The sequence below is a fragment of the Melitaea cinxia genome, chromosome 12, assembly GCF_905220565.1.
Source record: "Melitaea cinxia chromosome 12, ilMelCinx1.1, whole genome shotgun sequence".
Taxonomy (NCBI): domain Eukaryota; kingdom Metazoa; phylum Arthropoda; class Insecta; order Lepidoptera; family Nymphalidae; genus Melitaea; species Melitaea cinxia.
The window spans coordinates 5,834,300-5,906,388 of NC_059405.1; positions in this window are offsets into that span (position 1 = coordinate 5,834,300).

Consider the following 72,089-nt stretch of genomic DNA (forward strand, 5'->3'; position numbering starts at 1 on the left):
ATGTTTAGAATTCCTAATTGTGGGTAACACAAAAATAAAAATCGTACATATTAAAAATAGCATGGTGTCGTCTCCTGTCAAAGATTTTCATTGTAATATGAAACTTTGAATAGTTACGAGTCTCTGTAAAGAACTCACTATAGACGGCGCCACGGTTCGCTTAAACCGAAAGTAAAAATCATCATATCAAAAGTTTCGCTCTAGCGAGTATATCGTTCCATAGCTTAATTGGCTAGAGCGTCGACACGGTATGTCGAAGACGCGGGTTCGAATCCCGCTGGAGCGGTCAATTTTTGATATGATATTCAAAAATGTTTAGAATTCCTAATTGTGGGTAACACAAAAATAAAAATCGTACATATTAAAAATAGCATGGTGTCGTCTCCTGTCAAAGATTTTCATTGTAATATGAAACTTTCAATAGTTACGAGTCTCTGTAAAGAACTCACTATAGACGGCGCCACGGTTCGCTTAAACCGAAAGTAAAAATCATCATATCAAAAGTTTCGCTCTAGCGAGTATATCGTTCCATAGCTTAATTGGCTAGAGCGTCGACACGGTATGTCGAAGACGCGGGTTCGAATCCCGCTGGAGCGGTCAATTTTTGATATGATATTCAAAAATGTTTAGAATTCCTAATTGTGGGTAACACAAAAATAAAAATCGTACATATTAAAAATAGCATGGTGTCGTCTCCTGTCAAAGATTTTCATTGTAATATGAAACTTTCAATAGTTACGAGTCTCTGTAAAGAACTCACTATAGACGGCGCCACGGTTCGCTTAAACCGAAAGTAAAAATCATCATATCAAAAGTTTCGCTCTAGCGAGTATATCGTTCCATAGCTTAATTGGCTAGAGCGTCGACACGGTATGTCGAAGACGCGGGTTCGAATCCCGCTGGAGCGGTCAATTTTTGATATGATATTCAAAAATGTTTAGAATTCCTAATTGTGGGTAACACAAAAATAAAAATCGTACATATTAAAAATAGCATGGTGTCGTCTCCTGTCAAAGATTTTCATTGTAATATGAAACTTTGAATAGTTACGAGTCTCTGTAAAGAACTCACTATAGACGGCGCCACGGTTCGCTTAAACCGAAAGTAAAAATCATCATATCAAAAGTTTCGCTCTAGCGAGTATATCGTTCCATAGCTTAATTGGCTAGAGCGTCGACACGGTATGTCGAAGACGCGGGTTCGAATCCCGCTGGAGCGGTCAATTTTTGATATGATATTCAAAAATGTTTAGAATTCCTAATTGTGGGTAACACAAAAATAAAAATCGTACATATTAAAAATAGCATGGTGTCGTCTCCTGTCAAAGATTTTCATTGTAATATGAAACTTTGAATAGTTACGAGTCTCTGTAAAGAACTCACTATAGACGGCGCCACGGTTCGCTTAAACCGAAAGTAAAAATCATCATATCAAAAGTTTCGCTCTAGCGAGTATATCGTTCCATAGCTTAATTGGCTAGAGCGTCGACACGGTATGTCGAAGACGCGGGTTCGAATCCCGCTGGAGCGGTCAATTTTTGATATGATATTCAAAAATGTTTAGAATTCCTAATTGTGGGTAACACAAAAATAAAAATCGTACATATTAAAAATAGCATGGTGTCGTCTCCTGTCAAAGATTTTCATTGTAATATGAAACTTTGAATAGTTACGAGTCTCTGTAAAGAACTCACTATAGACGGCGCCACGGTTCGCTTAAACCGAAAGTAAAAATCATCATATCAAAAGTTTCGCTCTAGCGAGTATATCGTTCCATAGCTTAATTGGCTAGAGCGTCGACACGGTATGTCGAAGACGCGGGTTCGAATCCCGCTGGAGCGGTCAATTTTTGATATGATATTCAAAAATGTTTAGAATTCCTAATTGTGGGTAACACAAAAATAAAAATCGTACATATTAAAAATAGCATGGTGTCGTCTCCTGTCAAAGATTTTCATTGTAATATGAAACTTTGAATAGTTACGAGTCTCTGTAAAGAACTCACTATAGACGGCGCCACGGTTCGCTTAAACCGAAAGTAAAAATCATCATATCAAAAGTTTCGCTCTAGCGAGTATATCGTTCCATAGCTTAATTGGCTAGAGCGTCGACACGGTATGTCGAAGACGCGGGTTCGAATCCCGCTGGAGCGGTCAATTTTTGATATGATATTCAAAAATGTTTAGAATTCCTAATTGTGGGTAACACAAAAATAAAAATCGTACATATTAAACGCATTAACTTTAATGAACACAGGTATTTTATATCGACGTATGAATAGTGTACGTTTAGTATCTTCTACCCGCGATTTCATCTTTTTTACATAGTCTACAATCTTCTATAAGACATGTTAGTTTTTTATATATATTTTTATTAATGTAGGCTTTAAATTTAAATAATAACGATAATACTATTTAAATACATAAATAATATAGAAGGGAAACGTAAATTTTATAAAAGAAATAAATAGTTATCTTTAAATAAAACGTAAATCTTTAAAATAAAATAATTACTGTTAAATATATTTTTAGTATTGTGGCAGAATTTTTGAAACACAATTATTTGTTTTATAAATAATATAAATGAAAATAACAATTTTATCGGTCTACTGAGAATAAAAATAATAATGAGAAAATAATAATAATTATAAATGTCTATTAATTTGTTAACTCATTTATGTCGTACGACATTTTTATTAATTTCATTTTATATTAATAACTAGCTGACTCGGCAAACGTTATCTTGCCTCTTAACGCTATTTAAAAATAGGGGTTGGTGGTAGAAGGGTGAAAATTTAGGGTTGTATGTATTTTTTAACGCCAAATCATAATAAAATAAATCTATCTAATAAATATCTAAAAATTTTAAAAAAAATTAGGGGTGGACTATCCTTATCATTTAGGGGGGTGAAAAATAGATGTTGTTCGATTCTCAGACCTACCTAATATGCACACAAAATTTCATCAAAATCGGTCAAGCCGTTTCGGTCACACGAGAATTTTATATATTAGGTTTTATAGAGGTGTCAAAACAAAGAAAATACGAATATTATATCCAGACCAATTATTGTTAATAATATAAATGTGGAATATATTCGATGCGGTACGGACGTCAAGTTCGACATTACACGTCACGTCAAATTGACATGGCGTTTCAGGGGACTGACATCTGAGTGCACAAGCAGACAATAGCGAAGCAATTATTTTTACATGGTTACAATGTACGTAACGGTTAATGTAATACATGCTTATTAATATGTTGGTAGAATATCATAAATGTTGTTTAGGTATTGTTAGACTTTGCGAGTTAATCTATATTTTTTTATAGTGATACTTTTATTCTATTTCCCCAAATGTTTTTAATTTGTATAATTATGTAAAAAAAAATTATTCACTAGTTTCAATTTTTTATACCAACTAAGTCGCCAATCAAGCGTACGGCACACCTGATTATAGGTGATTCCCGTGGCCTATAGACGCCTGCAACACCAGAAGCATCGCAGGCGCGTTGCCGACACTACCCGCGATTCCCCCCAGGAGCTCTGGTCACCCTACTCACCAACAGGAACACAACACTGCTTGAAAACAGTATTGTTTAGCTGTGATCTTCTGTAACGTCGAGGTACTACTCCAGTCAGGCTGCTTCATTTTTTGAGCGGGAAATTTCCTGTGCCCTACCTCAGTTGCATCGTGGTTTCATAAAACCCAATTTTCACACAATTTTTTTTACACATTTAAACAAAATTTTCTTCATATCAGGTTTTTTGATTGTTTTTGGAACTTACTTATTTGATCTATTAAGTAAAAAAAAATCATTAATGGGACACAACTATTGTAGGATTCTCATATTTATTTATATTATTAGAATGCAACTGGGAACCGAAATGCATTTAGATTCCTTCCTTCGTGTAGCAACTTTGGTTGCCGTTACAGACTGACCGTTGCTACTTTAAAAAAAAAATCTACTTATTTAAGATATGTGTAAACTATTTATTAATCTGCTGTGAGGCAGTAAAGAATATAGCTATCCTCTCTCTTACGGTGTGTGTCGTAAGAGGTGACTAAGGGACAATATAATTCTACTACTATCTTGGAACTTAAAAAGTCGACCGATGTCAGGATAACCATCCAACTGCTGGCATTGAAATACACAAGCCGAAGACGGGCAGCAGCGTCTTCGGTGCGACAAAACTAGCTCTGCAGTCACCAACCCGCCTACCCGGTGTGCTGATTATGGGCAAAATACATGAGTTCACGAAATTTTTGGCGTAAACTTGAGGAGGCCTATGTCCAGCAGTGGACTGCGATAGGCTGAAGTGAGATTTATATATATGATTTCAATTAAACATTAGTATACTATAGCTATCCGGACAGACTTCGTTCTGTCAAAAGTTAATAGTAAAAGAAAATATTTTTTAGTATTAAAACCTTCCGTGGGCCTTAAAGAACATACAAAAAATAAATTAGCCGAATTGGTCGAGCCATTCTCGTGTTATGCGCTTAACAACAATCATTTTTATTGATATAGATTTATCGTTGACAAAGTAATAAAAAAAAGCTGCTGCATAACATTCCTTGCCCAATAAAGTGACGTTGCGCCATGAGTTACACTAGTAACAATCCCGGATAGGAATCAAAGCATAGTCTTGTACCTGGAAAAACGATTGTAACACATTATTATTTGTACAACGAAGTGACAATCTCATAGACGGCTCAGATCACGTATTTTAGCCTCACGGTGTTGATCAAGAAAGTAACACTCCTTTGGAGTAAAACTTCGATTGTGAGAGAGCTGATACAACAAAAATTACTTGAAAAATTATACGTATATTTATGTATTTAAATTATATTAATTTGATATACATTCCCGATGATTAACATTAATTGTATCGATTACTTTCATAAAAATATTACGAATAAGTATTTTATTTGTTTATTTAATTTTGAGGTGGAACGACAGCTAAAATACTTTCACAAATACACAATATACATAGAAACATAAAGTTAATAGTAGTTCCTCACATATAGAGTATGGCACAGTAATTTGCGTTTCCAATTAGTATTTTCGATATCAACACCATATATTTTTTTATTACATACATGTCTATATCTTCTTTTTCGGTGTAAATTTTTTTTTCTCTGATAGTGTGCACTAAAGAGTATTTGTATTTGTATATTTATAACTTATCTCATGGACAAACTTGACAAAATTTTATTTATAATATTGTTATTTATTTCATTATATTTAAATATACGATGTATCGTATATAAATAATAGTTATCGGTTGTGTCAATTTTTTTTCTTAATAAAATAAATAATATCTGAAAAGCATATAGTATTATATAATAGATAGTTTTTTAAAATATTTACTCGTGTAAAGTTGCAGACAGAACATTATAAATAGAAAAACAAAATTGCGTTGTTGTATTCTAAGCTGTGTCAATTAAAAGTTCTAATTTCCCAAGTATGATGTCAACGTGTATTATTAAACCCGATATTAACAGAGGTGAGGTATTTCACTCAAGCTTGGAACAGGGAGATAGACAGACGTCTATGCCAGTGGCAAAGTGACAAACTGAGAGAACCAAGCAATTTGTCTCCTCAAGCGCTATAAATTGATTGCGAGCGCAGCGGGGCGTCTTCTAACTGACTTCGTATTAATGTGCGGTCACACTACACGACATTATAATCCTGTTTACATTGATGATAGTCGCTTTTCGAATTACCCGCAAAGTTTAATACGCTTTTTAATTTCCGCGTATAATGTTATTTTTATGATTTATTACAGTTTACATAAAAAGTAAATAAATATTGTCAATTAAAAACGTATAAATCAAGCAGGTGTTAAATGTGTTTGTCTTAAGTTTTTATTTGGGACATCGTGTGGGTATGTGAGCATTATTTTCTTTTATTTTGTATAAATATGGTCTGATAACATCTTAATTGTCGTTCGAAATGTTCATGTTATTATATTTAGACGTTCGCGAACTTGCCTCGTTGAAGTTTTATTGCCTAATGATAATTATTTTCCAATAATTACGAACCATATATTTATTGCCTTGAATATTTTTACGTAGTTACTTTTTATTTTAAATAAAAAAAGTACGTTATTAATGTGTGTTTGTGATGTATTCTTATTTAGGTAAAGCTTTAGATTAGGTAAAACCGAATTTCGGGACCTTGGGGGGAAGGGGGGGGGGGAGAGGGGGGGGAACGCTACCCCTGGTACCACTGTCACACCTCAGAACCCCATGGTTATGGAGATATCCATGGTTAAAGTTTTGAGGTTAGAAGAAGAATTTAAAGCTATTATAATACCTTTGAGCTCGTACTGTTTGCATTGTGTGACAAATCGACACTTTTAAACAAAATAACGCGTCAGACATAATATTCTAATAAAATTAGTAACATTGGGTTTTGAGGTGTGACAGTGTTACTTTGTATAGATTCCCCTACACCCTCCACCCTCCACACCAAAAAACCCCATAATTCGGTTTTTCTAATTCGGTTTTACCTAGTCTAGATCTTAGCCCTTATTTATACTATTCTATTTTGAATTGGATTATTAATGCGTAAAAATAAATTGTACAGTGTGATTTCAATGAAGCTGTTATTTTTAGTAGCCTATTTTTTCTTCCAGCGGGTATTTCAAATCTTTTTTAAATCTTTTAATGTAATATTTGTTATTGTTTCCAGTTATTTTTGATTCACATTTATTGAGGAATGTTGTTCTATATCTCCATGGTTCATAACAGATCATCGCTATATTAACTATACGAAGATTATATAAAAATTTTAATGTACATTTTGGAACAAAAAATAATTATGAAAATTAGCTTGTATTTGCCCAATTTGATTATCTTGATTTTACACATTTATTTAGTAATTTGAATACTTAATACATTTATTTATTACTAGCTATGCTCGAGACTTCGTCCGCGTGGAATAGTGACTTTACATGTTCAACGTGATTCTTTAAAATGGCATAAATCTTTTATTTATGAACCCATTGATATGAAACCAACACTAAATTTTAAGCCAATCTTGCCATAATATATTAGTAAAAACCACATCTAAATCGGATAAGCCGTTTCTTAGATGAGCGTGCATAAACGTACAGACAAACAGACAAAAATTCTGACAATCATTGTTTTGGTTGCTGTTTGCGTTGATAAAGTTTTCAATACTATTTTCTCTCATATATCTTAAGTGTACAGACAGCGACCCGTTACATTTTTATTATATGTGTTGATAATTAATATTTTATATTGTTAGTGTTTGTTAATTTGACCACTTAATGTTAATAATGTGTATAATATTTTTAACAATATGTCGAGCACAATGTTTCATCTTGTTTTAAAAAGTTTATCAATGAAATGTATATGGATAATACAATATTGACAAAAATCATTAGGTCTTAAAATTTAAGCGATGACGAAATAAAATTAATAGTAATTATGTAGAATAATTCCATCAATTACATTAAAATAATAAATAAATAAACAGTTCACACTCAACGGCCCCCACTAGGATTATGTCTTGTGTCGGAGGTCCAGAAACACACAATACACAAGCACAAACGCCCAGACCATGGCAAACATCTGTATGGCCAATACAAGCGTTTGCCATGTGCGGGGATCGAACCCGCAACCGGCAGCGCAATAGTCACAAAACAGAGCTGTGCGCAAACGCGTCGTCACAATTACATTTTCATTTAAAATTCCTAGCCCTTTCCTACCGTTCGATTAAATTAAACTTGTTCGCCGTTCATATCTAGACGGTATTTGGGTGCGTTCAATAAAGGGGATTGTTGCCCAAAAGGGTACCAATTGGCTGAGTTTTATTCGTGTTTATGTGTATGATCTTATCTGTGGTCTGTCTTTGGGATACGGGCACCCACCCTTTTATTAAACTCCAATGTATGTATTACGTTTTAAATGGTAAGTGGGTAAGAGAGAAGAGTGGAGTTGTTCGTAGTTTGTAAAATTTCAAAAAGCATAGAATATTCGATTTCTTTTTGAAAAATTCTTGTGAAATGTTTATTTATATTAATTTGTATCAATTATAATTATTGTTTTATGTTCTGCATAAATTATGTGCAGAGGTTTTTCTGCTTCCATATCAGTCAATCAGTGCCGATGTTTGAAGTAAAAATAAAATAATAATGTATAGTTAGAGCAGTACTTACTATCAGGGAGGTACTTATGAGTTACTCGCATAACTGTTATTTTTATTTCTTTTAAAAATTTAAGCACTTAATTTAAAGGTGGCCTAAGAATACAACTTAAGTGCACACATGGAAGAGGAATGCCAAGATAAGTCATATTTCAGTTGTTATAGCCTCATTTATACTTAAAATTCAACCCGCAGTCTACAGTAAAACAAAACTTCACGAGATAACCTCCACATTTCAGCATTCTAAGACACGTGCTCACATTCTCAACTACCTTCAGTACTCTCGGCTTTAATATTTGAGAATTCTTGAAAATAAAAATTTGCTTGGATGATACCACAAAAATGTACAATTAACATGAGTACCTTCGATCACGTGACGCAATAGAGCCCAAACATCGGTAACTCAATGTGGCCAACTACAAATATTATAAATATCTCATTTTACGTATGAATCACATATAATTAATTTGGACTAAACATTGTACAAAAATACTAATAAGCTATAATAGTTACAAACTCTATTTATTTAATAATTTTTTTTTTTATTTCAATTTATTTACATAAAAATGTCCCAAAGTATAATAAGGCTTAAGATGAACTCAAAACTTAAATAACACAAGAACATTATTTGATGACATTTACACTAGTTGTTCCAAATACGTTATACAAGATCGTTTATTTGAGTCTTTTTTTTATAAACCACGAATAAATAACAACACTCTGCTTAATTAATCACTTAAGATATTATATTAGCTAGTACTTATTATTCAACTGGATATAAATTTTTTTCAGATATATTTCATTGTTAATATGATCGCCCTCTTAATAAAGTAATCCATTGTAAGAAAACTCTATATCTCTATATATTATATCTACGACGATATAATATCACACTACAAGAGCATGATGGTAAATAAAGTTTGACACTTATTTTTAATACAATAGTTATCTCGCGACATAAAATAGATTAATAGATTACTACTTAGGCCGCTAATATTATACCGTTTCTATTTTGTTCTTCTTTTGTTTTTATTGCAATTCATTATTTATATAATTCATAAGTATTGTAGAGTAATCGTTACATATATTGGTATCGTATAATGTCGTTCATAATGATTTACCCACACTACTAGACGACTCTATAACTTACTGTACTCTAATAGCGTCAGAGTGCGTGTTTTAAATTAAAATAGAACGAGGATCTTAATTTAATGTTTGTACATTGTACCGTAAGGTAAGTATCATAACTTAATAAAATAATTGTTTAAGTTTAAAGGGAAGTAATTGTTATGTAAATAGCACTTCCTATTATGATAATTGGAAATTAGGATTGTATGGGAGAAGGTTAGAATACAAAGAAATAGAAATAAAAATGCTTATTAAAACTAACTAATAAAATACTTATTTATTTAAACAAAAAAATAGTTATATGTTTGTGACATAGTTAAAAAGTGTGTTTGTATGAATAGATTTGCTTGTAATACCTTTTGCATCTTCTAAATTAAGGCACAAAGCTTGACACTTAGCGAAAGGTTCTAGCCCAATATTGGAGTGAGACAAGAAAATTTACCACAAATTTACATCACTGCCGACCACCAGATATATTTTCAAAACTTGATAATTAACTTAACCGGTTTGTTGAAATTTCAATTAGCTTCGATTTATTCACTAGCACTTACTTTGTATACAAAGTATAAGCAATACTATACGCTACCAGGTCTTTTAAGTGCACGATCCAAATTCTTTGCCCATTTGCTCGGTCGTCGAACTTCGTACCCTTTCAGTAATGACCGGTCACGTCACTCTGCTGTCGTCCCGCTATGGGAGAAGTTAATTTTCTTAATTGTTTATAAAAAGCTTCTAAAAGACCTCCAAGATTCACTGACGCTCAGCTTTGTTTATCATTGATTAGTCGAACAGAAAAGGCATTGAAAATGGTATCGTAGAACTTATACTGTAAAGCAATAGTTTATATCTTCTTTGTCTATCACATTTAAAAGTATTGACTGTTTCTCTTGTTTAGTAATATTAATCTCTTGAAATTCAAATAAGTACTTTTACTGTATAAATCAATGGTCGTGAAGTAAACACTTAACATGGGAGATACATATAAATTTTTCATGTTTTATGTAGTATGAACTCTTATTCTAAACAAAACAGCTGATTCATGGAAGTCGCGATAACCTACACCTACACATCGTGAGGCATTGCGTTTCGTAAGTATGATAAATTCTATTCCACTGACGTCTGATTGATGAATGATTTGTCTCATGTGATTGTGAGGAATGGTTTGAGTGACGCCGAAATTATGATGATTATACTGAAAGTAACAATTAAAGAATCTTTGTGATTGTACCTCGAAAGTGAACCAGTTTTTTAAAGTTTTGTCTTAGATGATACCAGTCGGATTTTAGTTATCTTTCTAAGATTTTTAATATTTTAGCTGTTATAGAAAAATGTATTAAAACTTAAATGAGTAAACAAAATGTCGGTAGATTACGGGGGAAGTCAATGTAAGAGTGAGTGATCACTCATAAATTTTAGCCTATGTTATCCCATTGATGGATATATGCCTCCTTTACCCATTCTTCCTTGTGTACCCTCGCGCAAGTCATAGTTGCACCAGGAGGATATTCAAAATTACGTTTATCATTTTTACTCACCCCTCTCCCCCACTCCAAGACACGTCAGAATTATAAAAAAATAATTAAGACCGTTTCTTAGTTGTTTTCATACGATGATGATGTACATAAAGGTTTATCGATAAACAAAAAAAAAAATACGTTGTAAAAACATTATTAATTTGCTTTAATTAAAAAGTTTTTATTAATTTTACTCCAAAAATTATCATCAGGTCTTATTCAAATTTAAATGGGACCACATAACAAGTATCAGCTTTCGATATAAGAAATAATAATTATTGAAATCGGTTCACCCAGTGAAAAGTTATAATACAACGTAGGTGGACGAAAAAATAGTCAATACGCAGTATTAGATATAACTCGAGAAGTACTCAGATATCGATTCCATTTAAATGGAACTACATGACAAGTATCACTTTTCGATTTAAAAAGGAATCATCGAAATCGGTCGACCCAGTAAAAAGGTAAGAGCTACCCCACATAAAAAAAATACAATCAAATTAAGAACCTCCTTTTTTAGAAGTCAGATAAAAATAAAGAAATCAGTCTGATAAGACTATTTTCTTACGTAATTTTAAACATTCGACTGCCACTTCTTGAAAATAATTTCTTCTTTTAAATGTAAAAAAGAATAAGTAATGAATAATTTCCTAACTCCTTAGCCATACTAGTATCTTACTTAACATGGGTTGCCTATATAATATGTTTAGCGAGCAATTAATAAGTTTATATATAATAATAAGTTTCATTTTAGATCAGTCGCATAATAAAGACTATTAACGAGGCATATACAATTCGAAGAACTTTTTTTAAGTGTTATGGTCGAGAACTTTAAAAATTTTAGCACTCTTAACTTTAGAAGCGAGAAAATATTAGCTTTCTGACTTTTTACAGCAAAACCCTAACTTCTTTAATAGTTATGACTTCGTTCCAAACGTAGACCTACATCATAAAACGGTGAAGCGTGGTGAATTTTTTAAGAAATACATGTGGTGTAAAGTGTTCCTCGATCCCGAATGAGGCCTGTATCTCGTATTAAAATTCTCGTAGTTAGTCTAGGGTACAATGCACATTGTCAACGCATATTAAAGATACACTGTTGCTTTTATAACACTATTGTGTTGCACCCTTCGCTGTTCTTTACTGTTTTCACGGCATATTCTAGTATTTTATTATTCATCTAACAACAACTTTATGTGCGCCTCCTGTAATGTTAATAATTGAAGACTTCCGTGACAGCCGCCGTGTAGGCGAAGTGAGTAATGTAGGCGAAATAATATATAATTTTCTGACAGTAATTTTTATTGACTATAGAAGACATATTTTTTAGATACGATTTGCGAAGTCGTTTGCGCTTTCATTCAACTTACAAAGTAACAAAAACTTAACGTGTCTATTGAAAAGTTTTTCAGGCTATTTCTGTTTCGGGGAAGCACTTCACATTTTATTAAATTTCTTCATTTCATGTATAATACGTACTTATAAAAAGAGTTTCAAACACTTTAGCTATTTATGTGATAAAGTAGTAGAATAAAACACAAATAAACGTTCAATTTTGTATAACAAGTAAAACTAATTTTAAATCGTATTTCAATACAGAAATAAATAAGTTGTAACCATAAACTGCTCGTCGTATACTTTTTGCATTTCGTGCCGAGAACACTAAGTAACTATACACTAAACTTTAAACTGGTATATTATTGAATTTAAAAGTACTATTTCGTCGCTATGGGACTACATTATGCGTTGATATGACCGCCTGTTTATGGCGCATTGTTCTCTGATATTACGCTCAAGGTTGTCAATACGTATTTAAAGCAATTGAATTAAATAAATATAAATAAATATATTAGTTGTTTTATAATTTTTTACGCTACAATAAATTACTTGTAAATTTCATAAGTACTTACAAAGTCACGTCAAAGTTCTCATCTATTCATATTAAAGTTATTAAATCAATCAAAAAAAACGTAGTAATTTACTAAGGGATATTTTTTTATTAGTTTAAACCGAGAATTATTTAAAAATCAAACGCCTGACAACCCTGGGCGCACTTAACGCTGCATTAAAACGTTTCATTGAGTAACGCTATGATAAAACCAAGACAAAAGGTCAAGTTTATAAATATTTTTTTTTAAATATAAAACGTAGGCGAGATTATTTATTACAGCATTTATACCGAGCTCATAAATAACGAATAACCGGATGGTAGAGGAATTTCAACAAACGTTTTCATACACGGCGACTCAATCAATTTTTATAACGATAGTTTTTCTATGTAATAACGTTATTAGTTGATGATTGACTTACTCGTCGGTATTAAATTTGCTGTTGGTTGTAAAAGAATAGAGAAGCTTTAAGAGATTTGATTTAGTATAAACAATTTATTTTTATTGCGTTTGGTACATTTCGTTCTTAATCGATCATTTGAAGATTGTAAAAAAAATATAGATTTATTTATAAAAGTACAGAATACAGTAACAAGTCATACAATATAAATATGCAATCTTTATTATATTTGTTTTTGTTTTTACATAACTTCGGTCGACAAACAAGCTTACGGCTCACCTGATGATAAGCGATTTCCGTAGCTTACAGACGCCTGCAAGACAAGAAGTATCGCAAGCGCGCTGTAGTAGTGTACCCTCAATTCCTCCCAGGTGCTCTGGTCACCTTACTCACCACAGTAACTTAACACTTGAAAGCAGAATTATTTGGCTATGATCTTCTGTAAGGTTGATATACTTTCCCAGTCGGGCTCCATATTTTGCGCAGTATATTTCCTGCTGTGCTCTATCTCGGTATCTTTTCAATAAAAGCGATATCTCTTCAGTGGTACGTAATGTCAAATGTCTGTCGCGATTGGGGATCGAACCCGCAATCGTGACCGCTGTACCAACACATCGTCAATATCATAAAAAATATGATAGGATAAATCGGCTCGTGTTACAAGAAAAGTGTGTTTGTACTTATGTACGCACGTAAGAAGTTATACTTCATTGGCTAGCTAACTTCAAGTTGCTAACTTCTTCGTTGACTAGCTAACTTCAGGGTGTCGGTTTTTGTGACGGTGTGCGCGCGCATTGGAAAAAAATACTCTTAACATTCTTCCTTAACGTGTCAAAAGAAGTATAACTTCAAAATATAATCATAATCGTTCATTAATAATTTAAAGTTCATACAATTATTCAGTTCTTAAAAGATTTTTCTTGACATTGTGGGCGGACTAAATGTCTCAATTAATGTAAAGGTGTGTTATAATTACTTGATTATACCTAAGAAGGCTTGAAAGGACTAGAAAAACTATTAATATTTTTAAAATTTAAAATAAGATTTGATTTTATAGTCTAAGATACGAACTAAATGTGATCTTCACTTATCGCATGATTGATAAAAGTTAAATAATTATCCTCCTTCGTATGTTAAAGGTAAATCGCAAGTAAGTTGGCTGAAAATTCCTGGCTATAGCCTAGCCTCGGTCTGGCTTCGGCAAACGCCATTCAAACCAGACTTGTAGCAGGCAACTCTATGTCATCGTATTTGCAATAAAACTCCGCTCATTTTGATGTAAGATTTATTTATTAAACATGTGTGAGAAAGTAACTAGAACAATATATATTGATATACCTGTTTATACTTGTCACTCAGTAGTTATGCCTGGAAAATAATAGACAACATAACGATTACATTTTTTACATGCTTCATACTATTGGTAGGTATTAAATTTTTTCTTTCAACTTAAACGTGCATTTTTAAATGTAAATAAATTAAATATGCACGTTTTAATAAATTAAATATGCGAATTTTGAATTAAATATACGAGAAATTTTCAGGCAAGCTTTTCGCGTTTTTTTTTTTCTATTATTAAATATAAAATAATTTTCACCCATTAAGCAGATGGGTGAAGCGCGTCTCTTGTTGGTATCTCCTACTATAATGCCTTGTGTGATAAAAATCTAATTCCCGAGATGACCTCTAATCGTTTTAAGCCTCTTCGACGCCTTTACGTAAGATTAAGTCACAGGTCATGGAACGGTCAATGTAATGGTCGGGTTAACTTATATATTATTTAAACAGTAAATAAAAGTTTCACACTTGACGGCCTTTAATAGAATGAAATTCTATTTCAGAGGCTCTAGAAATACATACAACAGTATGTAGGGAGATAGAGTACAGCAGGAAATACCCTGTTCAAAATCTGGAACAGCCCGACTGGGGAACTACCTAGACCTTACAGAAGATTACAGTTAAATTATACTGTTTTTGATTTTTGCTACGAGGCGATTGAAGTTAGGGTCAGTAACGCGTCTGTGATGCTTCTGGTGTTGCAGGCGTCTACAAGCTACATAAATCGCTTACCATTAGGTGAGACGTACGCTTTTTTGTTGACCCACTTGTATGTAAAAAAAATAAATTTGTATGTAAAAAAAAATAGTTCAAAAAAATAAAAAAAAAACACTTTTATAGCTAATCGAACTAAAAAGTAGAAAATAATTTTAAATTACAAAGAGTTTATAGTACAGTAGTAGAAGATCAAAAACGTGGGGTGCATTTTACTATATTTTTATAACTTTTTACTATGTTTTTATAACTCTCCGCACAGAGATAGTTGCAAGTAGAATAATTGTTACATTTAATATATCAAGCACCCCATGCTTGTAATATATAATTTTTTAATTACACTTACGATTGTATATTTTGGTACAAAATGTATAGAAATACTAGGTGGCATCTTAATTCGTTTCTGCTATAAATAAAAAATATAGATAGTAAATACAATGTAAGCGTATTTTTTGTGAGTTTTTAATAATTTCCTACTCATAGCATTTTGTGTTAGTGTTTGCGCTATAATTTTCAATAAAAACGGGTAATGATTTTATTATTACACATACCTAGAGTAACTCTATTCAATTTACCTCTATACCTCTTAGAGCTGGCTTTATAATTTACACGTGTTTTTGCGTCTAGAATATCAGAAATAATATAGCGAATAAATGATTATGGGATAACTTAACGTAAAATTGATTTAATAATATTGTAGTTGTAATAGAAGTTTGTACTTTAAAACATTTATTTTTTATTTTTGAATATTTTAAGTAGATAGAAATTTTTGTTTTCAAAGTCACTGATTTAATCATAAAATAAAAAACGAAAAAATAACCAAATAAGAGAAAATAGCGACAAAAAGAAATAAAATATATATGTATACGTTTAAAGTATAACTTTCTTTAATAGATATCATCCAAATAGAAACCCAAACGATATATTGGTTTCCCAATACTCTCAAATTGTTCTACACAAACAACTAATTATATACATTATAACTCTTAAGTACACTAAATGTATTTACGTAATCTAAATGGCACATAAAATTATATTTTCTACACTTAGCATATTTTAACTATTAAATATCAATCAGAGAGGCTCCGTTCGCGACATCTCGGGTTTACTGAAAGTCTCTCTGAGATAAATGTTAAAGATATTCATTTAATTACTTGAGACAGACTATTAATAAAGAATTTTGTTTTTAAATACAACTGTAATGTGATCTAAGAGATGTCGATGATAGCTTTGAGCGCCTTGAAAAGAATAAGTTTAAACGTTTACTGAGAACTAGTAAAACTAGCCTTCTGCTTTCATTTTCACCCGCCGGGTATATACAGATACGATTTTGGTAGTTCCATTTTCTCTTTTTAAAATATAGCCTATGTTACTCTGTGGTAATATAGTATTTTCCTGGTAAAATAATTTATCTAATCGTTTCAGATCTTTTTGATTTTACCTATTATTAATATTCAAAAATTCACAAATTTAGTCTTTTCATAACATGAATATAGGTAACTTTTAAAGTAGACACTAATTTAATATTTTATTTAATATAGATTATAGCGTCAATGTCTGATAATGTCTTAGCTTCGTAAGATTACTAGACCCAAGTGCCGCTAGCAAAAAAGAACAAGAAAGAAAAACGAATGCGGGTGAGCAAAAAATTGCATGATCTAGCAAAAAAGCATAAGCTAAAGTCTGTGGGTGTCGTGTCACAAATAAAAAAAAAAAAAACAGTACAGTCCTTGCTTTTATTTTTAATTTACATATTTGTTACTAGTTATGCTAACGAAAAATGGCTAACTTTAACGTACGTTTAGCCTTAAAGTAATATCAACTTGAACTTCTTAAATATCTAACTTTTTAACGATTGAAGTAATAATAATTAAATTCTTAAGCACACGTTATCGTATCATTATTAACTAGTGATATCTCCTCGTGAACGATTTGGTTTGTTAATACTTTTAAAGAAAATTTCTTTTCACAGACGTTATAATCGAAAAGTTAAGAGCTATATTTTCTTGATTATTTTTTCGACGAATATACTCGTTTATATATTTTTTGTTTTATATAAACACTAACTGAGCCCGCGACTTCGTCCGCGCGGAATTTAAGAAAAAATTTATTGTTCAATTCGCAAAGTTATATTGATAAATGTCTAAAATAAAATTATCCTAAGTTACTCCTTATTAAATCAGCTATCTGCCAGTGAAAGTCCCGTGAGAATCGCCCAGCTGTTTCAGAGACTAGCCGGAATAAACAGACAGACAGATAGACAGACAGACAGACAAAAATTGTAAAAATATTATTTTGGTATATGTACCGTGTACGTCCATATTCATTTATTAAAAAGCGGTTATTTTAATATTACCAACAGACACTTCAATTTTATTTATTTTTTATATAGATTTTAAGATGTGCGTGATGGATTGTCAATTATTTTCATAGATTTTTAATTGACTATTAGGTAGAAATTAATATTGTCTTAATAGTATGTTATCTGACTTTTATTTTATTCGAGTCCGCTAGCTAGCATAATTTATAGTAAAAGTCCTTTACTTGTTGATTTTCGATGCAATTAACATCTTTGTTAAAATAGAGTTGCTTTTTATTTTAATTTTACGTTTTACTACTCGTATGTAAATTTTCATAACATCTAATTATTTTCCTTGTCTATTTTTGTGTTCGTAAAAGCTTGCTAGTCCTACGCAAACGAGGCAAATGCTTCCACGTTTTTTGCCAACAAAAATTAATTCAATCAAACTTGCTACAAAACTTTACAATTGTTTGTAACAAAGAAATATCATTTTAAAACATCCCCAGGAAATAACAAGTTTCCACATTCTTTCAACGATATCACGGTAAATTGAATTAAATAAGTTAGAGCTTGTATATTCGAGGAACCGTACACGGTTGTCACTATTGTGTCCAGCGCTGAACAACGTTTTGCACTCAGCCGAGCATGCCTTGATCTCATGTCACCGTCTTAGGTGTGTGGTTATAATTGCTACGAAATCGCTTCTGTTTCATAATATAATTCTATTTCATAAATAACATACGTACTGCTATGTTAAATTTAATTGAAATTGTTTTTATATTTTGAGACTTTTTCTAAAATAAAATTGTTTGTAAATAATTCAAAAATATTAGAACTAAGCACATTAATAGAAATGTATGTATACAGTAATTATTACTACGTAGATAAATTTATTTATTTATTTATACTTTATTGTACACCACAACTACATTTTAAACAATAAACACATTTAAAAAAATATTTACAGACTGTGAAGTACAATGGGCGGACTTATGGCTATTTAGCCATTTCTTCTAGACAACCCAAGTTATCAGTAAAATCCACAAACTCCAACCCTTCTATATTGAGAAATTGTCTCAACAATGGGGTATTTATCGATAAAAAATATAAATAGTTTAGTAAGATTTAGGTATTATTTGATGTACTCGTTTCTAATTGAAACGTAACATTAATATAAGCGCACAACACTATGTAAATGGAATAGCTCGGGCGCCAACTAGGTTATCGCTATTTTCAAGTTTTCCCTCCAAACGGAAACTCAATATGGTTTTTTTTCCTAAAGAACAGCAGTAGTATTCATAATTAGACCACACGCGATTTTGCAAACAAGCGCAAGAATTTAAATGCAACCTGTTCAAGGAAAAAATTCATGTCGTTCCCGTTTTAATACTTTCAACGTCTTTCTCTTTGTTAAAAAATGTCTGTGAAGGGTATGCGCGGTTATTCTCGGAAAAGTTTAGATTTCTGTTGAGCACGCGAAACAGACTATACCAATTTACGATGTGTTACACCAAACTCATGTTTCTGAATCGGTCTACGTGGGTGGCCGTAACCATTAGCTTTTTCTTAGGTTTTAATGATAGCTCTTACCACGTGCTAAGACGTTGCCATTTCTTGCCTCGTATTGGTGAATGCCGATCGTCAAACGATACCTGTAACTCACATAAAGCCTTTACGGTTCGAATTTTTATTTTTTTAAAATTTTTAACAACAAGAAACGTTTAATTTAATTTTGGTAAAAGGCACGCTTATTATTATTTTAGATAAAATAAATGCTTCCAATATCATTTAAATGTTTTTTTTATAAACTTAAAACCTTTACTGAATTTACATATTCAGTTACAATAGTAACATATATTTAAATGAAGTAAAAGTGAATCTTATCTTATATCTTAAAAAGATAACACTTTCACTGATTTGAATCTTCATTCAATTTCGTTGACTTTTGAAGGCACGCTATTCAATGGCGGTCTTAACCATAGCAAGGCTCTTGGCGGCTGATCTTTGTAAGGCCTTGGCCTGTAGGCAAAGCACTTAGTTAAAATCCATATACATATATTAGTATATGTAGAAAGCTGATGGTTACACCGGTTTCTCAGCAGTTTTTATTTTTTTTTATTTTCTGGTACCTAATTAATTTAAGGGTTACTGTACGTAGGTATGTTTTATTCCTGGTCAAAGGATTTCTGTATTGATTCAAAAGTCTGCGCTTGAGAATACCCTGCGTAACTTTTTTAAATATATATGCTTATTTAAATACATACTGCCGAGTTTGATGATTGTTGATGATAATTGATGTCTGGTGCGGATTTGGGGAGGCCAATGTCCAGCAATATGACTGAAATAGGCTGAACTGACTAACTGATTGTTGAATTACCTTAATTGTGATTATTTTATTCTTGGCGTATGGCCATGTCAGTTTTGTAACACATTGAGCTAATTCGTTACTCGCCTTCTGCTCTGGGTCTTCTCATGTTTGACTCCAACATATATCTATTTTATTTATTATTATACTACTAGGTCAGAAAACAAGCGTACGACTCACCTGATGTTAAGCGATTACCGTAGCCTATAGACCTCTGCAACACCAGAAGCAGTGCAATCACGTTGTCGACCCCATCCCCAGTTAAATCTGTGAACCTCATACTAACCTATTCATGACAAAATGCTATATTTAATGATATAACTGAGGAAGGCTACAGAAGGAAATTTCCTGTTCAAAATATGGAGCGGCCCGACTGGGGTAGTGCCTCGACCTTACAAAAAATCACAGCGAAATAATACTGCTTTCAAGCAGTGTAGTGTTCCTGTGGTGAATAAGGTGACCAGAGCTCTAATTAGAGAGCTAGATTATTTTTTATTTATATACAAGAAATATTTCTAGTCATTAATTATATATTTGTCGGCAGTGTCTCATTGACGTAAAGCCGCCGCTGACGTTACTGGTGTAATAAACATTATCAAGTGCCGTCTCCGTATCTTAAATAATCCAACAGTCAAGTTTTACAACAATTGTAAAAAGAAAATGAAAGTTGTAGTAACAAGGAAACCTTAATAACATGATTATGTAATAAAATAAGATTAAGTTGTATGTATTAAAAATCTTTTACAGAATAAATAAGATTAAGAATATACTGTATACAAAAACATGGTATATGGCCTTTAATATGATAAATATTTTAACTTTTATGTTACAAATAATATAAATACTAAAAGTGTTTATGCGATCGGTAATATTAGTGAAAATTTTACTGGATTTGGTACTGTTAATCTGTTTGTTTTTTAATACAATAAAATAGATGTTTTTCAAGATTTCTTAATACTGGTGTTTATAAAGATAACTAGGCTATACCCGTGCGAATCGATAATAATTTTTTTAGTTATTGATGCTGCTGGAGCAAGCAATTATTTATAAAATGATTATGTGGAGTGATTGTGAGGTTTTTTAAAAAAAGGAGGCAAACATCTTAACCTTAGCGTATTAATATATATAATAAAGTATTCTACATTGTACTAAATTATGAATTATCAGTAAATATAAAAATAATTTTTCGACATTTCGTAAGTCACCTTTTTTGATACGAAGACAAATACAGTACACCACCGGTTGAGTGATTATGAGATTTGTCCATAGATAAAGGAGGGCTAAAGTCTGTTCCAGTGGCGTTGGTTTAAGCGTCTCCCTGACAGATGTTACTCCGCGGTCGTGCCGTACGTGACGCCAATGTGAAAATACATTCTTCGAGTGCGACGAAAATTCGAATTGTATGTCTGTTACGTTATAATTTGGGAAAGTGAACACATTTCTAATGAGTGAATAAATACTACTAAACTATTGATTACGACTATGTATTAAGTGATTAGTTTGAAAGTGTATTTAGATAATTAAAAACTGTCCAAATAATGTAATAATGTACTAATACTAGTACTAATGTACATAGAAACAAAAAACTATGATTATTTATATATTTAAAATATTTGTTTGGAAATTTTGAGAAAGAGCGCTTCAGGAGCTCTGTCTACCTGATTCGCTACAGGGACCTTCGCTTCAGCCTGTAATAACACACTACTGGGCATAGGCCTCTTTCCTCATGTAGGAGAAGGATCAGAGCTTAATCCACCACGATGCTCCAATGCGGGTTGGCGGATATATTCCCTGCTACGAGTAACGATCGCTATCAGATGTACATGATAACAACTGGGACCGACGGCTTAACGTGCTCTCCGAGGCACGGTGGGGAGATCCTAGACTAGACTGTTATATGTTGCAAATGTTTTCTTTATAGACGGGTTGTCTGTTAGAAATCACTGTCAGTTATAAGACCTCCTTGCACTTTATTCAGTATGATTTTTCTCTTCTTTTTAATGTCCTTATTGTAAGTGTGCAATGAAGTATAAATAAATAAATAAATAAATTTAAATACAAAATTTCAATACGTAAGGGAGTGGCATGAAAGTTGAATAGAAGATAATTACATTATACTGCTAATGTTAGATTCTTTAGTATTTAAATTCTTCGAACAAAAACTGCAATAAAATAGGCCTAATCGACGGCGGTACACGCAACTTTACTTATCTGCACAGGAGTGCCTTGTCTCGCCAGCCATCCATGGTATTCCGAGCCCTCGCCAAATATTTCCCTTTGAAAGTATTTATTATTCTTTAAAACTAACTTCCCGGAATATTCAGGATTAATACAATAAATAAACTAAGAAATTGTTTATTTATGAACCGATAATGACCGTTCTCAGTCCTGTAAGATTTGTGAGGCTCGCGAGGAATTCGTTTGGGTTTAGGATTTTTATACAAGACAGACTTCATGACGTATGCATAATGCATAGCTTGTATAACAAATTGTTTACAAATCCGTATAAAGTTAGTTATTGTTTAATACATTCAAAAGACAATTTTTATAAAAAGAAACATAAATAATTTTTTATTAATTTAAAAATCAATAATAAATTTATAGTGTACTTTGATCTGTTTACTTACTCTAAGTTAAAAAAGGAATTACATTTAAAAAAAAAAATAGGTATTTGAGCTTTTTTTAAATGCATGATAAAAAGTTTTTCGAATAACCGAAATCAAAAATAACTTTTTATTTACTTATTTAAATTTAATAAAAATTATGTTTCTTATAAAACTGATAAAAAAATAGTAATATATTACAAAGCCAGACAGCAATCAACTTATTTTAATAAATAAGTTATTAGTATGCTTAGTAGAATTAATTAATTTGACAATGTCAAGAATGATTTCTTATAGCAAGTGATTAGATGACAAGTAAGAGCACCTGCAGGAGGCGATTTAAATCATTGATTGAAAATTGAAAGTTTAAAATAAAAACCTGTTTTACTACTATTATATTATATTATATTATGGGATACTTTTTTAAATCTTTAAATGTATCGTTATACAAGTAATGCAAAGGTCGAAGTAATGAAATAAAGTTTAAACATTTTTTAATTTAATTTAAGCTTAAATGACTTTATATTTTTATTAAGTTTTAATATTGTACTCGTAATATGTAGTTTAAAATAAAGATTAATATGTCAGAATAGAGTCTGTAGAGTTTTTTTTTTTGCAAATATCAAGGCCACTACTAAAAAATTAAAAGTATACTATAGTATATTTTTTAAGTATCGTATATTACAATGACCAGATAAGTTTGTAGTAAGTAAAATACATTTGAGGTAGAACTTGATAACAAGCTTCTTAATTGAAAGAAGTAAGCTTGAGTCTTCTCCGCGTTCATTAAATACAATAACTCTTCCCGTTGTAAACACGTGGTAAGGTTGTAATCAAAGATATAAGAGGGTTTAGCTGGTTCATAGTCATAATACAGAAATACGTACCGCCACTGCAACTTCCTGAATCCTTGAAGATTTAAGGAGCGCTTGTGACACCGTATTGTTTTTAATAACTAATATATTTAAGAACTAAAGACAATAAGTGCAAAGTACTAAAGCTATTATGTAAGAATAAATAATTGTTTTATAAAAATTAAATTATGTTGTTTTTATTTTTATATTCTGTGTCAAATAATTTGATGAAATTACTGCATGGAAATAGCCAAAAAAAAGAAGATTTACTAGCCCAATAGTATCTATACATATAATAAAATGGTAAGAAAGTCAAAACTGTACATTGAATATTTTGTTAAAAGAATACTTGGTCTATATCTACAATCGATACAGAAGCCAAAAATATAGTTTCTAGAATTTTTGTCTGTTTGTCTGTATGTATGTCCGGGATAAACTCAAAAAGTACTGCATGGATTCACTTCAAATTTGGCACGAATATTATTAAGAAGTCGGGTCAACATATGGGCTACATATTATCACGCTATCACCTACGGGGAACGAGCAGTGAATCTTTATTTCTTCAATGCACTCTGTAACAACGTGTAATCTAACGAAGCATATTTGAATGTTGTTGTTATTATGTTAATAACTATGCTATAAGCTAGCTTCACACTATAAATAAAGACATTCTATTATAGTATATCCTCCTCCCGTGACAATGGTTGCTGTAAAGTATCCGAAACGTCGGGAATCAAAAGTTAATAATAAACCGCGATAAAATCCGAAAAAAGTTGTTTCATTAAATGAGTAAAATTCGCGTAAACATTAGAAAACAATTCTATAGTATATTTAGTATCAGAATTGCATCCGTGCGAAGCCAGGGTGGGTCGCTAGTTTATAAATAAATGCCTATGTGCTTCTTACTCAACGCATCCTTTTAGGATATGAAACCTACCACATAAAACGTACAAATGTATATGTAACATATGTGAGAATTGGAAAAGCAACAAAATTGTCATATGTAGAATGAATAAGACTAAAGAGGAAGTATGGAAAAGGTATGAGAAAAACGAACGATATACGTCGTATTTCAGTCTACTAATGTATGATGTAATCTAGTCTACTAAAGTATGTAAGTACTAGTTTAGCGTATACACTTGAGCCGAGGAGGTTTTCCTGTTCAAAATAATGAGCAGCCCGACTGGCGTACTTCGACCTTACAGAAGACCACAGCTAAGTAATACTGCTCTCAAGCAGTGTTGGGTTCCTGTGGGTGAGTAAGGTGACCAGAACTCCTGGGGGGAATTGGAAATAAGGTCAGCAACGCGCTAGCGATGCTTCTGGTATTGCAGACGTCTATGAGCTACGGTAATCGCTTAACATTAGGATTGCTAAGAAACGGAATGTTTGTCGCGAACTTGGGACTTATGTCCAGCAGTGGGCGGGGTCAACATACGAACTCAAGTCTACTGACTACACCTGGTCTCTTCTACTAGCAATCATCATTGTCCTTAGTCCGTCTATTGCAGACAATTTAGACAATGTTAGACAGACACTGTGTCGCCTAGGACACTCTTCAGGAAAATGCAGAGTTGCCTAAGCTCTGCGCCACTCTCTCGACCTCATTGGCTAGGCCCACAGGAATAACGAGTCAATACGTGTGGAGCCAGTTCAAGCTAGAGCTATGCCACGAATGTTTGGCGGAGACCCCATTCCGGGTTTCAAATGAAGTTTTCCATCTCCAGGACCCTGATGATTTTGAGCCAGGTTTATCCTTCGGTCGCCTTTTACGACCCCAACGGGAAGAAAGGGGGTGGCGCTATTTTACTCGGCCGACACCACACGGCATTACTGTGTGTACTAGCAATAATATCAGATAAGATAGATAAACATAACATTACGCTTCAGCCTGTAGTATCCCACTTCTGGGCAAAGGCTTCTTTGCCGCATGTCGGAGAAGGATTCGAGCTTAATCCATCATGCTGCTCCAATTCGGTTTGGCAGATATATTCTCTACTATGAGTAACGGTCTCTATCAGGTGTACATGACAACAACCGGGACCGACGGCTTAACGTGCTCTCCGAGGCACCTTGGGGAGACCCACAAATACTGCACAAATACCTAGACCACGGCAAACATCTGTACGGTCAATACAAATGTTTATCATGTGTGAAGCGCTTATTAATTATTATAAAAAAAAGTTTGTATAAAATATCTATAGAGTGTGTAGATATATTATCATAAAATTTATGAATATAGTCGATTTTGCTGTATTTACTACACATAATTAAGACAAAACGACGTAGCATAAGTTGAACTTTGCAATGACTTACGAAACTTATGTATGATCTTTACATGAGTGTTAATGACTAACTTTCACCATTAAACTAATAAATGTATTATACATTATCAAGTTGTACATATCGTATTATTAATGATATCACCCATACTGACCAATAAAAAACTTTTGGTACACATTTTAGTTATTTATTGTTAAATAAATTTCAATTATATGTTATATTTAATTTTTTTTTTCCAAGATAAAATTTTTTCGTAACCAACGAACAACGAAACGTATATTTTTATACAAACATAAGAAAATATACTATTTTTTTTTTTTACTATTTTTTGAATTTTATAAGAAGTTATAAAGTAGTCGCACACATATTTGTCGTTTCAACTTCTCTAAACTGTTATTTCTAGATCATTAAGAGTTCGTTAAAAAAGCTTAAAGAAATTTTTCTTTTTCTTGTTTCATTGAAAAGTAACTTTAAAGAGGGATCCGTCTCTTCTATAACGAGACATTTTTAAATGTAGTTACATATATTTTTATATCTCGTCATAAAAATACTAGAATCATTTTAATAACAAAAAATATATATTTTAAGACTGTCATTATGATTGGTATGGAAATGGGATGGTACTATTTATTTATGGATGTTTATTGTCGGTCATCTTTAAGTTTGCTTCACATATAAAGCATAATAAAAAGTATAACCTATTCGATTTTATCTGAAATAAAAGAATTTGCCATTCCGCAGTGGAATAGAGTAGAAAAATAAGCTCCGTCCCTCCTCCTAGGTATATGGATAAAGAGGCCTACGCCTGGCAGTGGGACGATACAGGCTGAAGTAATTAATTAATAAAAATTATTTTTTTTTAAATAAAAATTAAAAAACACTCAAGTTCATCTATTTCTTTGTAATCATATATATGACGTGTGCATTTCACTTCGGTGTGAGCGGTACTCACTTTTATCCCGGCATTGCGAACAAATCCGGATCCTAGGAGCATTTGCCAAAGTGCTGCGAATTCGACTCCCCGCAGCCTGCGCCATTTTGTCCGTCTCAAAACAGCATTTTGCACTCCGCGATACGGACAAGCCTTTGACTAAAAAAAAATATTAATCTACCCAAGCTGTAGGCTGTTTTCATTAGTGTACGTTTGTTCGTTTTTTCTTTTAATGTTGGTGTAAATTTCAAAAGTGAAATCGGTTTCGATCGATCTTCTTTTGCTGATATTGTATTCCATTGCTGTAAGGCTCTATTAATTGAAAGATATTGAATAAATACTATGAAGACGACTGACTGCTTTAGAGTGGTGGTGCGTGCACGGATACGCCTAAATACCGGCGTTCGGGTGTTATATTCCCACTCGGAGTGACTATGGCAAAATTTAATTTCCTATTGATCTCAGTTGTTATCATCGACACTATGATATATATATATGACGGAATATATCCACCAATCCGCAGTGGAGCAGCTTGGTGTATTAAGCTTTAACTCTTCTCTTACATGGAGAAAAAGTCCTGTGCCCCTGTGTAGGATGTTAAAGGCTACATCAACAACAAGACACACTTCCTAAATTTAATTGGTAATTTAATTGGGTTACCTGAAAAAAATAATAATTACATTTTTTAAATTGGTGTTACTTGTTATATTAAGAAAGTAATTACAATTTATGTTTTTAACCGACTTTCAAAAAAAGAGGAGGTTTCTCAATTCGACCGTAAACAAAATTAACAAACGCTCTAGTCGCCACTACGATTTTCGAAGAATCCCCTCGAGGATTCTCTGGGATGCCATATATTCGCAAACACACAAACACACACACATACACACATACATGTATTATATATATATATCATTATCATTACAGCCTATACAGTCCACTGCTGGACATAAGCCTCCACAAGTTTACGCCAAAAACAACGTGAACTCATGTGTGTTGCCCATAGTCACCACGCTGGGCAGGCGGGTTGGTGACCGCAGTACTGGCTTTGTCGCACCGAAGACGCTGCTACCCGTCTTCGGCCTGTGTATTTTAAAGCCAGCAGTTTGATGGTTATCCCGCCATCGGTCGGCTTTTCAAGTTCCAAGGTGGTAGTGGAACTGTGTTATCCCTTAGTCGCCTTTTACGACACCCACGGGAAGAGAGGGGGTGGCCATATTCTTTAGTACCGTAGCCACACAGTACATATATATATATATATATATATATTAAGTATAGAACAAAGTCGCTTTCTCTGTTCCTATATCCCTATGTCCCTATGTATGCTTAAATCTTTAAAACTATGCAACGGATTTTGATGCGGTTTTTTTTAATAGGTAGAGTGATCGAAGAGGACGGTTTATATGTATAATAACATCCATTAAATAGTGGAGAAATACTGTTATTTTTGAGGTTTCTAATGTGGTGTCGTAAATAATTACATTTCTTCCGCTTATATTGCAAACGCAGGCTGAACCCTACGAGATTTATCAAAATAATGTACTAAGTACGAGTAATGTACACATTGAAGAGATCTATAGAAAACTTCGCTATGGTATATGTCTGTCTCTTATGGATATCCCACAATAATTTTTTATTGTCATTTACTTTTTACGACAAATAATATGCTATTTTCCAAGCGGTTTTAACCAATACAGCATTCCTTAACTAATTAAATACCCTAAATACATTGTTGACTTAATATAGATCTATAAGGCCCTTTACAGCATATAATTTAAATGAATATTTTCGAAGATATTACAGATTTAAAAATTGCGGGACGTAGCCTTTGCGGTGGTTCCGGCCGGCCGGGGGGGAGGGGGGGAGCGTGTCTATAAGTATAGTATAAAAAGTAAATAAGTAAAAATGTAGTGTATGAATTTAGATATTCCAAAGATAACAAGAAATTTTCATAGTTTAAGAAAAGAAGAATTGTTTTACTTTTACTACTCTAAAGTTAACGCGTGCGGGCCACGGGCAGTAATGAATAAATCAAAACTACTGGATCGATTTTAATCATTTTTTCAGTGAATGACATATATTTTATATATTTTATATCCGTGCGAAGCCGGAGCGGGCCGCTAGTTTGTTATTTATTCTGATATATTTTATTTCATTTATTTTCAAACTGTAACGAAAAAGACTCACGTCAATTAATAAATAATTTTTGTTTTAACAAAAAAAAAAAAAAAAAAAAAAACAGATGAAATAGTATTAAAATAATTCTATTTTTAGATGTCAGCTAATAGTTATTTGATCAAGCGGGAAAGTTACCGTCAAATGTTTGTAGTGAATTGATATAAATCGCTCTGACTCTATCCATCTTCTTTAGTCTGTCGATCGTCCGGATAATAGTCGAGTGACATCTATCCTTATTGATAACAGAAAAACAACATTCAAGTCTTATACACATGCGACGTATGACGCAGTGTCTTAATTTTGTTTTATATTTAAAAAGGTTTTACGGTTTTTATTCGAAGGTTTGTCAAAACTTATTATTGTTTTTATTTTCAGTTTTTCTTTTTCGGTGAATTTTAATTTAATTTTGTGTATAGTCCACATTTTTTCTAAGTATTATGGGTGACTTAGTTCTCTTATAGCATATAATATCGATTTTTAACGCCATCTTCTGACATAGACATGACATGCTGGTAGGCCACAGCAGGAATTTCCTGCTCAAAATATGGAGCAGCCCGACTGGGGTAGTACCTCGACCTTACAGAAGATCACAGCTAAATAATACTGTTTTCAAGCAGTATTGTGTTCCTGTTGGTGAGGGTGAGTGGTGATAAGGTGACCAGAGCTCCTGGGGGGATTGGGGATTGGGTCGGCAACGCGCTTGCGATGCTTCTGGTGTTGTGTTGGTGTTGCAGGCGTCTATAAGCTATGGTAATCTCTTACCATCAGGTGAGCCGTACACTTGTTTGTCGACCTAGTGGTATATATATAAAAAAAACATACATAAAATAATAAATTATTGTTTTAACAGTGACTTAACTAATTACTAGATAAATGATAATTACTTAAACACAAATATCTTTCGAAGACAACACAGAAGAAGTTTTGTGTCGCTAAGTCAACTCAGTCAGATTCATAAGTCAAATTACAAGTGAGCGTCATTAACTATACACTTACTTTAGTTACTTTTTTTTATTAAACAATAGTAATGGATTTGATCCAGTTTTCTGGTTTTGTTTCAAAGAAAAAAATGTAACAATTAAATATTTACTGCTTGTCACGTCCAATCCATATTATCTTTAAACTTACATTATTATTTACTATAAACATGGATAATAAATAAGTAGAAATTATTAAGATCCTATAAATAATAATTTAAATATTTACCGAAACATTCCGTGTTTAAATAATAAATTTTTATGACTTTTCTTAATAATTTATGTCTTTTAGCATATATGAATGGTTTATACAAACAAAATTGTTATTAATGACGAAATCGATAAAATATTTGACATATTTTATGAATAATATTAAAACACTTCAAGTGTTTGCAGATTTTGAATTTTAAATTAACATAGTATCCAAAAAAAAAAAATTAATTATAAACTATTTTAAATGATAAGTTAAAATTTAATATATTAAAATTGTTAATACAAATTCACAATTTATATTTTTTAAATTGAATTTTGTCATAAGATTGTATGATATATTGAAAATTAATAACTCAACAAAAATATTATTTCTTTGTTTCAATCTAAATATTTCAACAGGTTTTTCTGATAATTCACGCAACAGTTTGCAGACGTTTATAAAATTCGTATAATTTATTAAAATTAAAACAACAGGTTTGACGTTTGTTTATCAATGCTTCATAGCTGAATCATCATTTTGAGGCGCATCTAAAGCTGTCTATGATATCCTTCCATGTCTACTATAATCCATTCGTTTATTTTCTTTTTGACAGTTCAAGAAAATTTGAAATTAGTGACTCCCTGACACGTTACCAATTCGATTTGAAATAATAATTAAAAAAAAACAACTGTAATTTATAGGCTGTCAAAAAGAAAATAAACAGTTGGACGGGGTATAATAATACATACCAATATTTAATTTAATTTAGGTCTTTCTAGTACTAAAGTTACAGTATTGACTAGCCTGTTGGTGCAGTTTGTAGTGACCCTGCTTTCTGCTCCGAGGGTTGTGGGTTCGATTCCCACCCCGAGTCTGGGTGTAATATAAATATTTATTTATATATTTATATATGTATTATTTATAAGTATGTTTATCGAAAAAAAAATATATGTAGCTATATACCAGTCGGCTGTTACTTATAACACAAGCATTAAGTTTCTTACTTTAGGAACAGACGACCGTGTGTGTATTGTGTAAATATTTATTTATTTATGTATTATATTATGTGAAACGAAAATTAATTATTTTGTACGATTTTATTTTTGTGTTACCCACATATTTGGGAATTCCAAACATTTTTTATATCTTATCAAAAATCGACCAGCGGGGATCGAACCTGCATCTCCGACTGACCGTGTCTGTGCTGTAGCCAATTAAGCTATGGAACGATGTACCAGCTAGATCGAAATTTTTGATATGATGATTCTATATTCGGTCTACTTGTTATGTTTTATGCGTTCCACGTACGCTCTAATTAATAAATTAAAGTTTATCTAAAATCACATACATGTGCTATTTATGTTACATCGATAAAAAAATGGGGCGGGAATTTGTTTTATCGACACTTTGCTCGTAAGATCTATCACGCAGTAGTTAAGTGAATTATTCAACGAATCAGATATTAACCGGAGGAGGCAAGGATAATCTGCTCTCTGATCAAATTAACTTATGCGCTTGCCCCACGGTTTATTTGAAGATAATGAGGGTAATAACTAACTGGTAAACTAACTGGCGTGCGAGTATCGTTAGCATACGAAATCATATTTTAAACTAATTTCTACTATTTATTTACTCACGCTCGACTATGATTATGTATAGGACGTACGTACGTACGTTATTTTCTACTAGCTGTGCCCGCGACTTCGTCAGCGTGGAATTTAACAAAATAAGTTATTGTTTAGTTCGCAGCTATAAAAAAATCTATATATATATATATATATATATATATATATATATATATATATATATATATATATGTATAAAAAAGAAGTCTAAGTTGTTATATCTGTTATCTGCTAGTGAAAGTCCCATTAAAATCGGTCCAGCCGTTTCAGAGATTAGCCGGAACAATTTTGAGTCATAATTACACTCTCATAAGTTTATTAAATTATGAGTCGTGATATTATAATATTTCCATTAATACTTAATAACAAAAGAAGAAAAATCTTCTTGCATTTGAATAAAATGCATTTAAATGAGTTCTTTATAAAAATCTTTAATAAATAGCCGCACACTATGTCGCGACATTTTTTCGACTCGCTGAACTCATTTCCAAACTTTTATTACCTGTCAGAAATGTATGTATAACGAAGGCAGTTCTATTATATCCGGGCGTCCACTATGAAGGTAAAAAGTCTGCTATCCCTACGTAGTGTATGATTAAATTTTAAATTGCTCAGCCCACACAGGCGGCTCGTCTAACCGTCGTGACATGCTTCCAAGCTGTAAATAACCGTACGTCTTAAAAATATGCAGTTCAGGAGCACTCTAGCTTTAGTAAGTACTCTATTTTTATCTAAATAGTATTAATATCGTAAACCTTTAAGTCAGAAATGGTTTTATTTTAGAATTTGCAATTCATGATTGCGTATCTTCTATTTTTATTATTGGTGGAAATGGTTTATTGAGTAGTACGAAAGCATGGACTTAAAATTATTTTAATTAAAATATAAGAAGATTTAAAAAAAAAACAAAGAAATAAAATAATAATATCGATCTTAATGTTATTTTTATTTATGTTTATATTCTTCTCCTCCAATTTATGCTCCGTTTTAGTATAAATAATTGGCTTACACATTGCCATTTAATGACAGAAACAAATCGACATACAAATCCAATTATAACATGGTTACACACAATAATTACGCAAATTATTTCACACAAAACTAATTTCACACTGGCCAATGTTTTAAGTCCCATTCAATTATTTCAGCGTTTAATCAACTGCATTGCTGATTAAAAATGAATTTAATGAAGAGGTTGAGTAAATTATCAACCGAATATGAGATTTATTGTAATAATTTTAAGGTACATAATTGTGTTTGCTCGCAAACGAAAAAAAAACCGACTTCAATTACATCGAAGAGTAATACAACGTAGATCGACGAAAAAATAGTAATACTTTGTTCGTATTCCATATAACGCGACATTATAAAATTGTAGAATTATATAATGTTCTACTGTTATTTCTAACATTTTGTTAGCGATTGTAGGCAGAAATTTCATAAAAGGCCCGTCGTCGATTCGCGCGAAGCGCTGACATCGCTTATTACGGCGGGTTTTTTAGTTGAAGCGGATTTATATTGAATTACGGTTTATGTCTTTTTTATTAAAAATATGTAATGTTCATGTTTTCACACAGCTCCGATGCACGACTGGAGTTTACCCCTTCAGATCAACTGTCTAAATAGGCACAAAAAGGCTTACTAGTCTAAGAAATATATTATTACTATATCAAATTGTAAATAAATGAATGCAATAACGCCATCTATCGGAACCTAATTGCGTTATTAGAAAACGTCTGAACGCCATCTCTAACAAGGTCATTCGTTCAGTAGATTTTACTGTTCAATTTTTTCATTCCGGGGCCTTAGATGAAAATCGATTCTTAAGGAGAAAACTCCAAAAACAGTCAAGTAAATACGCCATATCAGATATAGCTCAAAAAGTTCGAGTCAAATCTCAATTATATTTAAATGGGACCACATGACAAGCACCACCTATCGATTAAAAAAAGAATCATCGATATCGGTCCACCCAGTAAAATAGTAATGAGGTTAATATAACGTTGGTCGACGTAAAATAGCCAAGTAAATACCCAGTATTAGCGATAACTCAAAAATTAAAAGCTCAAATATATTTATAACGAATAAACTGCTACTCTCTACTCTAGTGGAATATTGTAATTTGGTCGATAGTGCACGAAGTAATTTCATTACATTTTGATAGATGGCGTTGTGGCAAAGTATTGAACATGACCACAGTCGTCTTAACATCGTCATGTAAATACGTGTCATCAAAGATTACTCAAAAATTGCTCATTATATCTCAATCATATTTAAAACGGACGACATGACAAGTATTAGCTTTTGATTTATACAAAAAAGATCAAAATCAGTGCACCCAGTAAAAAGATATAACGTATAATACAACGTAGGGTGACGAAAAAACCGTCAAGTAAATACGCAATATTAGATATAACTCACAAATTACGAATCAAATCTCAATTAAATTTGAATGGGACCACGTGACGAATAGTAGCTTTTAATTTATATAAGAAACGTCAAAATCGGTGCACCCAGTAAAAAGTTATGAGGTATAATACAACGTAAGGTGACGAAAATAATGTCAAGTAAATACGCGTTATCAAAGATTAATCAAAAAGTAGTTATCAGATCTCGATAAAATTTATATGTGACCACATGATAAACATCAGCTTTCGATTAAAGTAAAAATTATCAAAATCGATACACCCAGTAAAAAGTAATTGCGGATTTTCAAGAGTTTCTCTCGATTTCTCTAGGATCCCATCATCAGATCCTAGTTTTCTTATCATGGTACCAAACTAGGGATATTCCCTTTCCAACAAAAAAAGAATTATCAAAATCGGTACACCCAGTAGAAAGTTATGTGGTATAATACAACGTAGGTCGACGAAAAAAGCGTCAAGTAAAAACGCATTATTAGATATAATTCGAAAAGTAGTTGTTAGATCTCAAATAAATTTAAATGGGACCAATCGGCACACACCACCTTTCGATTAAAACAAAATTTGTCGAAATCGGTCTACCTGGTCAAAAGTTCTGATGTAACATACATAAAAAAAAAAAAAAAAAAAAAAAAAATACAGTCGAATTGAGAACCTCCTCCTTTTTTGGAAGTCGGTTAAAAATATAACATTTAAATATTTTTTTTAATTTTTTTTCAAATAATTGAATAAATAAATAAATAAATAACAGTTTAACTATATTTTGTCTCACATAATATATTTTACTGTACAATTTATTCATCACTCATCATCATCACTTCAGCTTATCGCAGTCCACTGCTGGACATAGGCCTCCACAAGTTCGAAAACATAAAGATAGCGCGAATTCGTGTGTTTTACCCATAGTCCCCACGCTGGACAGGCGGGTTGCTGACGGCAGTGAAGAATATAGCCACCCCCTCTCTTCCCGTGGTTGTCGTAAGAGGCGACTAAGAGATAACACAGTTCCACTACCACCTTGGAACTTAAAAAGTCGACCGATAGCGGGATAACTGTCCAACTGCTGGCTTTGAATAATAAAATATAATACACAGGCCGAAGACGGGCAACAGCGACTTCGGTGCGACAAAGCCAGCCCTGCGGTCACCAACCCGCCTGCCCAGCATGGTGACTATGGGCAAAACACATGAGTTCACGCCATTTTTTGCATGAACTTATGGAGGCCTATGTCCAGTAATGGACTACGAAAGGCTGCTGTGATGATAAACTTTTAGCAAACTCGTGCGATAATTGTGAGTAGTAAATTTATAATTAAATATTCGCGGTATGTTTATTAATTATTTAAAAATGGTTTTTGTATTTTTTGTGTAAAATAATTGTGTCTATTTTATTTTTTTAAATATAACGTAAATGCATTTATAACTTATGTGCTAATTGTTGCCGGCGATATCGTTTGTGTCGAAGTTTTTAAGGTATTTAATAGGTTAAGCTATCCCATACGGTACCGTGCATATATGCGGAATAAAAGTCTCTGTCCGTTCCTTAACTCTTAAACTACAGAGGTATTTTGCAAAAAAAGTATTTCGATTCCTTCCTCTCAAAAAATAAATATATCCACGCCCTTTGTTATTCCGGATCAGGACCTATATTTGTTCTAAATTTTACCAAATTCCACACAATGCCGTTGAGCCATTTTTCGTGATTCAGTAACAAACATTCGACCAAGTTTTCGCATTTATAATCGTAGTAAAATATACCTATGCTAATAATGTAGTATAATATAAGTCTCAGCGATAACTATCTATGAAATAATGGTTATAGCTGTGTTGACAACTAAGATTCGAGATTTCTAAATGTTTTAAAAATATGTTAATGTTACCATTCCTATAACTATAACTGCGTGGTTTGTCAAAACATGGAAATTCCGTAATTAGCGTAATAAAATGGTTATTATATAAATAATAGCTGAACCCGCAAACGTTCTTTTGTCATATATTTATATATTTTATTTTATTTAGGAAACAAACAGTATAATAATACAAAGAAAAAAAATCCTATAAAACTGATACATAAACCAATAAAGTTTCCAATAGTAAACAATTTATCAATGAGCTAAAAAGCACACATTAATAAGAAATTAATCGATAAATTACACACAGAAAATATAAATAATTCAAACAGTAGTAAACTGAATAATTAGGTACACAAATACGAATAGAAACATTTCACACAATTATCAATTAAATAATAAACATTTAAAAGATAACAAATTAATTAATTTATTTATTTATTTAGGATCACCAGTAATTGTTAACACTAATTACACAATAACGTAAACCTTATCTTAATAAATACTTTAGGGTGAACACCACATGCATAAGTTATATACAACATTAAAAATCAATCATAAAATACAATTTTAATGAAGATAATTTAAAACAAAATCAAACTGATGAATTATGTAAATAATTAAAAATAAATGAAAAATTTATTGCATATCGTAATTAACTCCTTAAATATAACACTGAACAAGTAGCAAAATCAATGCGATGAAAACATTGGTTGTACATTTTACATGATCTAAAAGTAAAATTGTTTTGGGTCTTAGTTTTAGGCACATAAAATAAGGACTGACTACGTGTGTTTATTTTGGGACACCTAAATAATATATCGCTAAGTAGATAAGGGGAATCAACAAACTTACGAAGTAAATTAAATAAAAATATATGGTCTCTCTAATTGACGATTTTCTAAAGAAGGAATATATCTTATTAACGCCCTTAATCTCCCACCCCCACCCTTACAGCTTAGGGGTATTAAAAAAAGATGTTGGCCGATTCTCAGACCTACCCGATATGCTTACAAAATTTTATAAAAATCGGTCCAGCCGTTTTAAAGGACTAATGTTACTAACATTGTGGACACGAGAATTTTATATATAAGAATATTTTTTTCTTTATTTTTGCAATTTTGCCAATGAGACGAATAAGACAATTTTTATTCTACTTATAAGTTTAAACCAAACTCTGTGTCTTTGTAATAAATCTTAAATTAAATAAATTATTAATAAATTTATTATTAATATATCAATCATAAATAATTTATTATAAATTATATTGCAAAATATTTTCAAATTAAAAACAACTTTATCAGTTTTACAAAAGATAGTTTTAAAATAATTCACGGCACATTTTTTCTTAAATCAATTAATTGTTCAGAAATCAACAAAAAAAAAAAAAATATTGGTAATATAATTATCGACATTGAAGTAATCAACAGTAACATCTAAAAGACATTTAAATAAAAAATGTTAATTTCGTCGATACAAGTATAAAATAGATTCTGTGCTGATTTTTAAATGGATTTTAATGTATTCACCGATGCATAGTAATTGGCTATTAAAGCTGATTTATTTAACAATAAATTCGATTGCAATTGATGCATGAATGCGTCTGTCAAGATTGTTGTATGATACTCACGGGGCGTACCTATTTATACGCAATTGCTCATTGTCACACTTGTACAATATCCCTAAAAGTATTGTATTTGATCCAAAAATAAGCCGTAATAACCAAGCATTAAAGTCATTTTTAAATTTGAATCGAATATCGAATAGCATGTACAGGGTTGAAGTAATTAATGTATATTCTCTTTAAATACATACGATTTTAAATGAAATTCTTTTTGCTGTCTAGTTTTGAACAAAAAAAAATGGATGATTAATAATGAAAGCAAAGATTTTTTGGAGTTACAATATTAAAGCTCAAACATGTGATTGCTTTTTGGAATTTATAAAATCAAATTGATATTTAAAAGCTTTTGTTAAAGTACTATTTTATATTCAGTTCCAAAATTATACAAGGTAATTTATAATACGGTCTAAATCTGTATTAATCAATTTAATTTGGTAATTAAGAAGCTGGCGAACTTAATGGAGTAACAATAAATCTAATTTTATAGTCAAAACAAAAAAATGTGCTGCGTTCTAATCAATATTTTATATGATTTTATATGATTCATAAATGTATTATAACGTATTTCCTTATTTCCTTGCATTATAACTTTAAAAGAAACTGGCTTTTCCCTGCAATTAATTCGAAGAGAAAAATATTTCCTAAACGACACGTAGGTAAGTTTTTAAAATAATATCGTTTGGACGAGCGTTGATATGTCGGTCCGGTTTGAATGTACACAAACTGCAATTACGTCGTTTAGTTCATCAGCCACTATATTTGTTGTTTGTTTAAGTTTGTGTATGGAATATACCTAGATCTAATACTTAAGACTACCATCGCAAATCATGTAACAATTTATTTGTAAGTGAAGTAATGAACCAATAGCCTTTATCAACATATTCGACAACCAAATGTATGTTTCCAGTACTCGAATGTAAGTGCAAGTGCCACCCATGCAACAGTCGGCAGTGGTGGGTGATTTGTCAGTTGTCGTCGGTCGCAGCACGCGCCTCTGACTAATTGAGGTTATAAATCGACACGCGCTAAATGTAATGAACGCTCCGATGCAAGTGATAAAGGGCTGGATATTTTTTTCATTGTTAATTTTTAGGATTTAAATTGGAAAGTTAATTTCTGCGTTCATAAATTTTATTGTTTTCATTTTTAAAAGATTTAATAGTTTTAAATTGAATTTCGTTTCATATTTTATTGTCAAAAGTAATTACTTTTTAATAAAATGTTGGCGATTGTGATTTGCTCTCATTTTAAATGATTAAAAAGTTGCGTGTAAAAATCCTATGAACAATTAAATATATATAACTAATAATATATATCCATATTATATAAATTTTAGGTGATTCATTATGATATTAAGCATGATCAAAGTCAGTGATTGATATGTTAACGTACAAAGGTATGCGGAATTTCTATTAATCGTTCATTAATAAGCCATATTGCAGCGCGCATCGTTGAATTAGGCCGTATTGAAACAAAGATTATTGTTGCAGAACTTGCTTGTAACTTTAATACGGGCTTACGCGATTAATCTAAATGGAAAACCACATAGGTGAACTATTACGAGTAAGTAGGTATGAACTCGTAAGGTAAGTAAGGTAAGTATTAAGGTAAGTATTAATACAGGTAAGTAAGGTAAGTTTTATATTTTAAGTTACATGGCATTAATACATCATTGTACATGTAATAAGGTTAATGGCATAAAAATATACAAAAAGGTATTAAGGACGTAAGTAGGAAATAGGACACGAATAAAAGTTAGTTGAGTTTAGATAGATATAAAATAACTTGACATAAGTTCTATGCTGATATCATTAAAAAAGTTTGAACGCTTATCTTGAAGAATACTGACTGATTTTGAAAATCTCCCCTTTGTTAACAAGGATGATTCTTAAAAAAAACCTATAAGTGCAATTCATAGCAGCAAATACCTAACCGAATTTATGAAAAAAATCGGTCGCGATCAGTAAAACCAGATATAAATTTTAGTTCTAAATAAAAAACGACAAAAATTATGATACATCATTAGAAAGGTAAAAACAGATATTTTAGTAGTCAACAAGCTTTGTATCTAATTGGACTTAATTCAAAAGGAAGGGCGACGACAAAAATAAAATTAAAAATATATGACATTTAAATGAGTTAATTTGATTTCAATTCTATACTATTTCTATTTATAATCTTTAGACTTTTTATACGTTTAATAAATCTATGATTGATGAGACATGTGTCTTATTTGAAAAAAATGTTAAAAACAAGATAAAGAAAGTTAAAAACTAAAACCCGACTTTCACAAAAAAAATTAGTACGAAATTTTATGTCGCTTAGAGGGCGTCACATTCAACATCATTATATTATGACACCATATAGCCTATATAACCAGCGAACAATTTAAACGTTTCTGAATGATACCTGATTAGTTTAAATATGACAAATAATTTGAGAGATATGAGGGAACAGATAAATATTCATACATACATTGACTGTTAAACCCTCCTTTTGACTTTGCCGAAGTAAAAATGATCTCAAGCAGAAAAGGCAAAAGTTGCACAATAATTATTTTAATTAATGGTAAAATCCGTAACTGTAGAAGATATTTGAAAATTATCTTACCGAAAATGTTTACTTTTTGTTTTAAATAATTACGAATGACTTTGATTTCGTTATTCAGCCCATAATGTTACCAATTTGTATTATTTTTAACCGACTACAAAAAAGAGGATGTTCTCAATTCGTCTCTATTTTTATGTGTTAATTTCATTACTTTTTATTTGGGTGGACCAATTTCGATAATTCTTTTTTTGATTGAAAGGTAGTTAGTAGTCTCATTTTAACTTTAATTAAGATCTGAGGAGTATTTACTATGTTATCATTATTTATTTGACTATTTTTTCGTCCACCTACGTTGTTTGTATTACTTGTATCGACAATTGCACAATATTTGTGTTCTTGGATTTTTTTGTATCTGTATTAGTGAGTGTAAAAACATACAAACATCTATGAAAATAGTTACGTTTGTTTGATTATTAGCTTACGATTAGATTAACTTAAATGTATTACCTTAATTCACATTAAAATGTTACGTAGTTTAATATACTTAAACAGAGATGAAAGTTCTATATAAATATTTTATAATAATCAACACGTACACAACCATTCTTCCGACTAATTCTTAATCTTTGCCGATATTCTGGAACGCTAGGAATAATCCAATTAAGCGACGATTTCCTAAGGCCTGTGAGATCGACTCGATATCCAATAACAGTGCTAATATCACTTGCAACACATGCATATGTATGTGTCTGTACACAATATTAATATAATTAGTACATGCGATGTGAGTCCATTGACGACTTGGATGTGTCATTTGGTCACTGGTAGTCGTAATCGTTTGTGTGTGTGTGTGCGTGTATGTGTATGTGTCTGTATGTGTTAGTACTTGTCACCTATTTAGGCTAATAATTACTTTTGAAGTAAAACTATTTTACGCACGCTTGACTTGGGGAGTATGCTGTTGAATGCGTGACGAGAACGTTACGAAAAGTGTGATCAGGCGAGGCGAATGGAAGTTGAGAAGGAGATATGAGTTAGTGAAGATAGAAAGAGAGAGAGTTGCATTTCGTAATATTTACTTCAGTCGTGTGGTCTAAAGCGCACTCGTTTTTTTACATTGGTGTTATTGAAAAATAAATCTGTAGGTTCGTTTTGTAATGTATGTTATATAAATAGTAGTTTAAATATCAGTTATTTTTACTGTACCACTTTTCATGAATGGAAGGACGGATTTTATTAAAGGTTCACGGAAATCAACTGAGTTGAATAAAAATTCTCTTCATGATCTGTAAATAAGCTTTTTGTATTATACCTATAGAACATTGAAAAAGTGTTCTAGGTCTATACGAGTTTTATGTATTATATTAAAACTTCAGGGCACTATAGTCAAAAGGTGTCAGACAAACCCTACATTCGTACCGCTAACTGTTCGTACCCCTATGTTGACGGGTCACAGTTATGTGTTTTAAAGTATAAGTACATGTATTAAAAATTAATCATCATCATTACAGCCTATACAGTCCACTGCTGGACATAGGCCTCCACAAGTTTACGCCAAAAATAACGTGAACTTATGTGTTTTGCCCATAGTCACCACGCTGGGCAGGCGGGTTGATGACCGCAGGACTGACTTTCTCGCACCGAAGACGCTGCTGCCCGTCTTCGGCCTGTGTATTTCAAAGCCAGTAGTTGGATGGTTATCCCGCCATCGGTCGGCTTCTTAAGTTCCAAGGTGGTTATGGAACCTTGTTATCCCTTAGTCGCCTCTTACGACACCCACGGGAAGAGAGGGGGTGGCTAAATTCTTTAGTGCCGTAGCCACACATTAAAAATTAATGAAATTGCAGTTTATGTCAGTCCTTAAACAAGCGTAATTTTTGAACTTATATCATGTTTTCTTTAGTTAAGGTACAATTTTATGTGTGTATATGCTACTTATAAATTTATAAATATCCTGAATTAAAAATATACAGCGATACAAAGCGTCTGTTACATTTATTTGATCCACATGTGTACATGTATTCCCTTCTTAATAAAATCATGAATATTTATATTCAAACTTATTGTTATAAATAGAAACATTAGAATTTTTTTAGAATTCAGACTTAATTAACACCGAGAGTTAATATATTTAAATTTCAATCATAAAATTGTTGTTCGTTGCACTAAATAACGCATTTATGATAATTTTAAGAGCCGTAACTAATTTTACATTTGACATGTTGAAGTTAAACTAATCGCTAAAGAATGTTATCAGTTTTAACGTGTAATTAAAAGCTTAAATGTATAAGATAAAGAGATTATCGTCGATTATTATTCAAAGGCGACCCTTTAAAAATAATCTTCGTGCGAATGAGGTTTTTAATACTAGTTTAACTATGAATGTTAAATATAAAAGTTATTCGTTTGTTTGATAAATAATAAAAGAAAAACGATTTTATTTAAGCTTCGAGATATCATAAAGAGTAATATTTTATTTTACAGTTGTCATTTGAGTAACATATATGAGGTAACGTCTTTCGCAACAATGTTCCCTGTAATTATGACGATATATAAAAGTAAAATTATGAAAACTGGCAACAAAAAAAAAAAACATTTATACATTATTTTTACACAATAAAATTTATACATTATTAATTTTTTATAAAACTTAATTTTTAATATTTATAAAACATGGACATATTTTATAAAACATGAATATAATTATTTTTTACAATAATTTTTATTGTTTAAAAAACCAAAATACTACCGTAAAAATAAATCATCACGAACGACTTTATTGTGTTGCCTAAGACTTTTAAGTCTTGAACTTAACGCACGCCTTATCGTAGAAACTCAGCGATTCAACACTCACATGCGTACAATGTAAATGACTTCTTATCTCTCACCGGAGTCACTCATCAACGAAAATATTTAATAAATACAAAACTACGAGCACCGTAGACGACACTCGTCGAGATAAGGGTAGATTAAAACTAATTAACTAACAATATAATTATTTAAAGAGTTTATAAAGCACTGCTGATGTTATTCTTTGGATTTAGAATTATAAACACGGGGTTATGTTGTAACACTAGCTCCTTCACGCCGATCTTCTCACAGTGTATTAGTTGATTTATGTAGGAATTTGTATTTTATATGGTAAAAGCTTAACGCCGTGGTCAGAACAACTAGCTGTAGTGCTAATCTTCGCCGACTCATGGTAAACGTCTGTATTGGTCATTCAGATATTTGATGTAATATCTGTGTTTGGGTTTGTATTGTATGGGGTTCCAAAAACAGACATTTTATTCTACAAGAGGTCATTGAGTGAGGCCTATATATATCAAATATACATATCCATAACTATGATAATTATTATTACTTTCTCTATCAAAATTAGTAGTTATTTCTACGAATAAGCCAATTTATTGGAGGCTGCTTGAAGCCCTCGTGAGTCGTTTACCTAATGTTAACATTATCATCTTTTAAGTGAGCCCAAAATTAAATGCAATAAAGTATGTCACGAATGGAGTACGCAAGAGTAAAACAAGAAACGATATTCAGTATTAGATATATGTTAGTTTTTTTTACTCACACACACACACACACAAACACACGCACATTTCTTCTTTACTGGCAATAATAGTTTAACTTTACTGTTACAGCTCAGAGTCTTTCGCAAATTACAAGTAACAAATTATCAAATCTAGTATTCTCTTAAAGTTTGTTATGCTTTACAACATTGGCACACATAGAAACTTCTAGTAGCTTTTGAAACTAATTTATCTGTGGGTGTGTAATGTATAGGAAATTAATATTCAATTTGCAGTTTTATAATGCTTATAAAAAACTACGAGAAGATTAATTAGAAACAGGTAGGATCTGTTAAGTAATGTCGATTACCGGATTAGTGGTGAACAGCGGGTGATGGTAGTCGTAGACCTTGAGTCATTAACGATAAAAGTGTAACGCTTTTGTTTGTGTGAAATTTATAAAAAAAGTATTTTTTTTTATTTACAATACTGTTCCTTGTCTAAGTCTGGAATGTCACAATACAAAAATTCCTTAAGCTAAGCCCTTTTTATATCTATCTACAAATAAAGATAAAAAGTAACCATTAGATACTTCTTGCAAATTTTGGATTATGCTAATAATTTAAAGTAATGCTTACATTTATTGCTGTAATTATTTATCGTTTATGTAATAAAAACTAAAATTAAAAAAGCAATATTGGAAAAAAAATATACTTCGCTTGCTTTTGCGCTAATGATTGTGCTAGTTTTTTTAAGTCATCACATCGCTTAATTAAAACTTTAAGTTATAAATCCTTAAAAAAAAATTGATACGTTGCAAAAAATGTATAATTTATTTAAATAAATGCCAGACGAACGAACTTTGTCCATATTATAAAAAATGTCTCTATTTCTATCAATTTAGGCGCATGTACTTTTTTCATAATATAAACAACACTATTTGTTTCTCGGAAAGTTTGTCTCTTATAATAAAATTGCAATTTCTTACACTTTTTAATCTACTTCAAAAAGGGAGGAGGTTTTTCAATTCGACCGTATATATATTTTTATGTGTGTTCGCAGATAGTTTCGATGTTTATGAATCGTTTTTGCTGGTTTTGTTTATTCGAAAAGAGATTACGTGGGTGTTACCATGATAAGGAAACCAGGATCTGATAGTGGAGAATTCGAGGGGAAACCGTCGAAAATCGTGGTAGCGACTAGTGCGTTTGTTATTTTTTTCGTCTACTTAAGCTGTATTACTTATCGATGTAATTGAAGTTGGGTTTTTTCGTTTGCTAGTATATACAATTATTTTTAAAACTATACGTGGGTAGTAGTTTTTAACCGTTCTATATCTTTTTCTAATAGCTTATAGTAAAGTAGTAATTCATTATTAATATAGTTTACCTCGTTGCTGTCTTTTTTATTACTGCAGTACTTTGAGATGAAACGGTAACGTGCAAAGTTAAGCTGTAAATGCGAAATTCGTTATTTGACTTTTGTTATTTTTAAGTATTCTCGCGATTCTCAACTGTCTTAATTTACAAAGTTCATAAACTCGGCTTATATGTTTCATACGGTAATAGCTCGGTCATACCAACAGTTGACATTGAGTCAAATGAACAACATCATTAAATTAAAGAAAATTAGTGTACTCTGAAGATCACAAAGCAAATCTGGCCTCACGTACTCTTTTAACAAAGCGCAACAATTCCCAGGAACAAACTAACGAAGCCAGTTAGCATAACAATATTCTCGGTCGTGTTGCTGGCACACGAATATGTACGTCGGATTGTTCTTAAACAACTATGTAGCTTTTATGTAAATAGCCCTAACCAGCCGCGGGGTGTGTGCTGATATTAAAAACCTTTGTTGAACTGAGCGTCGGACAATCTTGTCTTGCTTGCGACACCGGCTTTTGTGAAGTTGTGAAGGCCTTGCGTCTCGTGCACGATAACAACAACGGGATTATTAAACGTTAAAATGAGACTAACAAATTGGTGAGCCATGTTTGATTTGCCGAATAAAAATCACTAGCTTTCGAGGATGTAATGATAGATGGTTGAGTAAGATTCTTAGACATTTTTTTTTGTCCTAAAAATTTTGGAGCATATTAAAAACAATATTTTCAGTGGATGTGTCGATAACTGGAGATTCGGAATAGTTTAGACTACTTTTCTTACCAAATCCTCCACAGGGTCAAATATTACACAGACATAACTGTGAAGCTCAGCTAGTAGGTAACTATTAAATTATTTTTTTGTGATATTCTTCAAGGACTACAGCAGTTGTTAAGCATTAATATTACGATTATTTTAATTTATGAGTCTCCGCTATAAAAATAATGAAACAAATATATAATATATGTACCTATATTTATTTTAACATAATATTTTGGCGTAAAGTATATTTATAAATATGAAATTTAAAACAGGTTTACAATTTATATTTCATTTGATGTATGACAGTACTGGAACTTATTGTTTTTTATTTCGTCTTGTGGAACGTAAAAGAATTAAAAATTCACAAATATATCTCTCGTCTTATGCTATTAATAATTTATGTCGATATTCGAAGCAAACAACGTAATGCTAATTTACATTTTGTATATTGAGTAGCCATCCGATGTCATTAACTAAATGACCACAGAAAACTCAATATTGACAAAAGACTGGCTCGGTAATGCAGAAAATATGCAAAATAAGATGCAGCCGGCTACCAATGGGATCTCTGTGTGGTCTATAAAGAGACTTTCTTAAAAATTGTAAAATTAAAACAAATTGGTTTCGGTCATCGAATAAAATGATGCTAATTACATGATTACGACTTTTATTGCCTACAAAGGGCTTGATTGCATACTCTCACCGATGTAGATTCGTTATTAACACGTCTTTTGTTGTGGGAGCAAAGAGATTTACTATTTGTTTGGTAATGCTAATTTTAAAATTAACTTCGTGAAATACTATAAACGTGCCTTGCAGTTGGACCACCGTAGTAGACGGCTTAACGCCAGAGCGCATGCGTGCTTTATTCGTAACAGCTATTTATTATTTAAGATTACACTCTAAATACGCGTACGCTTATTTATATTTCTGTTCCTTTGACTATCTTTTTTATTATTTTTACGCTTTGAACTTTATGATTTAAAATTATTAATGACATATTATCTAGTTAAATTTGAATACCACCAATGCAGAGTCGTATTATCGCTGGTTACAGACAACTAGTCAGTTAATTAGCGAAATAATTTTATTTTAACTAATAATTTAAATATCTGCTCATCGAAAGAGCACTACGTCAGCTTACTTTATCGTATCTATAAAAGGAAGCTACTTAAAAAAAATGTTGATAATTTCTGCATTTCAGAAACAAAGTTTTAGGGGTTAGTAGCTTAAGTAGAAGAAGGTGCATAATATTAAGACATCGAATATTTTTCCATTAAAAATATATAATATCTACACGTCAGTTCTTGTGGCATACTTTAGAATTGTTGAATATGAAAAGATACAATTCAATTTTATCTTTAAAAGACTTAGTGAAATACACTGATAGTACTTTTACAAAGACAGTGTAATGATAGAATGTACACAGTTATCTAATTTACTGGACTTAGAGATTGTAACGTCGCCGTCTAGGTCTCAATTTCTAGCATGTGTAATTCCTCATTAGAGCCTTAGAACAACGAAATAAAGAAAATGATTTAAACTCAAAGATCTTTCCTTATACCTATGTACCTTTATTAACTTATTATTATTAGATAAATTGAAGTAATTATGTAAAAGATATACTAAAAATGTTGTAAATAATTTGTCCTCCTACTTATACTAAAATTGATTTGTTTATTTGAAAAGTTTACAATGTAATAAGATTTTATGGATATCCATATGAGGCATTAAAGTTTCATATTGTACAAATACATACTACTTCTACACAGTTTTTGATCTTAGATAAAAGTGGTCACAGCACCACGTACGGAAGCTGGATTTAATTATAGTTAACCGTTATATTGCTAGTCTCATCGTCTATAGTATTAATCATTGGGGTCGTTGATTTATGTAGTAATTCCATACTAGTGATTTATCTGGATGTTATTAAGATGCGTTTTCCGCAACGTTGTCAAAGAGAACGTGCGGGACAATTTATTGATATCGTTTGAAAAAATTGTTACAAAGTCAGTTTCAAGGCACATCTTGAGACTAATATTATACGGAATTCTAGGTACGTACTAAGCCATTTTAGCAGTCTTAATGGTTCTGTTTCGAACGAAATATGTTTGTAATTATTCAAAAGCTTAAAGTTATTTAAATTTTGACAAAATGCAATATCAGATAGTTTTAATTAACCTACACTATCCAATCGCTCTTCCTGACAATTTATGCTGACCGAAATTGGTTTTTCACTGAAATTGTACGCTTTTAATAGGTGTGACTATTACGCAGTTAATTTTTTTTTAGTCACATGACTGGATAGAAACAATTTATGACATGTTGACATTTGAAAAATATTTGTTTTTCATACAGATTATATTTAAGATTTATATATTATTTATATACTTATTATTCATCAAAAAATATATTGCTCAAAATATTGAACAGCCTAACTGAAAAATACCTGAACTTTACAGAAGATTACAGTCAAATAATATTGCTTTCAAGTTGTAATATGTTCCTGTTTTGAGTAAGGTAGCCAAAGCTCCTGAAAAGAACAAAGACCATACACAAACGGCCTCCTCTTACCATGTGTCCACCCTAGTAATTTCAAAAAGAGAAAAAGATTATATAATGATTTTATAGAGCATATATTTGCTAAGAAAATTAAATAAGGTTACAAATGACAAAATACAGTTACAAAATAAAAAAAATTGCCTCTGTTACACTTTTTAAGATGGTCAAAGCAAGTACAATATTCAATCTAGAAAAAACATGATGTACGAAAATCTCCTGCACCATACAAGCGCGTAATCGGAAGCAGACCAGCTCGTAAATTCATATATTTCAACCAATCGTGAGTCCTTCGCACGTTCTTTTTATGCTGGACGTAATCTTCTTCAACACTTTTAGCTGTCATAATTTTATTTATTGATATTGTTATCGTGAACGATATATCAAGTGGATTTAATTGAAAGTAGTTTCTATGTGCAAAGTGTGGTCAAGAAATTTATTGAATTAACTACTTAATGTGTTAAATTGAATCAAACAAATCTTAAAGTGTATGTAAGGGTTTATTATTGGTTTTACTTTAACTGTTTCGCAATGTTTGTTTTATTGGTTAAATGAAATATAATCATTGCACGTTAAGAAGTGCAGGAGGCGTTTAGCCTACACATATTATTGTTTAGCAGAATATTATTCTTTGGGTGTTTGTCTTTATAGTCTTTCACAACCAGATACAAGTTGGTGGATTAAGCACTCTTTTAATTTAGAGTACCCTTGAAATAAAAAAAGAATGATTAAATTCAGACTATTTCGTAAAAAGTTATGCATGGTTAAACATAAATAAATAATCAACCACATGATGTAAACTCTTTAAAGAATTGAATCGATTAACTAATTTGTTTAAAGAAAGAACATAAATAAAAAAAAAATAAAAAAAAATCCGCCTGCGTGAAGAACAACTAATATAAAATCAACTGATAAGGCTAGAACAAGATAAAAATTCAATAATTACACAAAGCCAGCGAAATAAATCGAAACAATATCAAACATTATGTACTGTACACTTAAAAATATCAATAGGGTAGTTTTTTGAAATTTTATGCAACATCGTACATAATATGCAGTTGGAGACATGAAACTGAAGGATAAGTCATTCTCTCTTTGTGCATGTCTTATGCTGTTTTTTTTTATCTTAGCTTAGACACGACTATTACAGTTTTCATTTATTTATTTATTAAACGTTCACTTAATGAGAGATAGAGTATACTCGTATATTTCATTTAGCATTAATATTTTAAAGAAAATTCGCCGTTCTGGTGTAGTAGCGCGAGTAGTCACCTAAAACACCGATGGTTTGCGGGTTCGATTGCCACTCGGGATAGATAATTGTATGTGTACAAATATTCCTTTCCGCTTTGAATGTATATCTCTGTGGGACTCTCCCTACCGTGCCTTGAAGAGCACGTTAAATTGTCGGTCCCGTTATTATCATAAATACCTGATCGCGATCGTTACTCGTAGTAGGGAATATATTTTAAAGGAATTGTTAATCCGTAGACATGATTATAAAATGTAATCACACATAGCTCGCAATTACTTATTTCAATTACTATACGTTAATGTGTTGAGAAGTTTCAATTAATTTTGTATATAATTATGTGCAAAATAATAACATTAATAAGCTTGCCTTGAAATAATGCTTTAGAACCGAACGAGCGGTTAGCATTGCGAGTTATAAACGAGTTTAGGCTTCTGGGATGGTAACTCGTTATAGGTAATAAGTACTTATCTCTGAAGGCACCATTACGCTGTTTGTTTGTCTCGAAGTATATTGAAAACTGCTGGTCGAGTAAAGTATTATATATCGGTAATAACAAAACGCTAAACTCTTCTCAAGACTGCCCGCGACTCTGTGGTTGCAAGGTATAAAAAGGGCTTTAAAAATATGAAAATACGTGTCGGTATTGTATTCGGAAATTACTTAAAGAGATTGTACTGTAATTGTTTTGAGTATTTCTTGTACTTAAATATTCCGAATGGAATTACATACATACTGTACATATGATTTTTTTTGTAGTACCAGGTACTTGGTATGTGGTTACGGCAGTAAAGAATATAGCCACCCCGTTGCCGTTGGTGTAGTAAAAGGCGACAAAGGGATAATACAGTTCCATTACGACCTTGGAACTTAAAAAGCCGATTGATGGCGGAATAACCATCCAACTGCTGGCTTTGTGGGAGGGAAGATGGGCAGCAGCGTCTTCGGTGCGACAAAGGCAGCCCTGCGGTCACCAACCCACCTGCCCAGCGTAGTGACTATGGGCAACACACATGAGTTCGCGCCATTTTAGGGGCGAACTTGTGGAGGCCTATGTCCAGCAGTGGACTGCGATAGGCTGAAGTGATGAGTAGGAGGTACATAGTTTACAATGAACAACTCAGGAAAGAAATATTAATATAAATGTTCAGGTCATTAATTTTATTTACGAAACAAAATATAATACCTATTCAAATTAATTTAATTATGTTTTTTTTAATATTCAACATTACTCCAGATTCGAAATAATTTTAAATAAAAAAACCTGTTTCTGACTTCTTTAGAGATTTAACAACCTCTTTTATACGACTAGGTCTGCAAATAAGTGTAAGGCCCATTTGATTGTAACTTTAGGTTTTCGTAGCCTTACACTTGCAACACTAGAGGCTTAGCAAGTGCGTCACCGACCTTACTTTTGAATCTCATAGGACGTCTGGCCACTTACCACAGAAATATAACACCGCCTGCGACTATTGTTTAGCTGTGATATCCTAATCTTAACAAAAATTATTATTTATAAGTGTTTCTTTTTTAAACAGAGTTGTTAGTTGTTGTTAAGGTTGTCTTAAATGAGAACATAATATGACGTATACTTTTTTGTAGTAGAACTACATATCTAAATTGATAAGCGCAGTAAAAACAGTAAGAAAGCAAACTCGAAAATTAGAGTTGGTCATTTTGTACTACAAATAGTAATCCTCACAATCAATGTAAACGCCTTATTGCAGGTTAGCTGTTCAGTTAAGATATTTTAACAATTAAAATATCAAGGCTGTAAAAGAAGTAAAGAAATATAAAAAGATGATATAAAATAAATTTTTAATAAATTTCATTAGTGTGGATAGAATGGATAATAATGGCTATAAAAATCAGGAGGTATTTAATCATACGAAAAACAAGTTATTAATAAAAAAAATATATATAAAAATTGCGACTACAAATTATGTACTAAATTTTATAAACGCATAAAATAATGACTCCATTAATTGGTGTCTTCCGTCTTTGATTAATCAATGTAATAAAGTCACTGTGTACAACTTTAGGATACTAACAACGTGTTTTGTAACAACATGTGGCTTTTTCTTCTATGTATGTAGGCCTTATTGATTAAAACTATATTTAATAAAGTTAAGTTTAATAACCTCCTTGTCTGTTCCACAGTCTATTGAAAATAAACCTGTATTTGGAGTAATTATTAGAACACAATTTCGCGCTGTGGGAATTGTTAAGAACGTTCTCCTAAAGGCTCATTATAAAATAAGGAGTTTGTGCAAAATGAATGCGTGTCGAAAATTATACTCTACGTTTTTATTTTATTTATTAAAATTAAAATGCTTTGAATGTAGTTCAAAAGTTTTACAGTAACGGCTGGCCATACTATTAGATATTATTATTTCATGAAATGATTGATGATGATTTATGGGTAAAATGAGGACGTTTTCTGAGAATCATTTATGCTAATATTAATATACTAATAAGTTTGATTATATACAGGAACTAGCTTTTAGATTTCAGATCGGAATTTATTTTTACTGTGGAACATTTTATGCCATAAAATATTACTTTACGTATCACGATTAAAAATAAATTAGTAACCACCACCAGGTACACATTTCTAAGTTGAGTTTTACTTGAGTATTATTTTTACTTTATTTGTTTTACCTTGATAAGTTCTTAGACTTGGTCGTATTATAGCTTACAATTAATTTGCTGTGTTATTAGTGTTAACAAATACTGCTGATCCTAAATAAATAAGTACTTGTTATTTTCATTAATGTATTTTCTTATTGTGTTTAAGCCTAAGCGTGTTGTTTGTATAACAGAGAATTAGGTAATTGAAAGTTTACTGGAGGTTTTATGTTCAATTATATTAATCTACTTCAAATATATTTACTTTTTCCGTCAATTTATTTTTATGCCGTCTTGTGAGTATAAACGAATTCCAAGTATCGATAAGGTTGTGTATTATTATTTGACACGCGACATATTAAAAAATATGTATATACTTATTTCACTAGCTATTGAAACAGTAAACTCCGTACTGCTAAATTTATTTCTTGAATATATCGTTTTTTATTGTTGTTATTTTATTTTATACAATCTTGTCCTGAAAATGAGGATTGTGTTCAAAAGAAGCAATTATCCAATTTGATGCAACATTTTGGAAGTTGCGTAACTAGCATACATTTCGGCAATTCATTTTTATTTGTGTATAATTATTGTCAATAAATGATACTATTGAATATAAAAAAGGATACCTATAAAGGCATAAAATGAGGACAATCTATGATTCCGTGGTTAGGCCTCCGCTATAATAAAAGTGTCAGTGGATGCTACAAACGAGAATTTATGACCAAATCGTGCAAATGAGCGCCGACGCCTTAAATCCTTCGCGCTGGATAGTTGTCGCGATAACCTGATAATTCATGATGGTTGCTGTTTTCTGTTTATACATTGTTTGATTTGTGCTTTTAATAAGTTACATTCACGGTGGCCTTTCTAAGCCTACAAAACTGGCTGCTTATTGTTGACTTTAAGTTGAAATGATGTTAGTGCTGATGTTAATATTCGATTAAATAGTAAATATAAACAGGAAACATTTAAAGAGTCTATGTGTATAATACAAAGCAAACGTAATAATTTGACTAATCTCTTTTTAATATATCAAATTTACCTGTCGCGGTGCTTGTTGCTGAAATCCTCCGAAACGGCTAGACCGATTTTTTATGAAATTTTGTGTTCATATCGGGTACGTCTGAGAATCTGCCAAATCTATTTTTCACACCCCGAAGTTATAAGGAGGGGGGGGGGGATTAAGGGGGTTAATAACATATATGGCAAAACAACGTTTGCGGTTTCCTTGTATATTATTCAAATCCGCACTTTGCCTTGTATAAATTTATCCCTCTACTGTATAAGCTATCTTTGTTTTTTTAGTCTTAAGCTTTCACCCTCCACCATCATTTCATCATCATGCGATATCATCGCATAATGTCACCGTTGTGGAGGACACGGCTGCCAGAGACTACGCTATCGCCAGCCCCGTGCTCTCCGCTGCACTCCACCCCCATCAACATCATTATCATTCATCACTCATCAATCGTGTCGTTCGGCCGCGAAAGAGGGGTCAACTGTATCCAATCGCAGAAAACTTCTCTCCGCGGTCGCCTTCACTTCAGGTCAGCTAGTATAATGTAATATTCGATATATTTTGCATATCATACTCGTATGATTAATGGATTCAGGTATTTCTTTCGTTTCAAACTACCAATAATCATTTTTGCGTGTTCTAAGATGGTAGTAGATGAAGTTGCTTATATCAATTTTTATTTATAATTTGCATTTTATAAATGCAGTACCTAGTATATTTAGAAATCATATAATTTAGGTGATGTTCAATTAAATATGTGTAAATCTATTCCACGTTATTATTATATTTATTTACAATGTATAATCAAATTAATTCCCAATAACAAAAAACAAAATCAAATCTATATAAATATTTCACAAGATAATCAATAAAGTCTGTCAAGGTACCGTTTGCTTTAAAATGAAAGGATTTCCTTAACTCAACATAAAACATATTTATTGCTTTTCTCGAGCACATGTAAATTTAAACATAATCATGCAAGCCTAACACATCAGCTGCCAAACGGTAGTTAGTTCAATGTTTTATGGAACGGTAATGCTAGCCACCCCCGATTATTACCTCGCGACATGCGATGAACTAATTCAATAAATTCCCTTTCGACACCAGTCTATATTTCCTACTCGTGAAGAAAATTAATAATGTATTTTAACCCGAAATGGGCTATTTATTAGGCCGCCAGAACGTTTTATAGCGCGTTACTCGCACGTGCGCGGGTTATTGCATTTTACAAATTATTTATTATTTTGTTAAAACGCTGACTTCATTAAAATATTCTTTTACGTTTTTGTAAGCAATAGTTTGTGTCGTGCAAGATTTATATTTAATGAAACGGATTTAATCGTTTTTATGATGTAATTGAAGATTTGACAATATTTAATTGTTACACATATTACAGTGTCCATTCAACCTAGTTATAAATTCCAATTTATCAATAAGAAGTTAGCAGGTAATAGGAATAATACTAAGTAAATACTTAGGAAATATGCCAACACGCATTTCTTCTTATACGCGTAATCTGAATTTATGTTGATTTTGTTACCGTGTTTTTTATTTATAAAATAAAAAAATTATAAAAATCTATTAACTAATTTAATGTTTTAGATCGGTCAGTTACAAACAAACAAATCATTTACTAACAAAAGGAGGTAATGTAAACTCTTTACATAAGTATAACATTATGATAATAATATAATATTATATTAAGAAAGACGAGAATAATAACTAAAGTAATAAGACGAGCACCGCTGTGATCATTCCAAGTTATGTCTTTAATTAATGTTATTCTAATTCTGACGATGTCTGTATAATGAGAACTAGTGACTAGGGCCTTAACACATTTCATCGTCTTGTTAATTGTATGTGACAACTTCTTTGAAACTATAACGGTTCTAAACAGTAGATAATGTTAACTTTCTTGTACGAAATAAAAGAATCATAGAAATCACGAAAAATTTTATCAAAATATCAACAATGTCTTTTTATTTATTTTGCGAATTTTTGGATATAATAGAAATTTATTTGTTTGTGTTAGACGGATGAAAAAAAAAGCTGTGTGGTGACGTGGGACGCCAGATAGGAATGGAGTTCCTTATAAACAAAACATTAATTTAAAGTTCTATTCGAGGTATAAAGAAAATAATTCTTGGGGTGTACTTATATATTTTTATTATGATTTTTTTATCGATAAAAAAATACTTTACAAACTTATCTTACACCTTTATTTTATTTATAATGATTTATCAAAATATATAATAATTATCGAATGATATAATAATAATAGCAAACTGCAATATTAATAACAGTCATCACGTAGACTATACATTAGACACTGGATAGCCATCATACATAGACTATTACTTACATAAAAATCTTACGCTTTTTTTTTAATCAGACGTTTTTTGCTAGCTACGGCACATCTTCGAAACGCCCCATAAGGAGCATCGTTCCAAAAAAAATATATTATTTTTTCATTATTCCAATTTTCTTCCAAAAACAATATTTATTTTATCAGCGAAAGTAACTTTGTGTTGTTATACAGTCGTCGTAAATTTAACTAAACTGAAACAGTATGGCTGTATCAACGTCTTACTGCTGGGTAAAAGCTCTGCTGGTCTTTTCTTGATAAAAGAAAGGTTGAATGAAACGTTACGTTAACGATGACGTTAGCCACCGTAACCAACGGTTTACGTCCTATCCAAGGCACGGTGCGGATACTCACAAGGGGGACAAATATTCTGTTTGTTTCTAACAGATTATGTTTTTAGAAATACAAATATTCTCTCTGAGAGGAAATCGACCCCACAATAGAAAGAAAGAGTTATTAAGTCTCTCGTTAATACTCTTACAAAACGGTCCTCAATTAAAAGGATAGACTAGGCATAATTCTTTTTAAAATGGCGCGAACCTGAAAAGGTAATACCTTCCTTCCGTTGTTTGACTCGAACATTATAAGAAAGACTTGAACAAAACTTAATTAATATAATTGGTTTAATTCTCAAGTGTTGCTATTTTTTACTTGAATTTTACAATTATAATGACCACTGAGTCAGACATCACAACTGCATTTAATTATAGGGTGAGTTTAAACCAACATTGAAGAATCAATTTTTCTTCTACGACAGTGTAATTGCAGACGCTGAGATGCAAATTGTGTATTGCACCTGCCTGCGAGCTATTTACATTATACGAACAATAAAAAACAGCAACAAAAAAAAAATTGAATCGCACATTGCGTTCTCTTGTTCCGATCTTTCGTTTACTTTTCAGTTTAAAATTTAAAAATAGATTAGTATTTAAATATTTTTGATTAGACAGTACTTACAGTATCATTGTAAAAATAGTCAGTTCATAAATTTTTTGGAAACATAAGTTTTAGAAGAAATGTTGAAAGCAAATTATCAGTAAAAAAAGCTAGAGTGTTATTTTAGGTGATATTATTATAAAATAATTGCACTATCATCGATTATAATTAATTATAATCGATGATAGTGCAATTGAAGTTTAAAACGTATGTCTGAACCAAAGCTATAAAAGTATTGTTATGCTTCCATAAAGTTTAAGTTTGAATTTGGAATTAGCATTAGAATATAAAATGATAATTATGTTTAGTCATTTCATTAAAAACATTAGTAAAAACATATTTTATTAAAATTAATAAAATATTCTTATATATTTATAGAGAAAATACTGCTATACTCGAGAAGCATTAAAACTTAAACGGGACCAACGGTCTTACGTACTCTTTAAGTTTTAAGATCAAGAAGGACAACCGCCCAGATAAGAAACAAGCATTTGTACAATAGTTAAAGAAATGTAAGACTGAGCGGAAATCGAACGACTGTCAGCTTTAAAGTAAGCTTGATAAATAAGGTCATTACTACATCAAAATGGTGTCAATATCAATGTAGGGAAAGCCTATTTTATTAGAATATTATAAGTGTTCAGTTAATAATGTTTTATCGGAAAGAGCATAAAGTCCTTTGTGAGCCTTGAATATCTCGAGAACAATACTCAGATTAATCAACGTATTCTAAATCTTTGTGAATGGGTACGTAGGTAACTCTCGAAAGGAAATTGGCTTCTTTAGACAGACAACTTGGTAAATTTTAAATCATTGTCCTTAGCTTTCAAATACAATGTATTTTTGTTTCGTTTTTTTTTTTTCAAAAATAAACGCTCAAAGCACACTTGATGTTAAACGCCTGCTATGCCTGGCTATGGACTTTTGTCACATAAGAAAAATCGATTAAAACAAATGAGTGAAATGGGTGCCTCACTTTGAGTCACACGGTCGACAAAATAACGTATTGCAACGTTCGTTAAAATTAAAGCGCCAGTTAATTCATTAATAAACCCAACATATCACTTTAAGCCTTGACAAAACATTCTCGCGATGTACAAAAATATCTCTCGAAGGGGAACAATTGCATTATAAAACGTCGAAACGACAGACAAATCGATACATCCATTTGTAACGTATACTGGAACGACATCAGCTATTTTAATTCGTTCTATCAAACAGAATGTTCGCACGTTATAAATAAAACGAGGACTGTCGCGACGGTACAGCCAGTAATATTTCACAGTCAGGCAACGCAACGTGTACCTTTGATGATTCTTCTTATGAATATTGTGAGCTCGCTCGTGTGACAGCTACGGGAATGTGGGAGCAGCGGCTTGGAACCGTTATTAGTTATTAAGGATCATTGGTGCTGGATAATAAGATTATTTCGGCTTAGAAAGTGGTTTTAGATTCGTTGGGCTGACTACGATGTTACGACGTTTGTCTGTGATTGTTTTTTATAAACTTGTTTGATTTCTTGAGATATTCTGATAAGTACATGATGAGGCTGAAAACTATTGCGGGTCGGTAATTGGGGATAGGTTATATCGCTTTAATAAATCGCGCTTGCAATGCTTCTGGTGTTGCTGACGTGTATAAGTTACGGTAATCGCTTATCATCAGGTGAGCCGTACGCTTGTTTGCCGATATATATATATTAAAAAATATGTTAATTGATTTGAATTAAAGCGTACATACCTTGAGTTTACCATATAACTGCTTCTAGTCAAATCAAACAATCAAAGCTTATCGTACACTTCGGTAAAGTTAATTTAAAATTAGGATAATTGTGTTGGCTCGCAAATGAAAAGAAAACCGACTCCAATTACATCAATAAGCAATACAACATAAGTAGACGAAAAAATAGTCGAGTAAAAGCGCATTATTAAATGTAACTCGAAAAGTACTTGTTAGATCTCACTTAAACTTAAATTAGACCACATGACATGCACCAATATTCGATTAAAATAAATATTTTCCAAATCAGTCTAGTCCACCCAGTCAAAAGTTCTGAGGTAACACACAAAAAAAATACAGTCGAAGTGAGAACCTCCTCCTTTTTTGGAACTTGGTTAAAAAGAAAAGCATTTTTTAGTTAAAAAAAAAACTTATATTCAACTTATATTTAAGTTTTCAAAAAAAAAGAAATCAAGAAAAATGTTTTTAAAATACTATAAAGTCTTAATAACAGTTTTATAAGATTAACTTTTTTTCTATTACAATTATCTTTCTCGTACTAATAGATAATGCCGTACGAAATAAATGTTCATATTTAATTAACAACAAAACTCTACAAACGTTTTGATAAACTTAAGTAATTTAAAAAAAAAGAGTTTCTACACGAAAATGGTCTTAATTAATTAAGTAATAAAACCTAATTAAGATTGAAAACTATTACAAAACATTTAAACGCTTGTATCGAAGAGGAAGGCCTACTTAATAGGAAACTGGTTCTGTTACTCGCTTGATGTTACCGAATTATAAACTCGAAAAACTACTTATACAACCCGCTGTCCACCTATTATCATTCTTGCTAAAGATTACGATTTAACTATTAACATCTCTTTTACTCTGATTTATGTGTGAGTGAGACAAACAAAGATTGTTTGTTCAGTTATCAGCCAATAAATTTTAAAAGTAAGAATTTATTGTTTTATGATGATGGAGATAAAAGTGAATTATTTTTCATTCTGCAATTATTTAAATTGTATACCTACTTCTAATGATCGCGTAAGTGCAGTAGCGTAATAAAAGCAGGAAGAGATAGAAAAAGAGGAATAAATATGGGTAAATTGTCTCCACTAACAAGACGTTAAGAGCGGTCTTGTGGTCACGAGAGATAATGTTTGACCGCAAGATGACGGTTCTACTGAACAAGACTCGCCGCAGACTCCGCATGAACAGATGAGTTGAATCTCATTACAAATCTGTTACTAATGTTCTATACGTGGTAAAGCCGCTTAGTTTTGTATCTTTGTGTGTTATTAATAAACAAAACATTATCATTTTGGAAGGCAACTATGCTGACCATTACACACGTCGCGTAATCGGACGACACGTTGGTCAACGGTCACGGCACTGGTTTGTGGCTGTTGAGCTGATGGTTGCAGGTTCGATCCCCGCATATGACAAAAATTTGAATTGGCCACGCAGATGTTTGCAGTCCTTATGGGTTTCTCCACCGTGACTCGGAGAGCACGTTAAGCTGTCGGTCCTGGTTGTTATCATGTACACCTGATAGCGATCGTTACTCATAGTAGGAAATATATCTGCCAACTCGCATTGGAATAGTGTGGTGGATTACGCTCTGATCTTACTCCTACACGGGAAAGAGGCCTATGCTCAGCAGTGGGATATTACAGGCTAAAGCGTTAGCGTTATCATTTTGGACGATAGTTCTCGTTTAGTGTAGACGAAAGTTCAATTAAGGCTGTCAATTAAGCATTTGATTTCAGTTTCTATCAAATATTTGGGTTGGTCCAAATATTCGTTTATGGTCTTAATGTTTGTCCTTGTAAGAGCCATCGTCGAAAAATACTCAAAATTATCGGTTCAGGTGATTATCATAAGCACTTGATAACGATCATTACTATTGATAAGGAAATTATTTAATAAATTGTACTGAATTTGACTCTCGCAAGAACGTTTAAACGAGGTTTTAGTTCAGTTCTCTTCAATATTATTTGCATAAAAATTAAAATTAGAACACCTTGATATTAATATTTTGCAATAATTATAAATATAATTCTGAAAATATACACTAGAATTTTATTGCTTCTAAGTTTTTAATCACAAAATGTAACATATGATAAGTATAATTTCAACAGTAATGTAGCGTGTACTAAGTATTATGTAAAATTTGGGACCCATGCACTCTCGCATTTGCATTCCCGCTTCACCTTGGCTCTTATTACCATCGTACAATTAAGCGAATTGTGTAATAGCAGCTTGTTACTCTGTTATGTTTTGGGTCGGTAACAATCGCTTTGTTGCTTTATTCTTTGCTCGCAACTTTTTTTTTGATTTAGATTATTCCTGACATTAGTTTTTGTTTATTATTAACGTATTTAGTATAGCTTTTAATTTTTTTAGAAAGATTGATATGTAATAATTTAAGGATTTCTTGATATTTTTTAAGTTTTATAGATTTTGAGAATAATTCTTTACAAAGGTTTAAAGTAACAGTGCCCTCAAGGTGTGTTTGTTGTATTCTTGTAGAATGTAGAGGTGTTGGTGGTATAATGTCTTGACAGAGGGGTAGAGTTGACAATTGTCTCACAGGCTATAGCAACCAATTTCATCAAATGGATAAAACAAAAATATTTTTTAAGAAGCTATTTAAATTTATGAATGAGGACAGCTTCATCACAAGTAAGAGAAAACCTTACAAATATATTTAATACAAACAAGGTAGTAACTTTCTTCGAAGCAACAATCTTCAATGAAAACGATCATAATAAAGTAAGAAATAATATCATAATCCCTGACACGCCAATGTAGTGAAACGTACTGTCACAATTAATATCACCATCCGACATGTTACATGCATGACAATCTAATAGTTGAGATCTAGCCGCGACCCGCTTTCCGCTTTCTCTTGCACGAACTTCTTGTTTGACCTAGGCCATTAGAACGGCATGTTTAGCCCTACTTTAAAAGACTTAAATTACATCAAGACGTTGCAGTTGATATTGATACATTTATTAATTTAATTGATTATGTTACAATTAATACTTTGAAGTAACGATTAATTTGTTTTTAATTTGTTCAACGACAATTAATGTTTCCATCAATTATATTATTTCTTATAAATTCGTGTTACAGCTATCAGCAATGTTAAAATACATATAAAGTAAATAATAATTAGTTTTACGAATAACACTTAATTATCATCATACAAGAAACGGTTGGAATTTAAAAAATTTTACGTCACTTTTTGTTTTTTATTTAAACGGTTTTTAGTGTTTTAGAAAATAAAAGATTTTAAGTTAAAAATTAAAACATAAAATTTACCGTTATAAACCGTTACCGTTATATTGTTTGACAATATTTTCGAAAGATGACTCACTGATAACGTTAAAACTGCCTAAGTGTAATTACAATATATGTATTACAAGTCGCTCATTTCAAGGCTCAACTTGGAGGTCGTGAGTCGAACTTAATTGGACCCCGGCCGGGTGACACGGAGAGGAGATGCATTGGTTCGTTGTATGGAACGCATAAATTTTGACTCGGGAACCGAGCCCCAGGCCACTTTTGTTTCACTTTAGCTATGCGCTTATTACATTTTCATAATATGTAAACCTTATTATCAGTCAACTAAGAACTATTTTTATACGATAATTGACATTTTTGTTGGTTTTACCTGCATTAATACTTATTGCTTTGATTTTATGAGTCATAGCTTGATGTTATATAGCAATTAATCTTCTTTAAAAAACGGGCTTTCTAATTTTTTAAGTTATCGTAAAATCAGTTTAGTTGATTTTGAGATAAGCGATTAGATACTTTTTCGCTTTATGAAATGAGTATTTAGCAAAAAAACTTCTAGTCACTCACTCAACGACTTTTATAATTAAGTAATTAAGTATATTATTAGTAGGTACTGTAATTAATCCCAGGATAATATTTACATATTTCTTATTAATTCTTTTACTTAGGTATACGGGACTAATAATAATTCTAGTCATCTCATCGTATAGTAATATTTTTTAAAGAATTACAAATTCTAATAAGACTATAGTACCTATCCACTACTAACATAGACTTGTACTTGTATGATTTAAACCATTTCGAACTGGAATTCTTTGACCAATTGTACGATTTCCAGTAAAATATAAATAGCTAAGTTCTGTTTTTAGTCGCTGTAAATTAATCCTGGTAAAATCCTGGAATGGAATCCTACTAGAATGAAAATCTAACCAGCTGTAGGTTAAAACAGTAGAATGATGATGATTAACTATGTATGTCCTACATTTTGTAATTTGTATTCCAGTTGTTTGCTAAAGAGAAAAATGGTTAAATAAGCAGTGTTGAAATTTTTCTTGTGTTAATGTATACATGAACACTGAATAAAAAAAGTGTTAAATAAAAATAAAACTATACATTGCTCACAGACGCTGCTAGCACTAGCGGAAAGTGAACGAGCAGTTGACACATTTGAAGATAATACGGTCATGTTCTCCTGCCGTGAATGTGGTCCAAGATAAAAGTAAAAAAAGGATATTTTATTAATTTATTGTTAAAATTTAAATCTTCTCAAAATTATATTATATTTCCCAAATATTATAGATTGCCAACAGAATATAATTTCGTTAATTGTTACTTAAACAATTAAGTTAACAAAGATGAATTAAAATCTGAAACTATTTATTTATAAAGTTTAGTTGTTTATTGCTTAGATGCATCGTTTCTGATACGTATATAATATTTTAAAATAGAAATCTGGTTTCTTCGTTCTTAAAAGATTAAGCTGTAAAATATTTCCAACAATATTTTTTATAATAATATATTAGTTCAAATACATTCTCATCGGAAATAAGTGTGTTCGACTTTCAACAAACTTTATCAAACTCCTTCATAATTTATCAAAAGCTTATTTATTAGTCTTAAAACAATTTTTTTTTTAAATACAATAAGGACCATAATTACTGAATAGTAAACAATTAAGATAATCAAAGTTTATGTAATCGCTATCTGCTTATGTCTTGTATCAGATTCTCATGAATACAGAGCGGGCGCGGGCGCCACATAACGAATATACATTTACATTTCATCTACTACAAATGACGCTGTGCGAACAGGTTGGAGTGACTCCGAACGTGCTAGTACTCGTATGATCGTGACATGATCGTCTTCACTGAGCTTCGATATATACAACGTGTAAGATGCCTGGACGTGGATTAATCATTATAGCTGTACCTATGTGTTTATTTCTTTCAGGTTATATGAATCGTCTAATCCTTTCAAACCAATATTTTTAGTTAATCTAGTAATATAGTAAAGTTTTTATAAATTTCCGATCACTTAGGCCAGTGGGTATTTTTTAGTATTAGAGCGAAACAAATTATTTATATTTAAATTTTTACGTGTTAGGTTAGATAATTTGTATAAAAATATGAATGTGAAATTTTCGAAGTCGGTTTTTTTGAGAAAAAAAAGAACGGAATTATTGTATAAAACATACAAATTAATAAATTATTTGCAATGAACTCGATATGTACCTCTAGATAGTTAAAAAGAATAATGAAGCTAAACATATCTTTAAAAAAATCCGACTTGATAAGGACTTACACGGATATCTTAAAGTAAAGCTAGTTAATGAATAAAAATGGGCAAAGATAACGCGCTTAATCAGATAAGTAATCTTGAATGAAGGTGAAGGATATGGGAAAGAGGGTTGTTATATAAAATAAAATGAAAATATCTCACATATAAATATCCCAAGACTGTTATTTTATAAACTTATATTAGGATGTTTTGACTATAGAATAATGTAATTGAAAAATATTTACTTACTATAAATTAAATTACGTTTTATATCTTAGTATTTATTTGTAATAATAAATGATATATTTGTCCGCACCTGTGCTGTCGTAGGCAAAAAGGGATCTCCTTAAATCTACACCTAGGTTGCAAGTTCCAGGAACTGCTCTGAGTTTCTCCCTCTGCCACTTGATACTACCGGTACCCGCACGGTTAATCAATCGAATGCTAAGAAGTTCGTCTCCCCCCCGCCCGTTAACTAGTGCCTACTCTGTCATAATTATTATCTTACATTGTAATTAATCAGTGTGACCTGCTACTACTTACATATTTATGTGCATAAGCATGAATAAAAATGTGCTACATATTGCAATTGTGGACAGTATTTGAACTATTTACATATATAAAACGACAATACATAAAGAATAAAAGCGTTAGGAGTATATTAATTAACTAAGAGACCTAATACAATTTTTTAACTTTCTAAATACACATGAAGTTATATTTTATTAGTGGTCCCTGCAGGTGTTTATGCAAAATGCTTAGTAAATGTTTACACGCATAGCCGATGCGTTTAAATTATATAATAAATGGAACCAGGCTTGCACGACGCTAACGCTCCAAAGCAAATCTTTATAATTGATTTACGTATAAATTGCAGATAAGATCGTTGTCGATCTATAAATTGTTTAGATAACTCCCGAGCTCCAGATATCATATGTCTAACTAGTAGAAATGGTAAATATTTACTGGTACCAGATATCGGATTTTCAATCTTTACGATGTTGAAATGAGATTAGGTTTGTTCCTGATATCATACAAAGACTTGGTGAGGTGATATTCCATTATTATTTCATTAAAATCCTCTTTTTATTTCAATTTAATTGTCAATAAGAATATAAATGTTGATTAAATAAATATACATAAACATAACATAATATGTATCATCACATAAACGACGTATTATGTCGTGTCGTATGTGTGTGATGATGTTTGTATGTATTTTTATATGTATATCGACTCGATATCTATATGCTATATATATACGTGTGTATGCTGTGAAACATAGAAAAAAAATAAAACTTAAAAAGTACTTTAAAACATTTGTAATATTTGTAACGATGTAAGTAACATGTTACCAAAATTAAAGATTTCGAGTAACGAACGTTATCAGCGAATCGTAAAAAGTACAAAAAAGTACGGCACCAACGAATGCATAAAGCTATCCGTGTCCAAAGCGCAGTGAGAGGCTCTTAAATAAGGTGGTTATGTAAATGAGCCCTCCTGTCCTCGGTGCACTCGTATTTAAAAAAGCCTTCGCTCCTCTTGACAGAAAAAAGGGATTGATCCTTGAATTTTCATTTAGAGTGTCACACAACCGCGTTGGTATAAAGTATTTTTAACTTACCTAATATTAGATAATGTATTGGAACGTAAATCAGTAGCAATAGTAGTGTATCAGAACAAGAATTTGGATAAAATTAAACTTCCAATTTCAGGAAATTATAGGAGCGGATAACAAAGGTATTCCATGCTGCAAGATAGTATCGAAACAATTTTCCAAATCGAAAACCGCATCCTCCACAAAGTCCATGACCTAAAGCAGTGCAGCCACAATTCGAGAAAGCGTACAGCGAACCTGATTACAATGCCAAGCTCCCCACAGTCCTATGACAGGCTAATCACGACCCGTCAAGAGACGTATTACATTCCGCCTCCGTTAAAGCATTTCGAGATATGTTAATTCTTAATTGTTGGGTACAAACGAAGGAGGGTAACAGCATAAGTTGATCGTTGCAGCTAAATGTAATTTAAACAAAGGAAAAATAGCTTGTGGTTAAAATTATTGCAACAAAAATTGTTTGATGAAAACTATACAATTCTTTTAGTATACAAATATGAAGTGGTTAAATTAGTATTATTTTACTTAACCCAAATGATTATTGGTATAAAATTGTAGGAAAATGTATTTGATTTAACAAAACTAAAATAGTGGCAAATGTTTGTTGATTGTACATAAAAGAGAATAATTTCAGGTATTCTTATTTTATAGATGCTTTAGTTGTGAAGGAATGAATAAATCCAACATGGCACCTAAAAAATGAAACCATTTAAAACAAGTTTAAATTCTTACTCCAAGAATAAATTTTAATGTTGTCATCGGGAAGCACCAACCTCCTACCACGTGTAATCATCCACGATTGCCCGGATTATAATGTATTTATTTCTTTACACTGTTATTCAAGTAAATTATGGATAATTTTACTGTGCTGAATTGCATAAAGACTAACAAGTTACGATTTTACGATTTTATAATAGCGGCTCCAGGCTGTTTGCCATGCGAATGGCTGTACAACTTTTTATAAGCACCATTATCGAGTGTCAGTTGCTCTTTCCAATAAATTTTATTGCGTCGTATGTTCATTAATGTTTTTGTTTTCAGACGGAATAGCTTTATAATACATTGGATGTAAAAGTACGTGCTTTGTCGGGTTCGCAGCTACATTATGAATATTTAAAGAATGGTGGGACATTTATTTATATTAATTAAAAAAAAAATACTCCAGCTTTAGATTTTGCGACATTTACTTAACAAATTGTTAATTTCATATCTTCTTTTTGGAGACATATGTATTTCTTTAATTTTTATTCAAAATATATTTCCAATAAAACCTAGGTAGCAATAATTAATTTTTAAATTTATATTTTAAGAATCCAGTGTACATAAGCATATCAACATTTAAGTTTTAGAAACATTTATCATAATGAAGAGATTTGCTCCATATTTAGGTAAACATTAACGTAAATTTTTACAAGAAACATCAGACTCGTCGCTACCTGCATTTATCTGGTACTATGTATATCATGCAACTAATTTTCATTCAAAAGCACTATTTCGGGTTATCTTGAGACGACTTAGGAATCCTTGGACATAGTCGTCCATAATACAAGTCTTATTCACAAAGGTATCAGGCAAGTGCGCTGCAAGATTCAGTGCTAATCCTAGTTAATTATACTCTAAGCAAAGGATTACGCTGCATCAGCTTTCGTTCAATGCAATTATGTTCATATTTTATAATAATATTACGAGAATAAGTTAGATGACTTGCATATTTTGTTTTAAAAAGGCATTTTCCATTATTGTGAAAATAATAAAGCCAATACCGTAATGATCAGAACACGTAGACTTCAACTGAGTCTTGATAGTTGAATTATCAGGGTAGCCAATGGAAACCAATGATTTATGATTAGGTTTTTTGTAATAAATCTTATATATGATTAATAAAATGTCAAGAATAGTTACAATAAATTTGCTAATTAAAATACAGTCGCAAATATTATACAAAACCAACTGCTATTACAGTTATAACAGCATTGGGAAAAATTAAAGCTGCCCCTCTTTCAGGTTTACGATTTCAAAGCATTTGCAAATGATAATACGGTTTTAAATCATATTTTAAAGGATATGGGCGACATAATGAACTCATTTCCCCTTTTTATTTGGAGCTCATCAATTAGTGTCTTATCTTATTGCATTCTTTTGTTGCGTAGAAGTCGAAGATACCGCGCAAAACATGATTGTTGATAATGCGATTGAATTCGTTAATATTTATGAAGACGGGACAATTTTTTTGTCATGAGTTCCAGAATCAAAGAAAAAGTTGCGTAAAGCTTGTAACCCAGAGAATTCGAAGAAAAGATTCTTACTTGTTATTCAGGTAGTAAGTCAGTATTTTTATGATTTCAATTGGATTTTTGGAATATTTACGTTTCCAACTTATATGTATTCATTATAACGCGTTAATTAAATATTTAGATACAAATTTGGATTTTAAAATGCAATCAAATATTCAATATAACTTCTGCGCATGTACTCTTAACGCCATCTTTGATGACTCTTCGAAATTTTTGTAGTTAACCCACTACGCGATAGATGTCGTTGCATGTACACGTCTATCATTTAAACAATTCTCCTTAAAACATAAAAATAAACATAATACGGATGTTGAACAGTAAAATAGAATTAAGTATTTATTTACATTAAAAAATTATTAAATAATTTAATTACATCAATTTAAAAGCTATTCCAGAAAGGGCATTCATATTAATATAATTTGCTAGTAGCAAAGTAAAAATCAATGTACCATATAAATAATTAACATACCTACATAAGATACAAAAATATTATGCCTTAATAATTTTGAAAATGTGCCAAATTTTGACAACTCTTGTTAAAAAGTGGCTCTTAGAGCTTAATCGGCATCGCGGTATCACTAATCGTTATTGTATGCACATAAAAATTGTACATGCAGAAAATTTGCACGACGATTTCCTTAAACGTAACGTTCCTTAGCTTGATATAAATTTTAAACATAAGTATATCTACAACTTTAATTCTGCGGTGTCAACTGAGATTTAAGCGCGCACCCACCATTTGTCTATCAAGGTTTCCCAAACTATGGATTGCGACTCAATGGCAGGAAATATTTAGTGTGGGCCCTGTAGAACAATACACCAAAGTAACTTCCTATTGAATTAACTTTTTTAATGTACTATTTCAATTAAGTAATAAAATTGTGTTTAAATTTTGTTTGCTATTTGTAAAATTGTTTATTTTTATTGGTAGCGGTTAACTTTTTAACTGTCGCGCAACAAAAAGTTACACTATTGGTCGCGTGGATTACATACATAAACGATTTTCAAATTGAAAAAAAAAACAATATTTAAACATAACCTTTTTTGTTTAATGGTATATAAACATTATCTCTGCATTTTTATTAACCAAATATTATTATCCGCCAACCCGCATAGGAGCAGCGTGGTGGATTACGCTTTAAGCCTCTCCTCATGGGAAAGAGGCCTATGCCCAGTAGTGGGATATTACAGGCTGAAGCGAAATATTATTAACAAAACCTCATTACAACTTATGATGTTTCAAATAATGAACATAATAAAAAAAAAACTCTAATTTGACCTAAAACTCACCTATAGAATCTAATTACGTTCACAAAATGACTAGTGCTGGGAACTGGCTTCTAAATTTCATTCCTTATGCAGGATAGTGAACAATGTCTTAAAAAGGGTCCTCTACATATAAACTCTTTGCACGCGGCGCACATCTTTCGAGTACTTTTACTGCGCGTTCTTACACATTCATCACAACGACTAAAAGAAAGCGCTGTAAATATACTGAGACGAGTTTATACAACTGTGATCATCAGAAAGTCTTAATCTTGACAGTTAGAATGCTTTGTACATCCTATTTTCAAACTCTATTATGAGCCAATGGGTTAATCAATGCCGCAGACAGTTAATCAAAAAACTTAGGTCTGCAAACACTATCATAGTTTTTATTTACTATGCATACATTTTTTGATTGTTATTTTTTGTCACGCTGTTCATTTAAGCCCAAGAGGCACAAATATTATACAGAAAATTTGCGTAATTTTCTATTCAAAGGAATCCAAAATAGTTTTTGACCGTATCGTCAAGTTAGTGTAACGACGTCGCTGACGCCACAAACTAACTGTAAGTATTGTGTCAAACTCGTCACCAAGGATGTCCTGTTCTTCGGACTCCGAGTCGGATTTATGGATCTGCTCCTCCGAATATTTAACTTCCTCGTAAGGCTTGACTCAACTTCAATTTTCTTGTGGTGGGTCTCGACTTTAGAAACTTTTATTAGATGGGTCGCTCAGACAACTTTGGAAACCACTATCCCAGATTTACGTCTTCCACTTAATTTTTTCGAATTCAAGTCAATTAATACGCTAATTTAATATTTTTAGTAATTACTCAGTAGCACATTTATTGGTATTAAAAATAAAGTCGCTATTAATTAAGACAACTTTACTAAGAACTTTAGTTTTTTTCAAAATATCTAAACTAATAATATTTAAATTAAGGGCGTACTTGCTTCTAAATTTAAATAAATATACGTCACCAAGAATAACACGCCTTTATTTTTAGCTCTTTATGCGTCAATACAAATGGGTCGTAAGTCAAAAAAGACATAAAAAATGTCGCCGTGAACATCTTGGAATAGACTTAGCTAAGTAACTCATTATAAATCGAGTAATTATCGTTACTAAGCACACTAATGTTAACTTATGTTCCGTTTCCTCGCTTTGAAACGAACACTTTACTTTAAAAGGAGTACTCAAGGATCGTTTGGATAGTCGCGATGAGTGTCATTTGAATTAATTATATTAGACTTTTATTGTAATGTATGTTTTAATTATTTTTCGGATTTGTATTAAAGAGTATTATACTGATGACACTGTGTTTTATTCAATACAATTATCGATCAAAGCTGTATGAAGATTAAACAGGGTTAAGGACACTTTAGTAACTACTAAGTATAAATTAACATAAAATTGAAAGATTCAGAGATTGTTAATAGATTCTCAGAGTAGATTTTTTTTTCAAATGAATAAAAAAAAGATTATTTAATAACATTATATACTTATTATATATAGTTCTACAATTTTGAAAACATATAAGTACCTTCTTCGTTAATGTTCTTGTCTATTTTGCTTTCATTGTAAAATATACAGCGACGTTTCTCGCTTTCAAACCAGACGTTCGTATCACAGTTATGCCTTTGTTTCAACGCCGTCTCCGTTGTTTTAAAATTTATCGTATATTTTCTTATAAACTTTGGCGACATTTTATTGAAAGACCTAAAGAATACATTTCAAAACTGCTCTATATAGAGTCGATAAAGTTACACCAATTAAATTGAATGTAAAATGTTTTTGATCTGGAAACGTATATTTTTAAGTTTATTTTCATTATTGTTTTAAGACCCTATAACATTTTGTAAGACGAAAATTTGAAACTTATAAATACAAAAACGTAAAAATTGTCTGAAATAATAAAAGCAATGTTAAAAGCAATTTTTTAACGAATAAATAAAATATAAATATAAAAACAAACCGTAGTTTATAATTTGTCTTTCGGATAATCAAATGAAACTTAAAACGTAATAGAAATGTTTCGGTATCTCAATATCGGCGCGAAGGTTTGCCCATTGCTCAGCCCAGGTACTTTTTAGAGCATACTGCACTTCGCTATATACAGAGGATATAGTGACCTTCGTCGATGTTGTTGGGTTTACCACGATGCCTCAAGCATATTTGCACCTTTTGTGCGTAGACTAAAGGGTAGCCCAAACAACTTATTGACTGTTTCTACCTTCGGCATTGCTGCGATAGACACCTTGCTATACAAATGCTGGAGTTCGCCCTCGCATTTGTACCAGCTTTAAATAATAATATTAACATTGTGTAGTTAGTTGGTTTACCGTTTTTCTAGGTGTCAAATTAAAAAAATATATATTATTGACTTTTTATTTTATTTTCTTTCTATGTAATGTAAATATTATTTTGTCAACAAGGAAAAAATAAAAGTGAAATTAGTAAAATTTAAAAATTAGTGAAATTAGCAAAGTAATTATATAATCAAATTCATTCAGTATGATATTAGTTCTCGACTAATCGTGATCAAAATCCTATTTTAGTTAAGAGTAAATTAGTAGTTAATAACGTTAATTACAGATTAAATTGAGAAATTCTTATTATAAACGTATAAATTAAAAACAAAATTTTTTAAATAACTAAGTTAACTTTCCCTGAAATGCTTAATCGCTAAAACTCTTATTTGCTATCAGATGAACTTATTATTACTAATTGTAATTTATATTCTTACATGTATTTTAATAAAATAAATAAATAAAAAACCAGGTTTTATTCACAATTTGCTTATACTAAAATTTAACTATTTTGAATAATGTGTTATATGACTTATTAGTAATTAAAAAAATTATTTTGTCATCTTCGACTTCGCAAACGCTGTGGATGTATCATTTGATTTCTTAATATTAAAATAACCTAAATAACCATTAATACTTAACGTTAATAAGGTTATAAGGTTGTTTTTTATAATTCCCTCTTAAATGTCCATCGTATATTAATCTCATTTAATATTTTATTAAGAAGGATCGTAAACGTATTTAAAGAGACTTATATTCAAGTTATATAAAATGTTTTAAGCACAAGAGGCTTGCGCTTGATGACGATCGAGCTTCAAAAACAAAGATTGTAAAACCATAAAGGCTCTACTAGGCTTGGACTCGGCAAAGGAGATGAAAGTAATTGAAATACATTTATTTGATGAACACACACTGCTTAAAAACACACAGTGATAATGTGACGCAAGAAAAAAAA